Source organism: Elaeis guineensis, chromosome 13 (genome assembly GCF_000442705.2).
Source record: "Elaeis guineensis isolate ETL-2024a chromosome 13, EG11, whole genome shotgun sequence".
Lineage (NCBI taxonomy): Eukaryota > Viridiplantae > Streptophyta > Magnoliopsida > Arecales > Arecaceae > Elaeis > Elaeis guineensis.
Genome location: NC_026005.2, coordinates 22,433,801 through 22,505,889, shown reverse-complemented (window position 1 = coordinate 22,505,889; position 72,089 = coordinate 22,433,801). Strand labels below are relative to the sequence as shown.

Sequence of the window (72,089 nt, the reverse complement as noted above, 5' to 3'; positions counted from 1 at the left end):
GCTCCTGTAAAGAAAGTGGCTCAAAGGGTGAGGAGTTCCCACTCTGAATCTTCAAGACCTAGCCATTCTCTGTCTCCTCCTCCCATCCGTGAACATCGCTCCAAATGAAGAAATGATCCAGGGCAGCCTTCTCAGCTTACTTTAGCCCCTTTTCCGTCTTTGGTGGCTCTCTTTCCTCCACAAGTAACCTCTTCATGGTCCATTTCTTCATCCAGGGTTGTGTGCACAGGGAGAAACATGGATTTTGAGTTTTTAGAGGTAGATGACTTTGATTTTGGATAGAAAATTAAGAACATGAGTTGGAAATTTTTGTGCTCTCTCAATGTTCTAACCTACCCTAACCTAGTTAGAAAATTCTATGCAAATTTAAAATCTAGACATGGAGTGATTGAAACTGAAGTTAAAGGGATTCAAATTGTGTTGGATGCAATGTATCTTGCAAAAGTTTTAAAAATGAGAACTGAGGAGAATAGAGCAAACAAATTGGAATGAAGATCGATTGGCCTTAGACACATTTTAGGAAGAGAGATTGAAAATGAATTAGAGGTGGTGAGAGCTAGTCAATTAAATACCGAGATGTGCCTCCTACATCCTATGGCCAATCGGATCTTCTTCCCAAAGATTGGAAGATTTGATTTTGTATTCGATCGAGATATCTATTTTACGTATCATGTTATTAGAGAGATATCCCTAAACCTTCCAGCCCTGATGATCCAAATGATGGAGGAGGTAGCGATAGGTTGAAGGCTTCAATATCCTAGGGTATGGTTCTCACTCTCATTTTCCAGGAGTATGGGGTAGATTTAGAGGGAGAGATTTTGAGAGGGTTGATGCACACAAACACCTACAATGATCAATTACTATGACACATGAGATTTCAGTAGACTAGCTGACACTGGATTAGGAGTGGTGAAGATATAGATGAAGATGAGGCTCCCACAGTAGTTCCTATGGCAGATATTTAAATGGAGGAGCCAGCAGCACTAGAAGCTCCGACAGATGCTGCTCATCCAGAGATACTATAAAAAAATAGACTAGTAGCGATGGCTAACTACCACTGCTAATAGTTGTTTTACTATTTTTAATTATATTGCCATCGCTAAAAATCTGATAGAAATAATCTCATCGCTAATTACCGTTATTAGCGACAGTGATAATTATCATTATTGGTGACGGCAAATTTACCATCACTAATAATGGTAATTAGCGACAGTATTAGCGATAAAAAGTCATCGCTAATAATTTTATTTTTTTCTTAATTAAAATATTAAAATATTATTAGCGATAGTCATTATCGTCGCTACTGCCATCGCTAATATCATCATTAATATTTTTTAATTTTTTTAAAAAATTTATAATTAAATATTTTAAAACTTATTTTAAACACATTAATAAGTAATAATATTTTTTAAAATCTATTATAAATAAAATAATAATTATTTGATATAATTATAAATATAAAATTAATTATATTATATTATAAATATAAGTTATATAATTTTATAAATTTATATTACTTTACAAGTATCAACATACATATCAAAAAAAAAATGTAAGATCCTTCTCATCCTTCTCCTACTCCTGTACATCCTCTTCAGCAGTTGGTGGATGAGAGTCAAATATCCCAGCATCCTATAATGAAGAAAAATAAAATATTATTAATAAATTTTGATATGAAAGTATATACATTGATATGGAGATGTATTTTGATATACTACTCTGATTCTTGAACAGATTATTCTTACATATTTTATTCGATGATACAGAGCTATAGATACCTTCGACGTATCATTTGGATGGTTAGATTGAATTTTTTATCCCCTATATCTCCTTTCCAGACTCAAACCTAAACATGTGAGGCTTCTAAATATTAAAATTTAAAATAAATAAAAAATTATTAATAGAGTTATCTATTGTGATGGCTATAACAATGAGCCCAGTTGATCATGCAGATACATGTTTTAAAGATTCTCAACGATCGTATCGCAGACGACGTCTCGAAAGCTTTGAGGTCACTAGCTCCAAAGCCTCTACACAATCTCCTCCACATATGTGTCAGCCCACATCTGGGTCATCGAGCCCTGAGAGGTGTATCAAGTGCTAGAAGATCAAAGCTATGGCCAAATCCTATGACCCCGCTCCTACTCACCCCTCCGGTGGCCCTGAGCCATCCCTTAAGGTCAAGGAGGGGCTGAGAGGATAGGTCCTCATTGTATCGCAATATGAGATATTTCATATAATCCGTCTATACAGTTTAAAAATTCATTAGTCTATATATATGAGTATATATAAAAATTTAATAAATAATATTTTAAGTTGCTACCATGATCTGTCGAGATTCAGGATCTAAGTAATCACCAGTCCTCCTAGACTAATGTGTGGCCTCCTATATCTGCAGCTATCCTGGTGCACGATCCAACTGCCATATCCATAATAAATAAATAATAAAATTAAATTAATTAAAATATATTTGATTAATTTAAAATAAAATTAATTTAAGTATAAAATTTTTATCAATCTATCGGCCACAACATGTGTGCCAATGGAGCCGCTAGTGTGCTTAATCGGATGTTGCTCGACAGATCGATTCTGTCGTGCCCTCTACTGTCTACCAGAATATTCCTTAGTACTCCACTAGTCGTATGGGGCCTTCCATATGTCTGTCCACATCCAATGATATGTGTAAGATTTTTAGTCCGATGGTGACTCGAAACTGGAGTACTCTATGGCGGACTATCGAAAGCTATACAGTCCATTTTAGAACCTCCATGTGGCCATCCCCTCGAAGGTCGGACAGACAGCTTTCTCATCTTGAGGAGTCTCAAATCAATAGTACTCTTGCAAGTAGAAGTAATTATGTATTAATAAATAGAATACAAATCTATTGTGAATTTAAAAATTAAATATTTTTGACTTACCAGGAACATCACCCAAATTACATCACGAGCCCCCGATGGCCAACTGGACAACTTGTTGACCAGCTTTGGCATCAATCGTCGGATGATACCGGTAATCACACGAGGCACCCCAGGCTCTATAAATGTACTATAAAATTTATTTTGAATAATAAATATTAGACTCTAAAATGGCTAAAATTTAAACATATTCAGTGAAGATATATAGTATTTATGTGCGGCTCTGAATGTGGACGAGCTCTCTATCCTTCGATCGAGTCAGAGGTGTTACGAGCCGGGTGGGTCCTCTATAACAGCTCTGACTTTGAGAGCCAAATGCAGCTCTGTATGATTGTGGGATCACGGGTGACCCCACATCGTCTGAATCTGAGAGTATCAAGACATCATAAAGAATATTATATTAGATAATAAAATATAAAATAATATAAAAGAATATCTAAAGTATTAGAGTTTATCACGTGGTATATATGCCACAAAACTATGCGAGCTGGCTGCATGAGAGCTCTCTCCTTCAGAGCTCTCTCCTCGACTGTGACGGCTCTAGCCTCGAAAAGATATGATCTATAATTTTTAAAAATAAAAATAACTATGCATCATATTGGATTAACTGTGTATCAGAATAAAATAACTATGTATCATATTTATTTAACTATATATCATGATACCTTAATTTTGTACCACATTCATAAAAATAACATGGTATTTTGTATGCTTAGAGTAGGAAGTAATGTTATAATAGTTTGATTAGGAACTATGGTTGATATAATTTATCTAATTTTTAAAATAATTTTATATCAATTTATCTATATTTTATTTTCATTCAGAAAACCAGCAGACTAACACATTATCATGTACTATTGGATGAGAATTATTTTTTTGCTAATATATTGTAGATGCTAACTAACAATCTTATATAACATATGATCTCTCTGATGGAGGATCGACATCGATTGGTGAGTCTAAGGATAGGTCCGCTGTGGTGCACCATCTGCTGTAGATCAAAGATAATGTTAAAAATATTATATATGTTCATAAAATCTAATCGAGTATATATGAATAAAATTGAATAAAGTCAAGTATATATGTTCATAAAATCTAATCTTCGGTACCCATCAGTTTTAAGACATCATATGGGTAGAAAAAAAAGATCATAGCAATCTGTGGAGCCAATCTCTTCAATATGTATTTAGTTTGGATCATCATTAAGAAAAATAAGAAGGCAACCATAAGAATATAGCAACCAAAATCTATCGACATCCATCTACTTTAAGACATTATATGGGAAGAAGAAAAAGAGGCTATAACATATCTCGTGCCAAATATATCGGTTGTTTAGCATACCTTGTGCTAAATGTATCACAATCATGGACTGCCTAAATTTTTTGTTAGGTATCTCAGTCGATAGATCTTTCAAAATATTATCTGCAGTCGGAGTAGATGAGCGGGTCAAAGTCGGTCCGCCGACGATGGTCTGACCTCGAGCCCCTGTCGTCTAAGGCAGTAGGGCTACTCTCACTGGAGAGTTTCCTGGAGTGGTTCCATCTCTCAAAAATAATATTAATTTTAATAATATTATTTATAATATTATTAAATTAATAATAATATTATTAATAATATTATTAATTTTAATTAATTAAATATTATTATTTTAAAACTAATTTAATTAAATTTAATTAAATATTATTAATTTAATTTAAATACTAAATCTAATTTAACTAAATCATGTAAATATTAATTTAAAAATATTAAAAAAAATAAAATAATGATATTTGACAATCACTATGCAACCGTCGCCATCGTCGTCGCTAATACTCATCAAACCCGTAAAGACAGTGCTGTGGCATAGAGGTAGTGCTGCACGGCAGGAGATGGTGCTGCGCGACAGGAGAAGAAGTGGGGAGGAAGGTGGGGGGAAGAAGGGGGAGGTGGGCTGGGGGCTTGGGGAGGTAGCTCGAGGGCTTGGAGAGGCCGTCAGAGGCTTGGGGAGGCAGGCCGAGGGTTCAGGGCTCAGGGAGGCGACTGGGGGCTCGGGGCTTGGGGATGTGGCCGGTGGCTCAGGGAAGCCAGATCCGATGATGAGGGAAAGAGAGGGATTAGAGGCAGTCAAGGGGAGGTGGGTCGGGGGCTCGGGGGGGCGATCGGGGCTCGAAGAGGTGGGAGGCGGTCGAGGGGCTCGAGATCTGGTGAATGGGGGCTTAGGGAGGTGGACAGAGGCTCGAGGATGCGGCCGACAGCTCGAGATCTGACGGATGGGGGCTTGGGGAGACAATCGGAGGGAGGTGGATCGAGGGCTCGAGGAAGCCCAATCCGATAGTGGGGAAAGAGGGAGATCGGAGGCGGTCGGGGGGAGGCGGGCCAGGGGCTTGGAGAGGCAGTCGGAGGTTCGAATAGGGGTAAATCATGGGGAGGGGGTCAGTCGCAAGTGGAGGAGCCAACCCAGAAAATGAGAAGGGGGTGGGAGAAAACAAGAGGTGGGTGGGGGAAACGAGGGCACGCGGGGAATCAAAAGGGGGGAATTTAGGGTTATTAGCAATAGAAAAATATCATCACTAATATGATAACTCCGTCGCTAATAATCCTACAGTCAAATTAAAAAATAAAATTATTTTTTATTAGCGATGCAACCAACCATCACTAAAAATAAAAAATACCTCACTAATAAATTTTTTATTTTTTACGACGGCATAATTATTGATCACCATTTGTCATCGATGAAAAGTATTATTAGTGATGACAAAATTACGATCGCTAATAGCCATCGATAAAAATCTTTTTTCTTGTAGTGAGAGCTCAGACAGACCATCATTCAGGTTGGATGAGGATTCACTGGTTGAAAAGGTCTCCTCAAGGATTATTAAGTAGTCAATACAGAGATTCAGTGACTTACTTTAGAGATTATTGCTGTACTCAAAGAGGAGACTGCCAGATCAGTTCGGACGATCATTTCTGCGAGGGCAGATGCTGAGGGACAGTCATCTAAAGATGCACATCCATCTTCCCCATCTCAGCCTGAACCACCTTCTTAGAGTCATCTGACCCTACCTTTTCGGATGGTAGGACTCATTTTGTAGAGCAATATATCTCCTAACAATCCACATGGGACTCATTTTGGTTTCATATATTTTGGATATATTGATCACTGTTTGCATCCTCTATCTTTGTATCTACATTTTAGAAATCAATGAATGAAAGTTGACCATTTTATGAAAAATCTAGTGTGCAATGATTATGATTGATTGTGCAATTATGCTTATAAGTTTAGAAATTCATGAGCATATGCTTCTTCTATAAAATAAATAAGGGAGAAAAATATTAAGCTTAAATATGCACAATTTGAAAGAGAAAAGAGTAACGTACAAGAACACTAATTTTCTAACATTAACTATTAAAATGAGGATAATTAAGAAAAATAAATTTACTAGTATTTATTATTAAAAATAGGGGGAGAAATCAAAATTAAAAAAAATCATAGATAAGCATTTATACTCTAATTGTCTTGATGAATTTATTTAAGCATTTCTAGTGTTATGCTTTGAAAAATTATTTCTGAACTTAAATTACTTTGATTTAGTTATAGAGAATTATTTGACCATTCATGTACTTTTGATCATTTGATTTGGCCATTCATACCTTGCATAAGTTGACCATATCATCATTATTGTAAATTAATTGGAATTTGAAAAAATCTTGCATTGATTGACCATTTTTGAAAAATAAATTTTAAAAAATATTTTATATAATTAGTATCAAGCTGAATTTAAAGTATGTAATTTTGAAAATTGATTTCTTTTGATCTTCAATTGGTATCAAATTTTCAAGAAAATCATGATTTGGTTCACTTGGTATCAAGATAATTAGTATTTAGTTTGAACTTTAAAATTCTTTAAGTCAATTATTTTCATAATTAGTATCAAGATATTTCTTCTTAAAAAAAATTTCAAACTTGATATCAATGGAATAATTTTTACCTTGTACCCTATTGCTTTATATTTTGACAAAAGAATTGAATATTTTATTTCAAATTAGTTTTTTATTGAAAACCTTCCTTATATGATATCATTTGAGAAAAATTAAAAAATATATATCTTTTCTAAACTTAATTGAGTGATATTTCTTATAAAAAGAAAGATCTAAATTTAAACAAAAAATCTTTTTGATAGATGTACATGTCATACTCTTTTGATCTTCCTGATGTTTGTTTTTATTGTATACATCCTTTTGTAAACTTTTGAATTTAATGAAAAATAATTTCTTTTTGAAAAATTTGATGTCTACTTAAGTGAATGCTATGATTGTTTGATATTTGAATTAATTGAATGCTTAATTTGATACTTAGTTCACTCAATTGATGCTTCCACTCTTAAATTTTGCTTAATTTTAAGATGGCTTTGCTTGCAAAAGTAATGGAGATAAAACATTAAAGAAGAAATGATCAATTAATTGAAAATACTTTTGAATTTAAAAATCTGAATTTGAAAGTTAGAAAATCTGAATTTAATGGTTATATTCATGTTAAATGTGATTAATTTAAAAAATAGGAGGAGAAAATATTATTGAAATATGGAAAACAAAAATAAATTTTCTGGTTTTTACTCTTAAAAATAGGGAGAGAGATATTATCTAGCTTTGATTGAAAATTCTAATTAATTTATGTTAAGAAAAATGAACATTGATTGCATTATACTTTTGAGCTTTCATGTATTTTTGTTCATTCAATTTGATTTGCATGATTTGATTGCCTAATCATTTTTGATAATCATTTGGAGTTAAATTAAATTTGAAATCTACTTTTACTCCAAGAAATAATTTTGATGCATGCTTCTAATTTTGAAACTCATTTGAAAATCAAAATATAATATAAAATTTTTGTTGTGCCTTGAGAAATCTTTGTAAAATTATTTGTATCAAAGCAACTTTTACTCAAGAAATGAATGTGAAAATGTAACTCTTATTTGCTTCAATACTATCACTAATTCACTCAATATATTCCTGATACATATCTTTTTCAGAACTTAATTGATTGAAATTTATTAAGAAAAAGAAAGAATAAATATTAAATTAAATGTTATGCTAGATTTCATTGCTCAAATCTTTGAAAAGCTCTATTCCTCTTAAAGCTCAAAAGTACTTATTTAAAAATCTGATTATAAAGTCAAATTTATTCAAAAAAAGAGAAAAAGCTTTTTGGTATTTCAATTCAAGCTAATTTCTAAAAAAGAAGAAATATTTTAAGCATATTTTTAATCTAAAGACAAGTTATTAAAGAGGAGATGATTCATTTGAATTGATTTTCTAAACTTGATGCATCTCTCATTTTGATATATTCTTATTGATTTTGATGATTTTTCTTGATCCTTTCCATAAACTTTTTGATGATGTCAAAAAGAAAAAGAGGAATGTTGAGTATATGCTTAATGAATTAATTCTTAAAATGCTCATCAAATTGAAACTTGAAAAATAATAATACTCATTAATTTGAATTGAGACATTATAAATTTAATGCAATGGATTATAAATTATGTGTAATAAACTAAAAGACTAATTGAAAATAGTCATGAAGTGTGCATTTATATGTTTAATCAATTACTTCATGATACATATTGACAAAATACATTGAAATACATTATTTATTTTTATTGCACATATACTCAATTTTATCATCATCAAGAAAGGAGAGATTGTTGATCCTAAGATTGATTTTGATGATTTTAAAATATTGAGTATAAATGATACTAATCATGTATTTCTAGATATTAAAATTGAATAAATAATCTTTGAAAAAAATTTTCACAAAATTCACTCAGTCAAGATCTTCAAAGAAGGAAAACTCAAGTTCAAACTTAATGGAGTCGACCCCAAAGTAAAAGGAGCTGACCCTTTTATTGAAACAGACATTAAAATGAAGTATTTTAAGTTTTAAAAAGATTGAAGTCGACCCCAACAATATTAGAGTTAATTCGGGTATGTTGGAAGGAGACTGGCACGAGTTCGAGTCGACTTGACCAGTTTGAGTCGAAGTTATAGAAAAATACAGAGAGATAGTTTTTGAGACCCTGAGATCGAGTCAACTCTTTGATCATCCGAGTCGACTCAAGAAAAATTAGAATCGACCTATGAGAAATTGGAGTCGACCCTAATATCAGGATTGACATAATCTTAGTTTTTTGCAATCTTTCAAATATTCATTTCTCTACTCCAATGGCTAGTTCAAGATTTTCAATGGCTAAAACTTACTCTCCAGCCATCCTTAAGAGTATTTTAAGGCTAGACAATCAATTTGGAAGGAAGAGAAAGAAAGCTAAAAGAGAAATCATTTCAGACTTGAGTGATATTCATCGCACATAAAAAAAAAAAGAAAAAAGAGAGGAACCAAGCATTGAAATCAGAGGGCTTTCAAGAGAAATCTTCTCTAACTTTTAGTACATCATCTCAAGCTTTAAAGAAAAGGGTTCAAGCTTCAAAAGAGTCGATTATTCAGCCTCTTCTTTGCACCAAAAGAGTTCATTTTTCTATTTTTATTTTCTGTGATAAAATTTGTATCTTATATTTTTGTTTCTTTACAAGTTTCTTTGGAAGAAAGAAACTTAGGGATTATGCCCGTCTAAGCTCGAAATTAGACTTTATAGATTTTGGTTGGCAAGCCCATAAAATTAATTAGGTTAACGGTGAGTCTAAAAAAATGTTAGTATAAGATTTTGGTTAGTGAGCCCATAAAATTAATTGGATTGATAGTGAGCCTGAAAAACTATCGGTGTAAGATTTTGTTTGGTGATCCTGAAAAATCAACTAAATTTATTTGTGAGTTTGAAAAAATAAACACACTATAATCAGAGAGATTATAGTAAAATTTTTAAGAAAAATTTGAGGAGTGGATATAGGTGCTAGGTTGCACCGAACCACTATAAAATCTTTGGTGTTTATGTTGTGGCTCTTTTTCTATTGCCTTACATATCTTGCACACTTTTAATTGTTATTTTGCTTGCTGAATTTGTTCAACTCTTGGTTAGTTTTGTTTAATTCATGCTTAGCTTCATACATATCTGATTCTGTTGCATATACTACATAATCATATTAAGTTGAATTAAGTTAAATAAAGCACATACTTGTTTAGAACTTAAATTTAATTAAAATTTTTGAAATTCAATTCATCCTCCTCCCTCTTGGGTTGCTACTTTTGGGCAACATGATCGATGTTTGACCGAACTAGAGATGATTGGTCTCAATTAGATTTGGCCAATATATATTCAAGAGGGAGATGATTGAATTTGATCAGTGTCTGACCAATCTAGAGTTGGTCGAATTTGGTTGGTGTCTGACCAATCTGGTGTTTGTCAGATTTGGTCGACATATGGCCGATTTGGTCGGCCTAGTGATGGTGATACCATAGCAATCGAGTGCTGACAGCAAGATCGATGTAGTTGACACCGATGCTAATAGCATTGAAGCACCCTGGCAAAAGGCAACATCGAAGATGGCGGCATCGAGGGTGATGAGGTTAGAAGTGATCCTAGGTGGAAATGGTTTGGGTGTCGGTGGAATCGAAGTTGAGGACATTAATCATGTCTTTATTTTTCCTATTTTCAATGGCGGTTTGTATTTTTATGTTAAAGAGTGGGTTCATCGGCGAGGGGGATGAAGGTGGTTTCTCCGAGCCACAGATGCTCGTATGTGAGAGAGCCTCAAATGGGACAAAAAACAAAGACCAGCACCACATGAAGATGAGAAGACAACAACATAACCATCTCTTCCTTCTTCTCTAATTTGCTTGTACTTGTTCATGCCAGTGTTGTTCACCATAGCCATTTTTCATGAACTTGGAGGCTTTCCACTCTTTTAACACCCCAGCTTTTCCCTTGACCTCCCCCCCCACATTTTCTCTAACTTGGGTGAAGGAAGTAGTCAAATTGCAACTAACCTATTCATGATCAAAAATTGAGTGCTATTGGAAATAATTTTTATGGTGTTCATATCTTATTACATTTGTATTTAAGGTCAGTATAAGTCCGAACTCACAGTTGATTGGTCGGCGTAGAGGTTGAAATCAAAGCTTGTATTATGGAGGTCCTAGCTGGAGCTGGGTTGTCTCCAATCGATTATCCTTGTAGTCGAGATTCGGAGGTGCCTGTCAAAGTCGGGGTGTCTCGAGTCAATTATTCTTGTAATTAGAATTTAGAGGTCCCAGTCAAAATTGAAGTCTCTTTGGGAGGTCAATCCGATCCCAATCTTAGTTGATTTTTCTTAGTTACTTGGATAGACCCAAATCCTTAGTCGATTTTCTGCTCTCCTCGCTTTTAGTTCCTAGTTTTCTTCTCTTGAAAAGGTTGGTTGTTTGACCCACTAGGTCTCTAGCTCAACCTATTTCTGATACGAGGAGCGATTCATAGAGGTCTTCCTTAATTGGTCGAGATCGACATCTGCTTGACTCATATTTAGTACGAGGAGCATGTTGTTGTTTGCTCAACTCGCATCTAGTACAAGAAGCATTGGGGGTCCATATTTAGGTTATCCCCCCTCTTGGTTGGCCAAGGTCAGCTTCGATTGGGTCGCCCCGAGTTTGTTGCAACTTGATGAGGTCTGAGGTAGATCTTTTTGTTGTTTTACATTGAATGCCAACCTATAACAGGAAGACATAAGGAACATGAAAATACAAGGAATGCTAAGGGTGAGGCTTGAGCTCTCTTTTTGGCACCAATCTATTACTACCACAATCTGATCCAGCTAGGACCAATTGGAGGGTTTTAATTAATCTGTGTTGATGGAATACGATCTATGTTAGAGTCATGGATCTGCATACAAAAAGAATAGAAAAGCTCATTGGATTGGCTTCGATCGAACCCTCTGATGCCAAGGTCGAATCAAGCTTTGGAACAACAGTAAATAACATAATAGATGATCAAAGTGGTGTTATCCTATTTTAGTTGGTATTTCACTGAGCTGAAGATGGTTGACCTAGATCAGATCTGGTCAGTGTCTAGCCGAGCTAGAGATGGTCGGATTTGGTCGGCATCTATCGATTTGGAGATAGTCTGATCTGCTCAACTTCTAGCCAATCTGGTGTTGGTCAAATTTGGTTGGCATCTGACTGATTTTGTATTGGTCATATTTGATCAATGTCTGATCGATCTGGTGTTGGTCAGATCTGATTGGCATTTGGCTAATATAATTGGCCTAGTGATGGTGATGCCATAGTAGGTGCTAGTAGCAAGGTCGATATAGTTGATGCTGGTATTGGTAGCAATAAAGCAACCTAGGTAAAAAGCAACATTGAAGATGGTGGCATCAAGGATAACGAGCTTGAAAGTGGTCGTGGGTAGTGGCAACCTAGGTATCAGTAGAATCAGAGTTTAGGGCCTCAGTTATATCTTTGTTATTCCTCTTCTTGGTGGCTCTTAGCATTTTTCTATTGGGGAGTGGGTTCATCAGTGTCATTGATGAGGATAATGGAGGGGGTTTCTTTTAGCTGCAAACACTTATAGGTGAGAGAGTCCTAAATAGAGCAGAAGTCAAGGATCAAGGACCAGTACCATCTAAAAATGAGAGGATAATGATATTACCATCTCTTCCTTCTTCTTTGATTCGCTTGTACTTGCTGGTATTTATTTACCCCTTGTGCCAAGCATCATTAATATGGCGAATCCCTTGTTATAGCTCTTAAAAATGAGCACTTGAATGCTAGCATAATGGGTACATTGACATTGATGGGTGTTGTTCAATAGGAAGGACGAAAGCATTATAGAATAGAAGAGTCATGGGCATTGGAGAGTGGGAAGAGTCATGGGCATTGGAGAATGAGAAGAGTATTATACCATATCATATCCCTCCCCCCCCACCCCCTCCACTTTCGAGTCTGATCCATTTTTTTTGGCTCAGATGAAGAAAGTAGTCGAATTGCAACTGATCTGATCATGATCAAAAAATTGAGTGTTTTTAGAAATAATTTTGATGGTGCCCATATCTTATTACTTTCATATTTGAAGTTAGGATTTTCCTGTGCTTGCAGTTGTTTGGTCAGAGCCAATGCTAGAGCTAGAGCTAGAGCTCATATTGTGAAGGTCCCAACCAAAGTCAAGGTGTCTCTAGTTGATTATCCTCATAGTTAGGATTTGGGGGGTCCTAGTCGGAGTTGGGCTGTCTCCAGTCAATTATTCTCGTAGTCGAGATTTGGAGGTCCTAACTAGAGCCAGGGTCTCTCTGTGAGATTGATCTAATCCCAACCTCAGTCGATTTTTCTTAGTCACTTGGATGGACCCATATCCTCAATTGATTTTCTACTCTCTTTGCTTCCAGTGCTTGGTTCCTTTCTCCTAATAAGGTCAGCCATTTAGCTCACCAGATCTTCAGCTCAGCCTATTTTTGATATGAAGAGGATTCATAGAGGCCTTCCTCGGTTGGTCGAGGTTGCTATCTGCTCGACTCGTATCGATATGAAGAGTGCATCATCATTTGCTCAACTCACATCAGTACAAAAGGCATTGGGGTCCTTATTTGGGTTATCCCAGCCACTCAGTTGGCCAAGGTCAGCTTCAGCAAGGTCACTCTGAGTTCTTTGCTAAGGTGGATCTTTTTATTGCTTTACATTGAATGCTGACCGATAATAGGAAGACACAAGGAAAATAAAAATATGCAGAAAGCTAAGGTAAGGAGGTTTGAGCTCTTCTTTTAGCGTCAATTTATTGTTACCAAAATTCGATCCAACTAAGATCATCTGGAAGGTGCTGTTCAATCCACAGAGAATAGAAAAAGCTCATCATATTGGCTCCGATTGAACCGTCCAATACCTAAATTAGATTAGGCTTTAGAACAACAGTAAATAAAATAATAGATGATCAGAGTAGTATTATGCTGTTTTGATCAGTGTTCAACTAAAATGGAGATGGTTGGCCTAGATTAGATCTAACTGGTGTTTAGTTGAGCTGGAGAAAGTTTGATCTGATCAATCTGGAGATGGTTGGATCTAGTCAGTGTCTGGCCGATTTGGTATTGGTCTAATCTGGTTGGTGTCTAGGCTGATTTCGTGTTGGTCAAATCTAATTAGCATCTAGCTGATCTGATGTTGGTTGGATCTAATAGCATCTAGCTGATCTGGTTGGCCTGGTGATGGTGACGCCATAGCAGGTGCTGGTCGCAAGGTCGATGTAGTTGATGATGGTTTTGGTAGTGATGAAGCAACCTAGGCAAAAGGTGATGTCTAAGATGGCGGCATCAAGGACGACGAGGTCAGAAGTGGTCATGGGTGGTGGCAACCTGGGTGTCGACAGAATCGAAGTTAAGGGTGTCAGTTATGTCTTTGTTTTTTCTCTTCTTAATAGCTATCAGTATTTTTCTATCAGAGAGTGGGTTCGTCAGCATCATCAATAAGGGGAACTGAGAGAGTTTCTCCTAGCTACAGATGCTCATAGGTGAGAGAGCCCAAATAGGGCAGAAGGCAAGGACCAAGGACCCATACCATCTAAAGATGAGAGCTAATGCTGTAACTATCTCTTCCTTCTTCCCTGATTTGCTTGTATTTGTTCATCTTGTGTGCCAAGCATAGTTAATATAGCGAGTCCCTTGTTATAGCTCTTAAAAATGGGCACTTGAATGCTGGTGTAATGGATATGTTAACATTCATGGGTGTTGTTCAATAGGAAGGACATGGGTGCTATAGAATGGAAGAGTCATGGGCATTGGAGAATAGGAAGAGTCATGGGCATTGGAGAATGGGAAGAGTATCATATCGTATCATATGTCTCCTACTTTCAAGTCTAAGCCAGGGAGACATGGACATTATAAAATGGAAGAGTCATGGGCACTGGAGAATGGGAAGAGTATCATACCATATCATATGCCTCCCATTTTTGAGTCTGAGCTATTTTCTCTGGCTTGGATGAAGTAGTCGAGTTGCAATTGGCCTATTCATAATAAAAAATTGAGTGTTATTGAAAATAATTTTGATGGTAACTATATCTTATTACATTCGTATTTGAGGTTAGTATATGTGGGAGCTCCTAGTCAATTTGCCAGAGTCAAGGTAGGAGCTCATATTATGGAAGTCCTAGCTAAAGTTAGGGTGTCTCCAATTGATTATCCTCATAGTTAGGATTTGGAGGTCCTAGTTGGAGTCAGGGTATCTCCAATCGATTATTCTCATAGTCAGAATTTAGAGGTCCCAACCTAAGCCAGGGTCTCTCAGTGAGATCAATCCAATTCCAACCTCAGTTGATTTTTCTTAGTCGCTTGGATGGACCTAAATCATCAGTCGATTTTCTACTCTCCTCACTTCTAGTGCTTGGTTCCCTTCTCCTGGAAAGGTTGGTCGTTTGGCTCATCAAGTCTTCAACTCAACCTATTTTTGATAGGAGTGATTCGTAGAGGTCTTCCTTAGTTGGCCAGCTTCGACATCTGCTCGAGTCATAGTTGGTATGAGAAGCACGTCGTTGTTTGCTTAATTTGCATCTAGTACAAAAAGTGTTGGAGGTGTTAGATGAGTGCCCTAGAAGTCAATTGTTGGCTGATATATTTTGCATTTTTAGAACTAACCTTTGTACTTGTAATATTTTTTATATTAACAAAGGACTTTTCATTTTCCATCATGTTTATGTATTCATGATTTGTCCTAAAAATTAACAAAGATGATATCGTATATTCTCAAAGTATTGAGAATTTGAGACATACATTAATTAGTGGTTAGTTTTTACATACTCCCGATCAAAAAATCATCACGGAAGATAGTGATCAATCTATTTAAAGATCAGTGCATGGATTACCTCCCTTCTGGATAGATGAGTCTCGGATTTGCAGTATAGGGATACTAGGGTGAGAGTGCAAGTGGTTGTTAGAGAATAACTTACACTGAGTGTGACCAATATAAAAAATTACTTAGATGTCTACTCACTCATCAGTGATTATCTCGATGCTGCAGTGGTATTAGTGGTCCTTTGACTTACGGTGTTATTGACTATTCACAGTGAGGCTACTGAGTTTGATTGCACGTTCTTTAGGTTTCTAGCTATTCGGATCCTTGCTATGTATGTTGGCTACGATAAGTTCAGATTCACTATTAGGAATAGGATGGACCTAAATAGAATCTATCGATCTTGATAGAAAAAAAGAAGTCCTATGTGATTTGCGAGACTGAGTTCAGAAAGTCTTTGATCAAAGCAAGTGTGAATACTGAAAAGAAGTTTTCATGAGATTCACAAATAAACTCGAGTCAAATCAATCTAGCATATGACTGACGATGGGATCTGACGAGTTCTCCATGACCTTCGTCAAGTTGAGACTCACGATAGAAAGATAAATCATACGATAACTGTACCTAGGAGTTCACACTTTCATTCTACTGGATTGCTACTATATACTGCTAGGTATCACTGGTAGATTATGGGACTCATCGGACATCATCTTGATAATTGATGACCCTCAAAGGATAGAGCTGGAATTATTTTAACCCATCAAAAAAATTTTCGATAATATTGTGATAGAGATCATAATATATCTTACTACCAGATAGAATAGAACTTATGGGGTCATACATTAAGAGATTTAATCTTGAATTAACCAATTGGACTTATAAAGTTCTAATTAGATTAGAATTTAGTGAAATTCTATTGGGTTTAAGAGAACCATGCTAGCACATAGTTAAACCTAATTTTTCTCTAGACTTCGATTCCTTTTTAGATAAGGATTAGATCAAGTCCACAGCCTTGAACCTAATCTAAATTCATTTTGATTTGGATTTAGTGAGACACCTATTTGAGGGTCCAAAAGGATTAGATTAAGTCAATGAGTTGGCAAACTAATCTTCTCATTTTTTTTCTTATTTTTTTTTATGGCGAGGATTAATTGGAAAGAAGAGATAGCGCAAGCCTCCCCTTTTTGAAAACTCCAAGGAGTGCCATCCCTTGGAGAGGGTGAGAGAGAGAGAGAGAGAGAGGGGCCCACTCCTTTTTTGCTTAGGCATGGAAGGTGAGAGAAAGGGGCCATGCCCCCTCTCTTGTGCATAAAACCTTAAGGGGGCACCAAGGCGTGAGAGAGAGAGAGGGGCCCACCCCTCTTTTGCTTAGGCATGGAAGGAGAGAGAAAGGGGCCATGTCCCCTCTCTTGGGCATAAAACCCTAAGGGGGCGCCAACCAACTACTTGCCTTAAATATCAAGTGGCGCCCTCTTATCTTGCCTTATAAGATGAGGGCACCACATCCACTTGACTTTTAAGGTAAGGGCCTTTTCAATAAGATCTGATTTTTTTTTAAAAAAAATCAGATTAAAAGGTAAGAGACCTTATGAGATAATCTAACCTTTTTAGCTTGATTGGATAACGATTTGGAATAAAAAAAGATCTATTTAAAGAGATGGTCTCCTAAGATTTGAAAATAATTAAATTTTAAGAATTCAAATCACCTCCTCCTCTTCTTCTCCACACCACCCCTTCTTCCTTTCTTTCCTATGCCCAAGTGTTGGGCATCCCATCTTCCCACACGCCCAAGATGAAGGGTGGTTTCTTCTACATCAAGCAACAAGGAGAAAGGCTACAGTTCAAGTGTTGGCACCACAGTCAGAGATCAATGTGTGATTAAAAGTTCAAAAGACTGAGATTTTACTTAGAGAAGAAGGATCTATAACGAGAAAAATAATTCAAGATTGATCCTGATGGATACCTATAGAGGTCGGATACATGTGCGGCTTAGGAAGTTTCAGATCTAAGATCATTGGTTGTGGTGTATTTCAACCCGCGCAAGGTATTGAGATCTGATATCAATTTTATTTTAATTTTTAGATTATATACATGTCTTAGATCCAAGACTCAGATAGATATAGATTAGATCTATTGCATGTCGGGTTAAAGTGTTTAACCTAAATCATTTCTGCTGCTACTTCAAAAGTTTTAAAATCTATGCATGCAATCCTATCTGATTTTCTAACAGTGATATCAAAATCACTGATTTTTAAGATATGTATAATCTGATTTTTAATCTTAGATCTGAAGATTTAGATGATTTAAAATTAATTTTATGCTGGTATATGGTTGTCTTGGTATAGAATTTATCTCCTATATTGAAAAGTTATCCAAGCACAAGATTGATTGATTTTGAAAATTATTTTCGTAACATTTAAATCAATCTTTTAGATCTATAAATTGATGTATATAATATTTCTTTATTCATGTTAGATCTAAAATTAGAATGATTAAAAGTTTACATCGGATTGATATAAGATTATCCTGGTATAGGGTTTATCCCCTATATTGAAAAGATTGTCCTAGTTTGATGCAAATTAATTTTTTAAAAATTATTTTTAAAATATTTTAATTATTATTTTAGATCTTATTTTATATGTATTTGATATATATAATATTTATTTTAGATCTATAATTTAATATATATGTGATATATGTTTATAGTTTAGATCTGAAACTTGATATATGTGATATATAACATTGGGTTTAGATCTGAAATTATTTCAAAATCATAAGCTACTAATTTATGTAATGAAATATAATCTAAAAAGTATTTTTAAAATCTAAAAATTAAGTTATTGCATGTGGGTATGAGTTGAACAAATTAGATCTTATGATCAAACTATAATTTGGATCAATTGATTAGATCAGGCTAGAATCCGTTGTTGATTTTAAGCAGTTGATTGAACCTAATCAATCAATGGTTGGTTAGGATTTAGTCAAAGGAGCTTAAAGTCGAGTTTAGTTGTAGTTGATTGTATTGATTTATATTTTGATGTAAATTGATTGGCTCAAGATCAAATTTGACTTAGTGGTTCGGATCCATTTCAATAGGTTAACCTGATCGATTCTAATCGATCAATTTGATGTCTAAGGCAAGTATCTAAATGATGGTTATTTAATTGATTCCATTATCTGATTTGATCAATTTATTGATGTCTAAAAAAAATAACGGAGGGACCCCTACTCATCTTAACTTATCTGACCATTTTGAGAGATTCAGTTTTATGCTAGGTTACTTGTTGACTCGTGTTCATCAATGCCGACTAGATAGATTGACATATGGATGTGCTGACTTGAACTTGATCAGTCGGATGTCATATCTGCTGATTTAGAAGAGATCTAAATGTAAATCTCCTCACTAAATATTAAATCTAAAGGTCTTCCATCGTTGTAGAGATGCGGATGCCTTCCTGGCGTTGATCATTTTCGGTTGGTTACAGTGGTTCGGTTGCATCGAGAAGGTACAATCACTCTATTGACATTTGATGCCCTAGGATAATAATAGAGTTGGACCCAATAACTGTTAGGTGAGGATCACAATGACGGTTTTGCATCTGCTGATGAATGATGGGTCTGACTTAACTAAGAAATATGCTAATAACTGTTAGGTGAGGCCACAGGACTTAGAGATCAAACCCGCTGCATCATGCTTAGTGAAGCAATGGATAAGGTGTTGTCCACTCATTGGTCTATGCTCACCAATAACTATTAGGTGAGGTGCATATAGATCAGTGAAACTGTAGTACCCTCTAAAAATCGATTGCATATAGATTTTTATTTTTCCATCCGAGGAGTGTGGGAGATTCAAAAAAATAATGAGAGTCTTTGTTTATTTTTAAAATTTTTAGAATAAATATTTAATAAGTATAAATATCTAATCAGAAATTATTCTCTCTACAGATAACCATGTCGAGTTTCAACCTCTTAGTTCATATCCTTGACACAAACAAGTTGATCAGAACGAACTACAAAGACTAGCTTCTGAATTTAAAAATCATTCTCAATTCTAAAAAACTAACCCATATCCTAGACTAGGATGCGCCTATGTTACCAGCTCATTCATCTCCTGATCAACGAACCATACTTGAAAAATGGGTGGATGAGGACAATAAGGCGAAGTGTTACATTCTATCATCCATATCCAATGATCTTCAGCGACAGCATGAAAATATGAGGACTGCTAAGGAGATGCTAACTCACGTGCAAGAGTTGTACGGTGAATAGAGTCGTACAACTTGCTTTGAGGTCTCTCAAAAATTATTTGGAGTAAAAATGTATGATGGATAATCCATCAATGATCATTGTTTGACAATGATCAAGGATATCGAAGAGCTTCAGAAGCTCAGGATGAACATGGACAAGAAATTATGGGTGGATTTGATCTTTCAGTCTCTTCCTGATTCGTATAGACAGTTCATTATGAACTACCATATGAATAAGATTGATAGCACTTTGTCCAAATTGCTGAATATATTGGTGACAGCTGAGGACATGAACCTTAAAAAGTTCAAAAGGTATGATTCTGACTGTGGAGTGGGCTTTCTCCAAGAGAAAATTTTCTTTCAAGAAAAAGAAGAAGCTTGCGAAAAAGCAAAAGAATGAGGTCAAGCCCAAGAAGTATGTTCCGAAAAAAGCTGACAATAAGAAAAAGTGTTTCCATTGCAATGTCGAAGGCCATTGGAGAAGAAACTGTCCGGCCTACCTGACGACTGTGAAGAATAGAAAAATAATGGGCCTTCCGAAGGTACATCTGACTTGTTCGTAATTGAAACTAATCTAACAATTTTCTCTTCTTCTAGTTGGATTTTAGATTTTGGTTCAAGTGCTCATTTGTATACTTTTATGCAGGATCTTGAAGAAGTTAGAGGGCTGAGGGAAGGAGGGATTACTCTTCAAGTCGGTAATGGAGCAAGAGTTGCTACTGTAGCCATCAAGACCTACCCTCTGCGATTACCATTAGGGATTAGTTTAAATTTAAAAGACTGCTATTATGTACTTATAGCCAGTAGAAATTTAATTTTCATATCTGTGCTGATACAGGTTAACTATAATTTTCATTTCAATAAAGATATGCATGCAATTTATTTTGGAAATAAAGTTGTTGCACAAGCTTTCTTGGTTGATGGTCTTTATCATTTGCATATAGATGCAAGTGTTAATATTAATGAGCAAACTGTGAATACCGTAGGGTCTAAGAAACTTAAAGATAGGATTAGCCAAAAGTATCTATGGCACCTTAGACTAGGCCATATAGGAGAGGACAGACTCAACAAATTGAAGAAAGATGATCTTTTCGGACCATTGACTTTCGAGTCTTATCCGATTTATGAGTCCTGTCCTCAAGAAAAATGGCTACGCTGCCCTTTATGAGACAAGAGAAAAGGGCCACTGAGATATTTATCCGGGTACATACTGACGTATGTGGTCCATTCGATATACAAGTCAAGGGTGGCTATATCTACTTCATAACTTTTATCGATGATTATTCATGATATGGTTGTGTATTTGATGCATCAAAAGTTTGAAGCCTTTGAAAAGTTCATAGAGTTCAGACATAAAATAGAAAAATAAATTGAAAAATTCATAAAGATTCTTCGATCAGATCGAGGAGAAAAATATCTTAATAAAAAATTTCGGACCTATCTCAAGAATAATAACATAGTCTCATAATGGATACCTCCAGAAACGTCTCAGCTCAACGGGATATCCAAAAGAAGAAATTGAACCCTATTAGATATGGTCTGATCCATGATGAGCTTCACAGATGTTCCTATATTTTTTTGGGAATATGCATTACTTTCTGCAATTCATCTTTTGAATCGAATTTTCTCTAAATCCGATCTTATCACTCCATACGAGTTATGGCATGATAAGAAATCAGCTTTTGGGTATCTCAAGAGGATGTCTGACCCATGTCAAGCGACAACAAGTAGACAAGTTAAAAGCTAGATCTTTTAGGACTTATTTTATTGGGTATCCTAAGAAAACCATGGGATACTACTTCCATCTTCTTGAGGATCACAATGTGATTGTAAGCCGTCATGCCATCTTCTTACAAAAAGAGTTTATCTAAGATGGAGGTAGTGGAAGGAAGATTGAGCTCGAAGAGGTCTCTGAAGAGCATCGAGTTCAAAAACCTAAACCCAGTAGTGAGCCAGTAGATGTGGTACCTTCTTTACCTCGAAGATCAAGTAGGATCTCTCGTTCTCCTAAAAGTACTTAAGTATTCTTATAGAAGATTTAGAGGAAGCGTTCTTTGTGGGAGATAGGGACATTAGAAATGATCCCAAGACCTACGATGAGGTAATGTTAGATATTGACTTCGAAAAATGGATGGAAGCGATGAAGTCAGAAATTAACTCCATATATTCCAACCAAGTTTGTTCCTTAGTAGAACCATCTAAAGGTATTATACCTATTAGATGTAAATAGATTTATAAAAAAAAATTTGAGTCGGATGATAAGGTAGAGATCTATAAGGCAAGGTTAGTTGCGAAAGCTTATAGTTAACGCGAAGGCATTGACTATAATAAAATTTTTTTCACTCATAGCCATGCTGAAGTCCATCCATACTCTACTTGTAATTATAGCTTTTCATGATTATGAAATTTGATAGATGGATGTGAAAACTATCTTCCTAAATAGATATCTTGAGGAAGATATCTATATGGAGTAGTCTTTTGATTTCACATCTAGTGATAGTGATCATAAGGTCTACAAGCTATAAAAGTCTATATATGGACTCAAGCAAGCATCTCGAAGTTGGAACACTCACTTTAATGATGTAATCAAAATATTTGATTTCATCAAAAATAAAGAGGAGCCATGTATATACATAAAGGCCAATGGGAGCGCTGTTATATTTTTCGTATTGTACATAGATGACATCCTCCTGATTGAGAATGATATTTTCATGCTGACATCGATCAAAGCATGATTGTCAAAAGAATTCACCATAAAAGATCTAGAAGAAGCTTCCTACATTCTTGGTATAAAGGTCTACAGGGACAGATCTAAGAGAATGATAGGGCTCTCATAGTGAATGTACATAGAGGAGGTGCTGAAGAGATTTAGCATGAAAAACTCTAAGAGGGGTCTCCTGCCCCTTAGATATGGCATTCATCTCTCCAAGAAGATGTGCCCTGACACACCTAAGGAGATCCAGCGTATGAGCAAGATTCCTTATGCATCGACAATAGAGAGCCTCATATATACCATGTTATATATATGACCTGATATAGCTCTTGCTATGAGTATCATGAGCAGATATCAGGCAAATCCAGATGAAGAACACTGAATTACTGTGAAGAACATCTTAAGTACTTGAGAAGGACTAAGAATTTATTTTTAATCTTTAATGGAGGATCGGAGCTGAAAGTGGAGGGATACATAGATTCAAATTTTATGACTGATGTCGATGATAAAAAGTCTACTTCAAGATATATTTTTTTGTGTAATGGTGGTGCTATTAGCTGAAAGAGTTTCAAATAGTCGATCATTGCAGTTTCGACCATAGAAGTCGAGTACATTACCGCCTCTAAAGTTATTAAGGAAGCTTTTTGATTCAAGAAGTTCATTACAGAGCTGGATGTGATGCTATCAGATGCTATTGCACTGTACTATGACAACAATGGTGCCATAACTCTTGCTAAGGAGTCTAGGTCTCATCAGAAGTCCAAACATATAGAGCGGCGGTTCCACATCATATGCGAATACCTCGAGAAGAAGTTCATCGAGGTGCAGAGAGTTGACTCCATGTATAATATGATGGATCTGCTAACCAAGCCTCTCTGCCAGCAGAAGATCGAAGCTCACCTTGAGAAGTGGGCCTTAGGTATATGGTCAATTGGCTTTAGATCAGTGGGAGTTTGTTAGATGAGTGCCCTAGAAGTCAATTATTAGCTGATATCTTTTTTATTTTCAAAGCTTACCTCTGTACTTGTAATATTTTTATATTAATAAAAAAATTTTTATTTTCAATCATGTTTATATATCCATGATTTATCTTAAAAATTAATAAAGATGATTCTTGTATATTCTCAAAGTGTTGAGAATTTGAGACATACATTAATTAGTGGTTAGTTTTTAAATATTTTCAATCAAAAGATCGTCACAGAGGATAGTGATCAATCTATTTTCAGATCGATGCATGAATCATCTCTCTTCTAGGAAGATGAGTCTCGGATCTGCATTGTATAGATACTGAGATGAGAGTGCACGTGGTTGTTAGAGAATAACTTGCATTGAGCATGACCAACATGAGAAATCACTTGGATGTCTACTCACTCATTAGTGGTTATCTCGATGCTGCAGTGGTAGAGTGGTCCTTTAATGTATGGTGTCATCGGCTATTCATAGCGAGACTACTAAGTTTGACTGCACATTTTTTTGATCCCTAGCCATTCAGATCCTTACTGTGTATGTTAGCTACAGTAGGTTCAGATTCACGGTTAGGAGTAGGATGCACCTAGATAGAATCTATCGATTTTGATAAAAAAAAAATCTTTTACGATTTGCGAGACTGAGTTCAGAAAGTCTTTAGCCAAAGCAAATGTAAATACTGGAAAGAAGTTTTTATAGAATTCATAAGTGAACTCGAGTCGAACCAATCTAGCATATGACTGACGATGGGGTCTGATAAGTTCTCCATGACCTTCATCAAGTCGGGACTCATAATAGAAGAACTAAATCATATAATAATTACATCTAGGGGTTCACACTTTCATTCTACTGGGTTATGACTATATACTGCTAGGTGTCACTGGTGGATTGTGGGACTCATCGGGCATTATCTTGATGATCGATGATCCTTAAAGGGTAGAGCTAAAATTATTCTAATCTATCAAAAGGAGTTTCGATGATATTGTAATGGAGATCATAATATATCTCACTATCAGATAAAATAAAACCTATGGGATCACACATTATGGGATTTAATCTTGAATTAACCAATTGGGCTTATGAAGTTCTAATTGGATTAAAATTTAGTAAAATTCTATTGAATTTAAGAGAATCATGCTAGTACATGGTTAAACCTAATTCTTCTTTGGATTTTGATTCTTTATTACCCCCTCTCTTGTGCATAAAACCCTAAGGGGGCGCCAAGCCGCCAACTCTTGGTGCCCCAACTACTTGCCTTAAATACCAAGTGGCGCTCTCTCATCTTGCCTTATAAGATGAGTGCACCACATCTACTTGACTTTTGAGGTAAGGGCCTTTTCAATTAGGTCTAATTTTTTTTTAAAAAAAATCAGATTAAAATGTAAGAGATTTTATGAGATAAAATCTAACCTTTTTAGTCTAATTGGATAATGATTTGGAATCAAAAAAAGCTTATTTAAGGAGATGGTCTCCTAAGATTTGAAAATAATTAAATTTTGAGAATTCAAATCACCTCCTTCTCTCCTTCTCCATGCCACCCCATCTTTCTCTCTTTCTTATGCCCAAGTGTTGGGCATCCCATCTTCCCACACGCCTAATGTAAAGGGTGGTTTCTTCTACATCAAGCAATAGGAAGAAAAGCTGCAGTTCAAGTGTTGGCATCGCAGTCAAAAATCAACGTGTGATCAAAGATTCAAAAAGCTAAAATTCTACTTGAAGAAGAAAGATCTACAATAAGAAAAAAAGTTCAAAATTTATCTTGATGGATATCTTGATAGATCTAAAATCATCGGTTGCAGTGTATTTCAACTTGCATAAGGTATTGAGATCTGATTTCAATTTTGTTTTAATTTTTAGATTATATGCATATCTTAGATTCAGGGCTCGGATAGATATAGATTAGATCTATTGCATTTAGGGTTAAATGATTTAACCTAGATCGTTTCCACTGCTACTTTAAAAGTTTTGAAATCTTTTGCATGCAACCCTACCCGATTTTCTAACAGGAGGTCTCTATTTGGATTGTCCACCCCCCCTCAATTGGCCGAGGTCGGCTTCAACTATATTGCTCCAAGTTCATTACAACTCGATGGGGCCCGAGGTGGATCTTTTCATTGCTTCATATTGAAGGCCAACCTATAACAAGAAGACATAAGAAAAATAAAAAATATGCAAAAAGCTAAGGGCTGGAGGTTTGAGTCCTCCTTTTAGCGCCAATCTATTGATGTTAAAATCCGATCCAACTAAAACCATCTGGAGGGCACTGTTCAATCTATGGTGGTAGAATATGATCTATCTTAGCGTCGTATATCTGCATACAAAAGGAATAGAAAAGCTTGTTGGATTAGCTCCGACTGGATCCTCCAATGTGAAAGTCAAGTTCGACTTTAGAACAATAGTAAAAAAAAATAATACATGATTAGGGTGGTGGTGGTGTTATCCTATTTTAGTCGGTGTTTGATTGAGCTAGAGATAGTTGGCCTAGATTGGATCTAGCAGGTATCTGGCCGAGCTTGAGATGGTCGTATCTGATCGATATCTGACTAATCTAAAGATGATTGGATCTGGCTAGAATCTAGCCAATCGGATGTTGGTCAGATCTGGATGGCATTCAGCCAATTTTGTATTGATCGAATCTGATTAGCATCTAGCCGATCTGGGGTTGGTCCAATTTGATCGATATTTGTCTAATCTGATTGGCCTAATGATGATGATGCTGCATCAAGTGCTGGCAGCACAATCAATATAGTTGATGCTCGTGTTGGTAGCGGTGAAGCAACTTAGGAAAAAAAAGATGTCAAAGATGACGGCATCAAGGGCGACAAGGTTGGAAGCGGCTGTAGGTGGTAGTGACCCAGGTGTCAGCAGAACTAGAGTTGAGGGCTTCAATTATATCTTTGTTTTTTCTCTTCTTAGTGGAGTGGGTTTGTCGACATCATCGTAAAGGTGAAGGGAGGTGTTTCTCCAAGCTATGGATGCTCGTGGGTGAGAGAGCTAGGACCAGCACCATCTGAAGATGAGAGGATAACGTCGTAACCATCTCTTCTTCCCTTATTTGCTTGTTTACGCCAGTGCTTCCCAGTAGGGTTGAAATTGGGATGGGCCATACCTTTACTCGAGCTCAGCTAGAAATAACTTTTTGGGCTTCAGGCTGGGCTTTGGCCCAATTTTTTTTAGGAAAAAACCAGCTAGAGCCCGATTGGACCAACCCAACGAGGCCAAATCCATCCCTAAAATGATGAAACTAGGGCTTAGATCTTATTATTGGCGGCCATGGATGATGTCAATGTGGGAAAATTTAATACAGGGGTAAAATGATAATTTTAAAACTTTTTCAAAATCACTATTTTACAGTGGAAATTATTAATTAATCTAATTAATTAACATGAATTTACCCTACACTAGGATCTAAATATGATATATAGCATGCATTCATTTAAATTTGAAATTCAAATGCGAACAGTAAACACTTTACTGTAATGTGTTCAGAACACAATACCTTTGTACGGATAGTAGATCACCACAATCTGATCACCGTCGGGAGAGTCTGATCATCGCGATGCAGCCACATAGCGTGTCTGGCCTCTACAGATCATCCACACAAAGCTTCCGATTTGATCAACTCCTCACGAGTGCTAGCTCATTGTAGAGCCCTTTTGACGGTCGATGCTGATCGAACTCCTTCGATCGATATCTGTAAATTTTTTGGATGCTCTGGATCATCAACAGATGTACTTGAGAGGATGTTGAAGATCTTCCTGAGATTTTATGGGCTCACGACACTCGTAGCTCACTTTTTCACTTCCCGAACCCCAGGCTAAAACTCTAGGAAACTCACCGAAAATCTTGCACCCACTTTTCTTTCTTTTCTTTCTTTTTCTCTTGGAAGGATATGGACTTCCTTCTCATGCACAAGAGTTTTCACGCTCCAAAATTTTTCTTCAAAAATTTTCTTTTTGCACGTCCCACTCTTCTCCTCCTTTTATAACAACGTCAAACGTTTTATCCAAAAGAAAGGATAAAGATGAGTAATTGCACATTTGAATTCAAATTAAATTTTGAATTCAAATAGACACCAACTCATCCCTTATCCACTAAAGGCGTGAGGCATGGCTTAAATTGTGCATGGAGTGATTTCATGAGAAACCTTTTCTCATGTAATAAATGGGACATAAAAAAAGAGATAAGGTGCAAAAATTGATTGTCCATTCAAATTCAAACTTTATTTTAAATTTGAATGGCCAACCAATTATCCTTATCCATTCATTTGGCACATTAAAGTGAGGTGTGGAGAGGGCTTGGCATGAGGAAAAAATTTATGAGAAGTTCCTTCTCATGAATTCAAATGGGTGCAATGGAAGTGAGGTGGCGCATGGAGATTGGGTCAAGGTGGTTTAATTATTTAAACCAACCTAATTGAACCAAATAAGTTAGGTCCAATTAGACTAATTTAAATCCAACTTAATTAGGCTTAATTAGGCTCAATAAAATCTTAATCAAATCAGGAATTGACTAAGTCCAACCCCTGATCAAATCAGGGACCAAACCATCTTGACGATTAGGTCAACTCTTAACCTAATCGGATCAAACCCAACTGAATCCAATTCAATTGGACTTGATCCAAAAATAATTACTCAATCAAATTGAGTTAATTAGTGATCAAATCACTAATTAAACCTCTCATAAATACTGAGTCCAAATTCGATGGGCAATCAGACATCAGAATTCATCGATATGTAATCCTGATCGAAAAGTCCCAACCAGTGGGACTCTTGACCCCGGTACCCATAATGTGTGGAACTCATGATCAGAGAATCTTGATTCTCGATCACGGAGTTCCAAACATGTAGAATTCTACATCAGCCATCAGATCAGATAAGAACCTCTAATGTGTGTGACCTCGTAGGTTCGAACCTAAGCCGATAGCACAGGAACTAATTTCTGTACTAATCGAAGTGACCATCTAGCAATGGTGCCTGACATCCGGATAAGTCAAAGAGTCACAATCACAACACTCAGAATCTACATGAATATGGTTACTGTATAATTCATTCTTTTGACTCTTGTGTTTAGGACGACTCAGGGTTAAACTATCAACCCTGATCAGATCATCCGAATCGTGCTCAACTCAAACAGTCCTGTGACTCCTCACAAGGACTACTCTGGCCAAGGTTTTGCTAAATTGAAACACGACTGTACACAGCTCCTAAACTGGAGTGGTCAATCCCATCTTGACACACTCACCGACAAGTCAAGTACTTGACTACACCCAGCAGCCTTCCGTCACTGAATTAAAAATTCAGGTAGTCTAGTGCCTAAGTACAGTGAGTTGCTTGCAAGTCCCGTGGTGGTCTCAGGACGGAGGGATATTTATACCCATATCCCATCGGAGCAAATCTTGACAGCAGAAATAGCTTCGGAGTCGGTCACGTTCAGTGCAGATGTACCATTACATCTCACCTGTATGCCATACCAGTGTCTCCACACTCATTGGTTAAGAGGACAACCAACCTATATGGCACACAACGACCTATGCTTGATAAACGTTGTCGTCCTTGGTAACAACGTATCATTTGGTCGCGAACAGATTTAAGGACTAAACGATAAATCCTCCTTTGTCGAGTCTAAATAGTCCTAAGGACTTCACCACAACATAGGAGTTCATTAGAAGAAGAAACATTTTGTGATGAAAAATACTAAAAAATAATTTTTATTAATTTATAATTCATGTACATATACAAAAATGAGCACAACCGTCAACAGACTGACGATTGACTTTGGGACACTATTCCCAACAATCTTCAACTTGGCCTAAAGTCAATCGGTGCAGTATCTAATACCCATCTTCGACTTGTAGTTGTCGAACTCCTTCACCGCAATGGCTTTAGTGAATAGGTCAGCCAGATTCTCCTTCCCGTCGATCTTCTGAAGATCGACGTCACTTCGATCCATAATTTCTCGGATGAGATGGTAGCGGCACAGAATATGCTTCGTCCACTGGTGTGCCTTTGGTTCCTTCGCCTGAGCAATGGCTTCAGAGCTGTCACAGTAGAGCAGAACTGGACCAACAAGGGAGGGTGCTACTCCAAGCTCGGTGATGAATTTTCTCAGCCACACCGCTTCTTTAGCAGCATCTGATGCAGTGACATACTCCACCTCGCAAACTGAATCAGCCACTGTGTGCTACTTGGAACTTTTCTAGCAGATAGCCCCACCATTAAGGATAAAAATAAATCCTGACACACTTTTGCTGTCATCGTGATCAGACTGGAAACTAGAGTCTGTAAACCCTATAAGTCTCAAGTCCGATTCACCATAAACAAGCCACTGGTCCTTAGTATTTCTTAAATACTTCAGGATGGTTTTAACAACCTTCCAGTGATTCTTCCCTGGATCAGATTGATATCTACTCACTACCCCTAGTGAGTATGCCACATCTGGTCGTGTACATGTCATGGCGTACATGATAGATCCCACTGTCGAAGCATATGAAATCCTATCCATACGCTCTCTCTCTTGAGGTGTTGTCGGACAATCTCTCTTCGAGAGAAAAATTTCATGACCTATCGGAAGATAGTCTTTCTTGAAATTCTCCATGCTGAACCTCTTCAGTATAGTATCAATGTACGTGGACTGAGATAAACCAAGCAACTTTTTAGATCTATCTCTATAGATCCTCATCCCTAGGATGTAGGAAGCTTCTCCCAGATCCTTCATGGAGAACTGTGACGACAGCCAAATCTTTATTCCCTGTAATGCAGGGACATTATTCTCGATTAAAAGAATATCATCCACATACAATACAAGAAATACTACTACTAGACTATTAGCCCACTTATAAATGCATGGCTCTTCTCCGTTCTTAACGAAGCCATACATCTTGATCATCTTATCAAAACGTATGTTCCAACTCCGTGATGCCTGCTTAAGTCCATAAATGGACCTCTGTAGCCTGCACACCTTAGACTCATCTGTGGATGTGAATCCTTCAGGTTGTATCATATACACCTCTTTATCTAGCTTTCCATTTAGGAAAGCTGTCTTCACATCCATCTGCCAGATTTCATAGTCCAGATGGGCAGCTATCGCAAGCATAATTCGAATGGATTTGAGCATTGCTACAGGAGAAAACGTCTCGTCATAGTCTATACCATAACGTTGACGATATTTCTTGGCAACCAGATGGGCTTTATAGGTTTCCACCTTTTCGTCTGCGCCTCTCTTCTTCTTGAAGATCCACTTACACCCTATGGGTTTTACTCCTTCGGGTAGGTCAACCAATGTCCACACATCATTGACCTTCATGGACTCCATTTCGGATTTCATGGCCTCCAGCCATTTTTCAGAGTCGGGTCTCTGCATTGCATCCATGTAGGTGATCGGATCCTCATCATTTTCATCAAGTTCGATAGGATCGCCGTCCTGCACTAAGAAACCATAGTATCTGTCCGGTTGACGTGGTACTCTACCAGATCACCTTAAGGATGCTTGAACAATGGGCTCCGGATCTGATCTAACCAAATCCGGTTCAGGTTCAGCAACTTGTGTCTATTTTTCCACCTGCCGAACTTCGTCAAGTTCGACCTTAGAGGCAACAGTCCCTTCACCAAGGAACTCCTTTTCCAAAAATATTACCTTAAGGCTGACAAACACTTTTTGCTCATCAGCTAGGTAGAAGTAATACCTTTTGGTCTCTTTTGGGTGCCCTATAAAATTACACTTGTCAGACCTAGGTCCAAGCCGTCCGTAATTAAATGTTTAACATAAGCCGGACACCCCCAAACCCTAATGTGCGAGAGTATTGGCTTACGTCCTATTCATATCTCATATGGTGTTTTGGTTACAGACTTACTCGAAACTCTATTTAGAAGGTAACAAGCCGATTCGAGCGTATATCCCCAGAGGGAGATTGGCAGACCAGCAAACCCCATCATGGATCGAACCATGTCCAACAAGGTCCGATTCCTCCTTTCAAATACATCATTATGTTGTGGTGTTCCAGGAGGAGTCCATTGAGAAAAAATTCTATTCTCTCCAAGATATGTCATAAAATCATTGGAAAGGTATTCACCTCCTCGATCAGATCGAAGAGTTTTAGTACACTTTTCAGTTTATTTTTCTACCTCATTTCGGAATAGTTTGAACATTTCAAACGACTCCGATTTATGCTTCATTAAATAGACATACCCATACCTCGATAGGTCGTCTGTCAAGGTTATGAAGTAGAAATATCCACCTCTTGCACTTGAGCTCATGGGTCTACATACATCAGAATGTACCAAACCCAAGAGTTCACTGGCTCGCTCATCTTTTCCAGTAAAAGATGATTTGGTCATTTTACCAAGAAGATAGGACTCACAGGTTGGAAGTGATTTACAATCACCTACTTCAAGAATTCCTTCTTGAGCCAACCTGTTTATCCTGTTCTTATTGATATGACCTAGCCTACAGTGTCAAAGGTAGACTTCTGACACTATCTATTTTAGGACATTTATCGAAGGTTTGAACCATATTAACAAGTTGTGATAGAAAGTAAATTCCATTATTAAGTTGTCCAACAAACATTGTAACACCATTGAAAATGATATTGCAAATATTTTCTTTTATTAAAAATTGATAACCGTTCATGGCCAAAAGGCCTACAGAAATAATATTTAATAAAAAGCTTGGACAATAGTGACATTCACTCAGAATTACGTTTCGAGAATTGATTACAAGGTTCATAATTCTTAATGCTAGAACTGGAACTTTGCTTCCATCTCCAACGTTCAGGAATCTCTCATCTTCATCAAATCTCCTACTGACCTGCAGACCCTGCATTGAATTACAAATATGATAAGGGCTTCCAGTATCCAATACCCAGGCAGTAGTATCATAAATGAAAAAGTTGCAAGGTGTTATCATATAAGTACCTTGCTTCTTCTTCGGCCTGTTTGGGTCTAGGGTAGCAATGTATAGACGACAGTTCCTTTTCCAGTGCCCTTGCTTCTTGCAAAAGAAGCACTCCGCCTAGCTCTGGTCGGGCTTGCGCTTCTTGGTCTGACCCTGTGCAGACGTCCCAGCATGTAGCTGCACCTTCTTATTCTTCTTTTTCTTGTTCTTCTTCTTCCCTTTCTTAAAGGGTCGACGATCAGAAGAAGACCCTCCCACAACATTCACCGACTCCTTATGGAGCTGGTGATCCTTCTCAAAGTTCTGCAGCAACCTCAACAAACCGTGGTAGTTCACTGCAGGCTTTGTCATCCGAAAATGAGTAAGGAAGGGGAGGAAGAACTTGGGCAATGAATTAAGGATCGCATCCTTATCGAGCTGCTCGTGTAGGGAAAAGCTCAGTTTAGTTAGGCGCTCAATCATTTCGATCATGTACAGTACATGATCAGTGACTGAGGCTCCATCCCTCATCCGAGCAATGAAAATGGCACAACTAGTTTTGTGCCTTTCAACGTCGTCAGGCGTGCCAAAGGAGTCGTTCAACATTTGAAGCATCTCCTGTGGCTGGGCATTCTCGAACCTGCGGCTGAACTCATCATTCATTGCCGTCAGCATAATGCACCGAACGATGGTGCGGTCGTTGAGCCACTTCTGATAAGTATCTCGGACTGTCCCTCTAACGTTTGGGACTAGCTCCTCAGGTGCCAGATCCATTACTACATAAAGGATCCGCTCATGCTCAAGGACGATTTTTAATTTTTGATACCAGCTATCGAAATTAGGTCCCATGAGCTTGTCATTATCTAATAATGACCGGAGGGACAGGATAGTGGCAATAGCTGCATAAAGGAAAATCAGACCTCTATTAGTACATAAATTATAAATACTAAAGACTTGAATTTTAGTCTAAAGTTTCTCCCAGTATTTTTCTGAATTGGTAGTCTCAACTTCCAATTCGAGGAATTACTTTAATTCCTTAGTGGGTACTAGAATCCACACAGACTACACATGAGCCCAACTTTGGTTGGTCAACCCATGTGCATCTATGGGTAGGTTCATAACCAGTTGTTTCTCTAAACAACTTCTAGTAATTGATTTTGTCCCAAAACCTAATCAGTAGGCTTTAGCCTCCACTGAAAAGATCTGGTTAGGTCCAACCATTAACATGATTTGATATGGTGAATCGGACCAATAAATGATCAGGCCCGACTTTGACCAGCCAACCTAACCACCATCAGAAAGACTCAAACCAAATTATCATATTATGAATGATAATTTCATTAGTCAATAAGCACCAGGCCTTTGGGCCTCCAATGATTATTAAACTATTGGACTCATTATCACTCACTTAATGGGAGGCTATGACTTAGTTATCAATATAACTTAATCATTTTTAGGGACCTAATAATTTTGAGGATTTTATTAAAGGATAGATGAGAAGAAAATATCATATCCAGCCAATTTCAATCCTCCCACTGACTTTACCAAGTCAGATTAAAAAAGATTTACTTAAAGCTGGCATTAGGAGCACCTAAATCAGTCAAACTGATTTACCTAATGACATGGGTGAGCCCTAATCACCAAGTGATCTAATCAAAATCTAATTCACCAAGTTGGCCAGGTAAGTGAGCTCAGTGGTGGGGATAAGCCATTAACTCGTCAGAGATCGAATCACTGCGAGTAGCTCCCGCTTAAAAATCACTGGTCAAACTGCCAAACTTACCTTAGACACCAACCGGTTCATTAGTTTCAATTTGATCAATTTAGTAAATAGGGTTCCACGACGTAGCCATGAATTAAGTCCATCTTGGTCTAGTTAAAGATATGGACCCATTCAACTACAACTATTGGAGTTGAGTCTAGAGTATCCTTGACCTAATCTAATTCAACTTTTGATTAGATTCAACCAATTACTCTAATTTAGTCCATTTCTTTAAGCTAACGTTAGGTCTAACCCAATTATGGACCTAATCCATCTAACCCATTGACCCACAAGTTTATGCAATTGTCTTAGGTCTTAATTCACAATTCTAGACCTACTAGACAACACTTAATTCTTTTAATTAAGTATTTGGGCTGATGGATCTGGGTTTGGCATTTCAAAAATAATTTTTAAATTTAAAAAATTTTATTTTCTGTTCACTAAATATGTTGACTCATTTCACAAATAGATCAGCACATTTCATAAATGGCAATCCTATTGCTAATTACATAATAGAAAATAACTCAATCAAAATAAATCATGAATATTTCTTTAGATCTAATCTAATACATTCATGATAAATTTCACAATTGAATCTTTACAATTAATTTCTTTCACTGCTTCATCTGCATGGGATATAATTGCAGCGGTACCCCTACCGTCATAGGAGACCCCATGAATGGGAGGAGAGGGCCTTTAAACCCTGCTTTTCTCCTATGATCGGACGGCCATGGCAACCAACCCAATTCGATTACTTGCTACTTGGATCAAGTATATCTAAATATACCAATTTTAAAATTTAAATTTTAAATTTTAAATTTTAAATTTTGAATTTCAAATTTCAAACAAATTTCAAATTTTTGAATTTCAAATTTTGAATTTCAAATTTGAAATTTCAACCAAATTTCAAATTTTAAATTTTAAATTTTAAATTTTAAATTTTAAATTTTGAATTTCAAATTTTTGAATTTTGAATTTCGAATTTCAAATTTCAAAATTCAAATTTCAACAAAATTTCAAATTTTAAATTTTGAATTTCAAATTTTTTGAACTTTGAATTTCAAATTTTAAATTTTAAAATTCAAATTTTAAATTTTAAATTTCAAATTTTTGAATTTTGAATTTTGAACAACTTTCAAAATTCAAATTTTAAATTTTGAATTTCAAATTTCAAATTTAAACTTTTAGATTACAACTTAATCTACGCATGCAAATATATATATCATATCTAAAAACCCGCTCTGATACCATTTGTGGGAAAATTCAGTGCAGGGATAAAATGATAATTTTAAAACTTTTTCAAAATCACTATTTTATAGTGAAAATTATTAATTAATCTAATTAATTAATATAAATTTATCCTACACTAGGATCTAAATATGATATATAGCATGCATTCATTTAAATTTGAAATTCAAATGCGAACAGTAAACACTTTACTGTAATGTGTTCAGAACACAATACCTTTGTGCGGGTAGTAGATCGCCGCAATCTGATCACCGTCAAAAAAGTCTGATCATCGCGATGCAGCCACACAGCGTGTCTGGCCTCTGCACATCATCCACACAAAACTTCCGATCTGATCAACTCCTCACAAGTGCTAGCTCGTTGTAGAGCCCTTTTGACGGTCGATGCTGATCGAACTCCTTCGATCGATGTCTGTCGATTCTTCGGATGCTCCGGATCATCAACAGACGTGCTTGAGAGGATGTTGAAGATCTTCCTGAGATTTTGTGGGCTCACGACACTCGTAGCTCACTTTCTCACTTCCCGAACCCCAGGCTAAAACTCTAGGGAACTCACCGAAATCTTGCACCCACTTTTCTTTCTTTTCTTTCTTTTTCTCTTGGAAGGATATAGACTTTCTTCTCACGCACAAGAGTTCTCACACTCCAGAATTTTTCTCCAAAATTTTTTTTTTTGCACGCCCCACTCTTCTCCTCCTTTTATAACAATGTCAAACGTCTTATCCAAAAGAAAGGATAAAGATGAGCAATTGCACATTTGAATTCAAATCAAATTTTGAATTCAAATGGACACCAACTCATCCCTTATCTACTAAAAGTGTGAGGCGTGGCTTAAATTATGCATGGAGTGATTTCATGAGAAACCTTTTCTCATGTAATAAATGGGGCGTAAAAAAAGGAATAAGGTGCAAAAATTGATTGCCCATTCAAATTCAAACTTTATTTTGAATTTGAATGGCCAACCAATCATCCTTATCCATTCATTTGGCACATTAAAGTGGGGCGTGGAGAGGGCTTGACGTGAGAAAAAAATTCATGAGAAGTTCCTTCTCATGAATTCAAATGGGTGCAATGGAAGTGAGGTGACGCATGGAGATTGGGTCAAGGTAGTTTAATTATTTAAACCAATCTAATTGAACCAAATAAGTTAGGTCCAATTAGACTAATTTAAATCCAACTTAATTAAGCTTAATTAGGCTCAATAAAATCTTAATCAAATCAGGAATTGACTAAGCCCAACCCCTGATCAAATCAGGGACCAAACCATCTTGACGATTAGGTTAACTCTTAACCTAATCGGGTCAAACCCAACTGAATCCAATTCAATTGGACTTGATCCAAAAATAATTACTCAATCAAATTGAGTTAATTAGCAATCAAATCACTAATTAAACCTCTCATAAATACTGAGTCCAAATCTGATGGGCAATCAGACATCAGAATTCATCGATATGTAACCCTGATCGAAAAGTCCCAACCAGTGGGACTCTTGACTCCGGTACCCATAATGTGTGGAACTCATGATCAGAGAATTTTGATTCTCGATCACTGAGTTCCAAACATGTAGGATTCTATATCAGCCATCAGATCAGATAGGAACCTCTAATGTGCGTGACCCCACAGGTTCGAACCTAAGCCGGTAGCACAGAAACTAATTCCTGTACTAATCGAAGTGACCATCTAGCAATGATACCCGACGTCCGGATAGGTCGAAGAGTCACAATCGCAACACTCAGAACCTACATGAATATGATTACTGTATAATTCATCCTTTTGACCCCTGTGTTTAGGATGACTGAGGGTTAAACTGTCAACCATGATGAGATCATCCGAATCGTGCTCAACTCAAACAGTCTTGTGACTCCTCACAAGGACTATCCTGGCCAAAGTTTTGCTAAATTGAAACACGACTGTACACAGCTCCTAAACTGGAGTGGTCAATCCCATCTTGACACACTCACCGACAAGTCAAGTACTTAACTACACCCAGCAGCCTTCCGTCACTGAATTAAAAATTCAGATAGTCTAGTGCCTAAGTGCAGTGAGTTGCTTGTAAGTCACCGTGGCGGTCTCAAATCGGAGGGACATTTATACTCATATCCCATCGGAGCAAATCTTGACAGTAGAAATAGCTCCAGAGTCGGTCATGTTCAGTGCAGATGTACCGTTACATCTCACCTGTATGCCATACCAGTGTCTCCACACTCATTGGTTAAGAGGACAACCAACCTGTAGTGAAAATTTTGTGCAGGGGCAAAATGGTAATTTTAAAACTTTTTCAAAATTACTATTTTACAGTAAAATTATAAATTAATCTCATTAATTAATACTAATTAACCCTACACTAGGATCTAAATATGATACAACAGCATGCATTTAAATTTGAAATTCAAATTTGAATCAGTAAACCTTCTACAGTACTGTGTTCAGAACACATCACCTTTTGTGGGTAGTCGATCACCATAATCTGATCACCGTCAGGGGATTTTGATCGTCACGTCACAGCCACACAAATGTCTGGTCTCTGCGGATCATCCACATGAAGCTCCCATCTGATCAGCTCCTCACGAATGCTAGTTCGTGATTTCACCCTTTTGATGGCAGATGTTGATCGAACTCCTTCGATCAATATGTGCCGACTCCTCAGATGCTCCGAATCGTTTGCACGATTGCTTGAGAGGCTGATGGATCTCTCTCTGAAATTTGGTGGACTCACGACACTCGTGGCACACCAATCTCACTTTCCAAACCCTAGGTAGAAACCCTAAGGTACATACTAGAAACTCTGTGCTCAATTTTCTTTTTTTTCTTTCTTTTTCTCTCGGAAGGTTTTGGACCTTCACCTTACGCACAAACTTTCCTCACGCCCCAAAGTTTCTCTCCTAAAATTTCTATGCACCTCCCACCTTTCTCCTCTTTTTAAAACAATGTCGAACGTGTCTTATCCGCGTGAGAAGATAAAGATAAGTGGTTGCACATTTGAATTCAAATCAAATTTGAATTCAAATGCAAAACCAACTCATCCCTATCCACTTGTGCGTGAGAAGAGAAGGGGTGTGAGTTGATTTGTGTGTGGAGAGTATACACGAGAAATATTTTCTCGTGTAAAATATGGGGCGCACAAGATAAGACCATGGCGCATGGATTAGTTGGTTGCTCATTCAAAGCTTCTCCCAGATCCTTCATGGAGAACTGTGATGATAGCCAAATCTTTATTCCCTGTAATGCAAGGACATCATTTCCGATTAAGAGAATGTCATCCACATACAATATAAGAAATACTACTACTGGACCATTAGCCCACTTATAAATGCAGGGCTCTTCTCCGTTCTTAACGAAGCCATACGTTTTGATCGTCCTATCAAAACGTATGTTCCAACTCCGAGATGTCTGCTTAAGTCCATAAATGGACCTCTGTAGCTTGCACACCTTAGACTCATCTGTGGATGTGAACCCTTCAGGTTGTATCATATACACCTCTTCGTCCAGCTCTCCATTTAGGAAAGCTGTCTTCACATCCATCTGCCAGATTTCATAGTCCAGATGGGCAGCTATCGCAAGCATAATCCGAATAGATTTGAGCATTGCCACAGGAGAAAACGTCTCGTCATAGTCTATACCATAACGTTGACGATATCCCTTGGCAACCAGACGGGCTTTATAGGTCTCCACCTTTCCGTCTGCACCCCTCTTCCTTTTGAATACCCACTTACACCCTATGGGTTTTACTCCTTCGGATGGGTCAACCAATGTCCACACATCGTTGACCTTCATGGACTCCATTTCGGATTTCATGGCCTCTAGCCATTTCTCAGAGTCAGATCTCTGCATTGCATCCATGTAGGTGATCGGATCCTCATTGTTTTCATCAAGTTCGACAGGATCACCATCCCGGATCAAGAAACCATAGTATCTGTCCGGTTGATGTGGTACTCTACCAGACCGCCTTAAGGGTGCATAATCAATGGGCTCTGGATTTGATCTAATTAAATCCAGTTCAGGTTCAGTAATATGTGTCGGTTTTTCTACCTGTCGAACTTCATCAAGTTCGACCTTAGAGGCAACAGTTTTTTCACTAAGGAACTTCTTTTCTAAAAAAATTGCCTTAAGGCTGACAAACACCTTTTGCTCATCAGCAAGGTAGAAATAATACCCTTTGGTCTCTTTTGGGTACCCAATAAAATTACACTTGTCAGACCTAGGTCCAAGCTTGTCTGTAATTAAATGTTTAACATAAGCCGGACACCCCCAAACCCTAAGGTGCGAGAGTACTGGCTTACGTCCTATCCATATCTCATATGGCGTTTTGGCAACAAACTTATTTGAAACTCTATTTAGAAGGTAACAAGCCGATTCGAGTGCATATCCCCAGAGGGAGATCGGCAGACCAGCAAACCCCATCATGGATCGAACCATATCTAACAGCATCCGATTCCTCCTTTCAGACACACCATTATGCTGTGGTGTTCCAGGAGGAGTCCACTGAGAGAGAATCCCATTCTCCCCTAGATACGTCAGAAACTCATTGGAAAGGTATTCACCTCCTCGATCAGATCGAAGAGTTTTAATACACTTCCCAGTTTGTTTTTCTACCTCATTTCGGAATAGTTTGAACATTTCAAATGATTCCGACTTATGCTTCATTAAATAGACATACCCATACCTAGATAGGTCGTCTGTGAAGGTTATGAAGTAGAAAAATCCACCTCTTGCACTTGAGCTCATGGGTCCACATACATCAGAATGTACCAGATCTAAGAGTTCACTGGCTCGCTCACCCTTTTCAGTAAAAGGTGACTTTGTCATCTTCCCAAGAAGACAGGACTCATAGGTTGGAAGTGATTCACAATCACTAACTTCAAGAATTCCTTCTTGAGCCAACCTGTTTATCCTGTTCTTATTGATATGACCTAGCCTACAGTGCCAAAGGTAGACTTCTGACACATTATCTATTCTAGAGCATTTACTGAAGTTTTGAACCACATTAACAGGCTGTGATAGTAAGTAAATTCTATTATTTAATTGTTCAACAAATATTGTAACACCATTCAAAATGATATTGCAAATATTTCCTTTTATTAAAAAATCATAACCGTACATGGCCAAAAGGCCTACAGAAATAATATTTAATAAAAAACTTGGACAATAGTGACATTCACTCAGAATTACATTACGAGAATTGATTACAAGACTCATGATTTCTAAAGCTAGAACTGGAACTTTGCTTCCATCTCCAACGTTCAGGAACCTCTTGCCTTCATCAAATCTCCTACTGACTTGCAGACCCTGCATCGAATTACAAATATGATAAGGGCTTCCGGTATCCAATACCCAGGCAGTAGTATCACAAATTGAAAAGTTGCAAGGAGTTATCATATAATTACCTTGCTTCTTCTTTGGCCTGTTCGGGTCCAGGGAGGCAATGTATTGAGGACAGTTCCTCTTCCAATGCCCCTGCTTCTTGCAAAAGAAGCACTCCGCCTGGCTCTGGTCGTGCTTGCGCTTCTTGGTCTGACCCTGTGCTACTGTCCAGCATGAGATTGCACCTTCTTATTTTTCTTCTTCTTGTTCTTCTTCCCCTTCCCAAAGGGTTGACGACGAGAAGAAGACCCTCCCACTACATTCACCGACTCCTTATGGAGTTGGTGATCCTTCTCAAAGTTCTGCAGCAACCCCAACAATCCGTGGTAGTTTACTGCAGGCTTTGTCATTCGAAAATGAGTAAGGAATGGGAGGAAGGACTTGGGCAAGGAATTAAGGATCGCATCCTTACCGAGCTGCTCATGTAGAGGAAAGCCCAATTTGCTTAGGCGCTCAATCATCTCGATCATGTACAGTACATGATCAGTGACTGAGGCTCCATCCCTCATCTGAGCATTGAAAATGGCACAACTAGTTTTGTGCCTTTCAACGTCGTCAGGCGTGCCAAAGGAGTCGTTCAACATTTGAAGCATCTCCTGTGGCTGGGCGTTCTCAAACCTTCGGCTGAACTCGTCATTCATTGCTGCCAGCATAATACATCGAACAGTGGTGCGGTCATTGAGCCACTTCAAGTAAGTGTCTCGGATCGCCTTACTAGCGTTCGGAGCTGGCTCCTCAGGTGCTGGATCCGTTACTACATAAAGGATCCGCTCATGCTCAAGGACGATTTTCAATTTTCGATACCAGCTATCGAAATTGGGTCCCATGAGCTTGTCATTATCTAATAATGACCGGAGCGACAGGGTAGTGGCCATAGCTGCTTAAAGAAAAACGAGACCTCTATTAGTACATAAATTAATACTAAAGACTTAGACTTTAGTCTAAAGTTTTTTCCAATATTTTTACGAACTGGTAGCCTCATCCTCCAATTCGAAGAATTACTTTAATTCCTTAATGGGTACTAGAATCCACACAGACTACACACGAGCCCAACTTTGGTTGGTCAACCCATGTGCATCTATGGGTAGGTTCTTAACCAGTTGTTTCTCTAAACAACTTCTAGTAATTGATTTTGCTCCAGAACCTAATCAGTAGGCTTTGGCCTCCACTGAAAAGATCTGGTTAGGTCCAACCATTAACATGACTTAATTTAGTGAATCAGACCAATAAATGATCAGGTCCGACTTTGGCCGGCCAACCTAACCACCATCAGAAAGACTCAATCAAATTATCATATTATGAATAATAATTCCATTAGCCAATGAGCACCAGGCCTTTGGGCCTCCAATGATCATTGAACTAATGGACTCATTATCACTCACTTAATGGGAGGCTATGACTTAGTTATCATTATAAGTTAATCATTTTAGGGACCTAATAATTTTGAGGATTTTATTAAAGAATAGTAGAGAAGAAATCATCCAGCCAATTTCAATCCTCCCACTGACTTCACCAAGTTAGATTAAAAAAGGATTTAATTAAAGCTGGCATTAGGAGCACCTAAATCAGTCACACTGATTTACCTAATGACATGGGTGAGCTCTAATCACCAAATGATCTAATCAAAATCTAACTTGCCAGATTGGCCAGGTAAGTGAGATCAGTGGTGGGGATTTGCCATTAACTCGTCAATGATCGAATCAATGCGAGTAGCTCCCGCTTAAGAACCACCGGTCAAAACTGCCGAACTTACCTTAGACACCAACCGGTTCATTAGTTTTAATTTTGATCAACTTAGTAAATAGGGCTCCACCTCGTAGCCATGAATTAAGTCCATCTTGGTCTAGTTAAAGACATGGACCCATTCAACTACAACTATTGAAGTTGAGTCTAGAGTATCCTTGACCTAATCTAATTCAACTTTTGATTAGATTTGATCAATTACTCTATTTAGTCCATTTTTTAAGCTAACCTTAGGTCTAACCCAATTATGGACCTAATTCATCTAACCCATTGACCCACAAGTTTATGCAATTGTCTTAGGTCTTAATTCACAATTCTAGACCTACTAGACAACACTTAATTCTTTTAATTAAGTACTTGGGCTGATGGGTCAGGGTTTGGCATTTCGAAAATAATTTTCAAATTTTGAAAGATTTTATTTTTTGTTCACCAAATGTGTTGACTCATTTCACAAATGGGTCAGCACAATTCATAAACAGCAATCCTATTGCTCATTTCATAACAGAAAATAACTCAAAATAAATCATAAATTTTTTTTTAGATCTAATCTAACACATTCATGATAAATTTTATAATTAAGTCCTTTCGCTGCTTCATCGACATGGGATATAATTGCATCGGCACCTCTACCACCATAGGAGACCCCATCGAATGGGAAGAGAGGCCTTTAAACCCTACTTTTCTCCTATGACCAGACGACCATGGCAACCAACCCAATTAGATTACTTGCTACTTGGATCAAGTATATCTAAATATACCAATTTCAAAATTTAAATTTTGAATTTCAAATTTCAATTTTTAAATTTTAAATTTCAAATTTGAGATTTCAACCAAATTTTGAATTTTGAATTTTCAATCTTTGAATTTTAAATTTTGAATTTTGAATTTTGAATTTCAAATTTCAAATTTCAAATTTCAAATTTGAGATTTCAACCAAATTTCAAATTTCGAATTTTCAATCTTTGAATTTTAAATTTTGAATTTCAAATTTCAAATTTTGAATTTCAAATTTCAAATTTCAAATTTGAGATTTCAACCAAATTTCAAATTTCAAATTTTGAATTTCAAATTTGAAACTTCTAACAAATTTCAAATTTCAAATTTTTTTTGAATTTTAAATTTTGAATTTTAAATTTAAACTTATAGATTACACCTTAATCTATGCATGTATATGTATATCATGTTCTAGAACCATGCTCTGATACCATTTGCAGCGAAAATTTTGTGCAGGGGCAAAATGGTAATTTTAAAATCTTTTCAAAATTACTATTTTACAGCAGAATTATTAATTAATCTCATTAATTAATACTAATTAACCCTACACTAGGATCTAAATATGATACAACAGCATGCATTTAAATTTGAAATTCAAATTTGAATCAGTAAACCTTTTACAGTACTGTGTTCAGAACACATCACCTTTTGCGGGTAGTCGATCACCACAATCTGATCACCGTCGGAGGGCTCTGATCGTCACATCATAGACACACAAATATCTGGCCTCTGCGGATCATCCACACGAAGCTCCCGTCTGATCAGCTCCTCACGAATGCTAGTTCGTGATTTCACCCTTTTGATGGCAGATGTTGATCGAACTCCTTCGATCAATATGTGCTGACTCCTCGGATGCTCCAGATCATTTGCACGATTGCTTGAGAGGCTGATGGATCTCTCCCTAAAATTTGGTGGACTCACGACACTCGTGGCACACCAATCTCACTTCCCAAACCCTAGGTAGAAACCCTAGGGTACACACTAGAAACCCTGCGCTCAATTTTCTTTCTTTTCTTTCTTTTTCTCTCGGAAGGTTTTGGACCTTCACCTTGAGCACAAACTTTCCTCACGCCCCAAAGTTTCTCTCCTAAAATTTCTACGCACGTCCCACCTTTCTCCTCTTTTTAAAACAACGTCGAACGTGTCTTATCCGCGTGAGAGGATAAAGATAAGTGGTTGCACATTTGAATTCAAATCAAATTTGAATTCAAATGCAAAACCAACTCATCCCTATCCACTTGTGCGTGAGAAGAGAAGGGGCGTGAGTTGATTTGTGCATGGAGAGTTTACACGAGAAACATTTTCTCGTGTAAAATATGGGGCGCACAAGATAAGACCATGGCGCATGGATTAGTTGGTTGCTCATTCAAATTTAAACTTTCTTTTGAATTTGAATGGCCAACCAACTTATTTTTATCCAGATATTTGGCGCACAAGGGTGGGCATGGGATGGCTTCTGCATGGAGAAAATTCATGAGAAGTTGCTTCTCATGAATTTAAATATGCACAGAAGAAGTGAGGTGGCGCAGGGAGAAAAGTCAAGGTGGTTTGAACCTAATTGAGCCAACCTAATCTAAATAGGTTAAGCACAATTAGAATAAATTAAATCTAACTTAATTAGGCTTAATTAGGCTCAATAAAATTCTAATCAAATCAAGAATTAACTAAACCTAACTCCTGATCAAATCAGGGACTAAACCACCTTAGCGATTAGGTCAACATTTAACCTAATCGGGTCAATCCAAACTGAATCTAATTCAATTGGACTTGATCCAAAAATAATTACTCAATCAAATTAAGTTAATTAGCGATCAAATCACTAATTAAATCTCTCATAAATATTGAGTCCAAATTCGATGGGCAATCAGGCATCAGAGACCATCGATATGAAACCCTGATCAAAGAGTTCAAATTTCAAATTCAAAATTTAAAATTCAAAATTTTGACCTCGGTACCCAAAATGTGTGGAACTCATGATCAGAGAATCTTAATTCTCAATCATAGAGTCCCAGACACATAAGACTCATAATCAGCCATCTGATCAGAAAGGAACCACTAATGTGTGTGACCCCGCAGGTTCGAACCTAAGCCGGTAGCACAGGAACCAATTTCTGTACTAATCGAAGTGACCATTTAGCAATGGTACCTGATAACCGGATAGGTCGAATAATCGCAATTGCAACATTCAGAACCTACGTGAATATGGTTACCGTATAATTCATCCCTTTTGACCCCAGTGTTTAGGACGACTCAGGGTTAAACTGTCAACCCTGATGATATCATCCGAATCGTGCTCAACTCAATTAGTCCTGTGACTCCTCACTAGGACTACCCTAGCCAAAGTTTTGCTAAATTGAAACACGACTGTACACAGCTCCTAAACTGGAGTGGTCAATCCCATCTTGACACACGCACCGACAAGTCAAGTACTTGACTACACCCAGCAGCCTTCCGTCATTGAATTAGAAATTCAGGTAGTCCAGTGCCTAAGTACAGTGAGTTGCTTGCAAGTCACCGTGGCGGTCTCAGGTCGGAGGGACATTTATACCCATATCCCATCGGAGCAAATCTTGACAGTAGAAATAGCTCCGGAGTTGGTCACGTTCAGTGCAAATGTACCATTACATCTCACCTGTATGCCATAGGAGTGTCTCCACACTCTTTGGTTATGAGGACAACCAACCCATATGGCACACAACGACCTATGCTCGATAAACGTTGTTGTCCTTGGTAACAACGTATCATTTGATCGCGAACATGTTTAAGGACTAAGCGACAAATCCTCCTTTGTCGAGTCTAAATAGTCCTAAGGACTTCACCACAACACAGGAGTTCATTTAGAAGATGAAACATTTGTGATGAAAAAATACCAAAATAATTTTTATTTATTTATAATTCATGTACTAATACAATAGGAGCACAACCGTCAACAGGCTGACGATTGGCTTTGGGATACTATTCCCAACAATATCTATATGGCACACAACGACCTATGCTTGATAAACGTTGTCATCTTTGGTAACAACGTATCATTTGGTCGCGAACAGATTTAAGGACTAAACGACAAATCCTCCTTTGTCGAGTCTAAATAGTCCTAAGGACTTCACCACAATATAGGAGTTCATTAGAAGATGAAATATTTTGTGATGAAAAATGTCAAAAAATAATTTTTATTAATTCATAGTTCATGTACATATACAAAAATGAGCACAACCGTCAACAAGCTGACGATTGGCTTTGGGATACTATTTCCAACAGTCAAGACCCTCGATCTTGTCAAGGAACTCGTTCGTCGCCTCCTCTCCTCTCACTCCTCATCTCGGACCCCTTCACCAACCTCTCCTAAGCCCTCCGCTACGCCGACCATCTCCTTTTCAGCCGCATGTCCTCTTCTCTTGCCTCTAACGAGCCCACCATGGCCGAATCAATTAAGCACTTGCTTGCCATCTCCGGATGATCCGCCGACGCCCTCACCTTCGCTGACTTCCACTCTAGGCTTGCTGCCCATGCTGGCCTCAGCTCCATCCATAATTGTTGGGCTCTCCTCCACCTCCTCAAGTTCTTCTCTGATCACCGTTGCCTCAGGGCCCTTCAGGTCTTCGTCGGCCCCTTAAGAACCCATGTTGCATCCCTCGCTGATGACCACCATCGTACTGGACCCTCCAAGTCTTCGTCGGCCCCTCAAGAACCCATGCTGTGACCATCCTCTTCTAGTTCACCCAATCCACCTCAGTCCCTCTTCCTATTTCAGCCAAATTGGGTGGAGGAGGAGGAGGAGATCGCTGCAGTGGCGTCAAATAAGTGAGAGAGGAAGAGGAGAAGGAGAGAGAGGAAAACCAAACTCGAGCCGCCCCCTCCTCCTCCCCCCCCCCCCCCCCCCCTCCCCCCAACCCAACCAAAAAAATAAAAAATTGGTTTCCACAGGCTGAATTTGAGTGGATTGATGAACGGGCCTTAATCGGGTTTGGGTGGGGCCAATGCTATATCCGAGTCCCGACCGACACAAGAATGGGTATCATACCGTATCAAAACATATGATCCAAAAGTAAACATTGATTCATGGACTGGGCCAAGGGCCCCGAGGAGTAGTGCTTTTTAAGCTGCACGTCTAGCCGAGCTTTTGCTGTCCACAAATTTAAGCGTCGATAAGCAGCTTCATCCTTTCAATCCGTGTTAGTTTGCAGCTTCTTACTTCGCGCTGATCAGGGGCCATGATTGAGAAAAGTCCGTACCGTCTTTACAGTTCCTCACTGCAGAATACCAAATATTTTTCAAGTTGGATGTATATTATAAACCCTGCGTTTAGATAAAAGTCAGCCTACCACGACTCATTAAAGGTTTTCACTCCCATAGCCAACCACCTCACAAACCCAACTTCTGGGGAAGCGAGGTCCCCCTCCCATCATGGGAACTTTTAAAGGCAATATGTCGTTATGGACTGGCGGATGTGAGCCTTAAACGGGCACTTCATTCCCATCCCATCATGCTATGCCGTGTTGGAGCTAATGAGGCTGCATCACAAGCTCTAATAATTATATATCTTGAGGACAATGAATATCTTTAAATAACAGAAAGCATGACGTTTTTGAGGCATCTTCCCGTATGTTCTTACGGATTGTCATCAGAGCTGTTACTTAGCTTGGCTGTTGCTTGCAGAATTTTATATATATTTACAGTCTCTAAAAAATTGTAAATGAAATATCCATAACACTATCTTCAGCAGATACAAGTTTTTGATGTGCTGTTAACGCAAACTCTAAGAAAAAAAAAATAAATCTCTCACAATTTTTACCAAAGCTCGGGGTCAAATCCCACCTTCGCCATGATTTTGGAGACTAGGTCAAGATTATCTTCGCTGAGAGCCTAAGAAAGGCTGACCCCGTATATGTTCAGTTCATTTGACGCCCACATCGAGCTCATTAGAAAGCTAGACGTACTTTAACCCAATCAAATTAGTGTGACTTGGAGAGGCCTGAAAAATATGCAATAGCCGTGACAATATAACTATTGTCTTAACCTACACCCAGAATGCAAGTTTAGAGCATATTGATAAAGTTTTATTGTGGAATGTTAGAATAATAACATATTTGCTAACTGATAAAGTGATCACATGCACATTCATAAACTAAACATAGACAGTTACAGTTAATAGTCTGTATGCCTCCACAACCTTATGGAACCGCATTTTTCTCCCTTGGCTCCCAATGACAAGCTTGCCAACATGGAAAAGTTCCTGAAAGGCATGTGGCTTCTTTTAATCTTTCTTTATCTAAAAATAAAAATAAAAAAAAAATAAAAAAATGGAGTTTTGTCAGAGGGCAAGCACCAAAACAAAGGAAATTTTTTGGGTAAAAAGGAAAAAAAAAAAAGTTAACCGACTGTTTCCAGCCGCATCTCAAACAAGCAAAATTCCAAGGGCTTAGCCATTTTGAGGTAGGCAAACAATCATGACAAGTGCGAGGAAAGATTTCTTTCCAGGTAAAGAATCCAATGGAGCAAGATTACTTTACTTGTTGGGGGTCGGGAAACCCACCCCCCTTAAAGAAAAAAAAATTCTTGGACATGGAAAAAAATCAGAGTTGAAACTTTATAGTTAAAAAAAGGTTGGGATTTGAGTCAAACTGTCTTACAGATTTCTGAAAAAGAAGAGAAATTTTTATAAGCTTGTTAGAAAGTACTTTAAAAGTTGTGTGATGTGTTATTGAATTATTGCATAGAGAGGGATATTTTTTTTTTTTTAAACATAAAAAAGTAGAGCCGAACTCAGCATGGAGCTGAACTCCAAGTTTTCGCATTACATAGTAGCAAGTGTGAAGCGCTTGACCTGTGATTATGCCCATGCCGTGTTTGGGGAGACCACGTAGGTTTGAAAGCATTAAGTTCCTTTCAGCTTCAAATAATTTCGCTCAACTGACATCCACTTGATTTCAATCGTCGTTGGCTCGGTGCTCCAATGACAGAGACCAGAATACAGGGGAACCAAATTTTCATTTTCTTAAATAAGACAATTTATCAAACAAAATTAAAAAAAAAAATAAGAGAGAGACAGTGAATAAACAAACACATTAAAAATAAAGTTTGATAGTATTACAATATATAATTTTATTTCTCAATAACTTGAGGCTATGAAATCACAAGTAGAAAGAGCTCTAAGATTTATGGTGATCGCAAGAGGTTGTTGACTCCACTAAATGAAGAGAAGTCAGTAGATCACATCTAGCCACATGTTCTTTTGCATAAAAGATAGCGGACGCCAATATTTAACACATATATTTCTCATCTAATTCTAATTTAAATAAGCCAAAATCAGTTTTATGAGTTGTGACCAATATTAAGTTGACACATGCCTAAAAAAAAATAAATACCAACAATAAAAAAATAATAAAACAAAGCCACAGTCCATTAGCTCCATTCTTTTTTTTTTTTGTAGAACCGTTAGCTCCATGCTTGCTAAAATGATCCCATCCACGATTTCTTTTGTCTAGACTTGGATAGAATTAAAGCAAGCCTTTTGTCTAACACAAAGAAATTTTCTCCCGTTTCTCTGTCCTCTGATCAGTTCCGTCGTTTTTGATCACAACCAACAGGGAATCCTCTATTAACCTTGTGTTCCAATCACCTCCCTTCTCCAAAAGATGCCCTTCTGTACCTTGCCGAGACTCCTGAAGCCCCTCCTCTTTGCTGCTACCCCAACGGCGAAAAGATGTTATCACCCGTTCTCTCCTCGGCTCCCCATCCTCCACCCATCAAATCCCTAAATCCCATCTCGTTTCGTCAGCTCCCCACCTTTAAAAATCCGATCTTGATGCGCAGATTGGGTTCAAAAAGCCGTCTTGGTGGACGATCGAGGGTTTCCAAGTCTAAGGGCATCATGGAATTGGCCAGGGCTGATGCTTTCGAGAGCACGAGTATTGAGGAAGATGGAGCGGGTGAAGCGGAGGCGATTCTGGAGAACAGGCCGTCGGTGTTCGCTCGTGATTTTTCATCGGGAGACCTCGAATCGACTATGAATCGAATGGTTAGTGCAATTTGGTGTTCTGAATTATGACTTCGTGCTTTTTTTTTATTGAAAATATCCAATCTATTCTCAGCACTTTGTTAGTTAATTGTATCTTACTGTAAAATTTTAGATAAGATTTGACATATATTTGTGAGTGTTTCTCTAAGATGTGACTCGTGTAATGATTTTTTAGTGAATTTATAGTCAGGATTCATCTTTTCTTTTCCTTCTTTTTTGCTTTTAATAGAAAGACTTTTTGAACATTTCCAACCTCACCAATGAGAACAACCAAATCTTAAAGAACATTTTAATTAGTCAAAATATGAGGAAAAATTCAAAATGTCCTAAGGGATGTCCTTAAGACACCTGACTAGGATTTTTTGATGGAAAACGGGAGGTTTCCCATCCGGAGTTTTGTATTAAAAGATATAAATATTAATTACATAGGAGAGAGATCTAAGAAAAGGAAAAGAGACTCAAAGGCCTGTCCATTACAAAAGGGGGCATAACAAAAAAAAAGGGATAACGAAGGCCCCTCGGCTTCTAAAAGAACTCACGAAGAAAAGATTCGACCAGGCTTATGTATTGAATTGTGGAATACTATGGTCCTAAGACACCTGATTAGGATATTCTTAAAAAATTGAAAGAATTCCAACTAGAACACCTGTCCAGATGTTGACTTTTCACCACTTCCCCCCTTATTGGGAGCCAAATGTTGCTATACTTTTAACCACTTCATATTTCATAGTCTCTTGTTTTAAATAACTTCCTAATTGCTTTCTAGTTATAAAACATGCATTGCTGTTAGCTTTTTATATTGTTGTTTTTAGAGCACTACAGATCATAGCATATAATGCAGTGCATCGGATATTGGTCTATGTATTGGACTCGAGATTCTGTTTTTCTTTCTCATTGCTGATTTAGGATCTCTATTCTTACCTGGTCACTTCATGAGAGCTCCTTCTGTTTGGTATCAGAGCAAGTGGTTCGTGGCCGGTCTTTTTGGACTTATCATACTGTGGAAGCATGATGCCGGAGCCATGTGGGCTGCAATGGGATCTGTTGTAAATGCATGGCTCTCAATTACTTTGAAGCAGATACTAAATCATGAAAGACCTGATTCTGCTTTGAGATCTGATCCTGGAATGCCATCGTCACACGCACAGTCCATCTTCTATGCTGCATTATTTGCAATTCTGTCATGTAAGTTAGTGTTTGTAGGAGCCATATCATGCAATTTATGTAATGGGCATGCCTAAAAAATTGTCAGTTACTCACGTCTAGCACATGCTTGCACACCTAATTGGTTCAAAGAAACCTTCCTGTCTGTCCCAATGCTAGTTATGCATTTTTTTTAATTATGCATTTATATATGTGCACTTTTCAGTGTTATAAACAATCAAATCCTTTTGTTCTTTTGATTATGCTAGATGAATCTGCACCAATGATATTCTCAGCTTTCTCATACTTTCTACATTTGACGACCCTTGCTAAGTTTGTCTGGGAAGGCCAATGTCCATTTGTTTAATTAGAGAGGCAGTCTCATGGCCAGCATGGTTAGGCAGTCAAAATGTATGTTCAATCCAAGAATAAGAAAAGTTCTATGAAATATACTTGTTTACCAATAAAGAATAGATCAAATTATAATTTTTGGATGGAATCATTTTGTTCAATGAAAAACTATGATTTCGTCAAGACCTGTCTCATTCAGTTGTCAGACAACTCAAAATCCTGGAGGAGTGAACTAAATTAATATCCCTAGGGGCCAGTACCAGAAAATGTACATTATACTCTTTAAGTTTGTTATACATTTAACTCGTCAGTTCAACACAAAGCTGGTTTTGCACATAATGAGTAACTTACAACATGCCAAATTTTAGGAAATGCTACAATGTTTTCTTGAGTGGCTTTGTTTATCCAGGCAAGAAAGAAATGTAGTAGTAGATAATGGCACATTCTGTAGCTGCAAATAAGCATCATGTTTTCTAATGATGGCAGCAGCCTAATGGATGTACAATGCAATAAGTTGATAATTGGGTCATCATAATGATAATAATATAACAATAGGATGAAAGATGGGTAAATATGACATGTTTAATATGCAATCTTCATTGCACACACAACACCCACAAATACCTTGTACATTGGATTTGCTGAGGAAGGAGAGGTGCCATGAAGTATGCGACTTGATGAAGAAATGAGCATTTTGAGAATCAGATGAGAGAATGGTGAGGGTTATGTCACAACATACAAAATTGATATATGATTAAAGAAGTGGCTGAGTACCATCCTGGTTGTTGCAGTATAGGTGCTAGGCATGGTTATATTAAGCTCCATGGCGAGATACATGTTTTGAAACTAAACAATTTAAGTAAGTCTTGGTCAGCCAAAAGTGCATAACACACCTCAATACTTCAGTTGTACCATGACATACTTCTTTGCCTTTGGGAACATAAGAAAATATTTGGGAAAAATGACTGGTAATTACTAGTCCAATGGTAAAAATAAAATACATGAAGCTTTAGAAGAATATTAGAAGAGATCATAGGTGGTACTGTAATGAGGGTGAACAAACTGGCCAAATGAAGTGACTCGGGTAGCTATTCAGCTGATGGTAGTTGGAATTCAAAAATTTTCACCATTGTTTGGTCAAAGTTTCACATGAAGCTCAACAGACAATAGGAGCACTATGTTTAGTTGTCAATTGATCGCTTATTGAATTACTTGTAAACTATGCTGCATGATGCTTGGTCTGAAGGACTGCGAGAACATGCTGTCTCTTTATTTCCTTTAAGACTAAGAATGGTTGAGGATATGCTGTGGCTACATTGACTTAATAATGCACCAATGATGCAATTTCTTGATGAATGAAAATTTTATTATTTGTCACCAATCTATTCTTGTTTATACAAGTTTTGCTAGAAGGAGCACTGTTATTAGCATGCTAATTCTTTTCGTAAATCAAAGATATAATTGCATTATCTTGTTATTGTCCTGTTGTTTCATTGCCATCCAAACTTCAAAATGGTGTATGATTTTTCTTCTATGTTTTTGTGTGACACAGTGGTCCATTGGCTGGGGATAAATTTATTTACAGTAACTGTTGGGATTTTTACCTTCACAAGCGGCTGTTATCTTGTAAGAACCATTGCTTAAATCACCATGTCGCATTTATGAGCTGTTGTTTGTTTCTGTGACTTGTAGATCAGTTCCAGAATTTCCTTCATTGGTTTCTAACAGTATCTCTTTTGCAGTTCTGTTGATAAAGAAGATAAAGGAACCTTTATCATTTAATTTTAAGTAGCATTAAAGTAACCTTTATCATTTAATTTTAAGTAGCATTGTTACTTGTTAGGAAAGACACGCAACTCCAAGATGGCTAGTTATTTGCATTAAACTTCAATATTTTAACCATGTGGAATAAATGTAATTTGTTTGTCAGTATCTGTTTGTTGCCTGATTTTTTTTTTCTTGTATTCCCAATTTAACCTGTTTACTGCATCCTAGGAAACAACATAACCAACAGGGTATGAATCAAATAGAAGTATTCAGTACCAGATTTAGAAGACACAAGAAAAATATAGAGAATTCCATGAACCATCACAATAAGCCATATCAAGAAATAATGGGAGAATGTGATGACACAAGGGTTAAGAAAAAGGAAAATTTAGAATCAGGATAAGTCTATGCCTTCTGTTTTATGCTCTTGTACTGCAAACTAGGGGAGTTTTAAGGAGAATAGAAAAACCAAGACATGGTTTTTTTTCAACTTGAAGAAAGCATAGGAAAGAACAATACTGTAATTTGGTTAGCATTGAGGTGTTCTTTATGCTTGAAAGTGTTTTCTCTATGATAAGGACATTTATGGAGCACTAATGTGTTGGATTTAGTTCTAGTGACACATAGAATCTCCAATCATGTTCACCCTGCATCAAGAATTCTCTAAGTCTACATCTCGTCATCCCTATAGACGATCTTGCATTTGATATGAAGGAGGTGAACATAGTATTTGTTTCTTGCAAATAATATGATGTTAATTAATGATGAAGGAATCAAATTGAGAGCTTAGTAATATCAAGAAATTTGATGGACAAGGTCAACCCTTTCCTATCAACATGGTGTCAGCTGTGAAGCGCAACTCTAATTTGAGAAGGTTCCACAGAAGGATTTTGAGCCATTTTCTCTCACCATCTGTCAACCTGGTGACAGTCCTCATTATTTCAAATGGCAACGCACCATCCCAATTCCCTGTACACACCCATAAATCATCATTCCTCAGCATAATATGTATAAAGCCTGCATGTTAAAGTCTTGAATATTTGTAGGATAAGCATGCTAAGTCCATAAAGATACACGGAGAAGACTTGGTTCAGTGCTTTGGTAGAGATGCAATGCATGTTTAGTGGAAAGAAAGTTGAAAATGAGGCTGAAGCCAAAAGCAAAAAATCGATGGCTGAAATCAATATTTTTGATAGCATAGGATCTGTTGTACAGAAATCAAGAGACTTAAGAAGCTATGTAGAGCGGTGTGGATGACCCGGAGAGGTGATTCTAGGGTATAATGGGATTGATGTCTGCATATAAAACTTATGGAAATTTCATCAGGGCCTGTAATTCGTACGGTGCAGAATGTTAGGTGATATGGAGGGTCCAAGCACATAATATGTGTATTTTTGTTTCTCTATTCATTTTATTTCTGCAAATGCTTCCGAACTTTTTACTAGTCACAGTATCATGTTTTAAGATCTTCTCTACAAATTTACCTTTTATCCCTGTGTAGCAATTTGTGACTACTTTGGACAGATTTTTTGTCAAACCTTTATATAAATATTTTTGTTGTAATATAACTGCTAAGCTAGATAGCCTCCAAATTGTCTATCCACGTCTCAGGGTTGAGATCCATATGCCATCTGCTGATGATATTATTATTCTTCTCATGCGCTTTTGCAGTCATGGCTTCGGGTATCCCAACAACTTCACACAGTCAGCCAAGTCCTCGTTGGTGCTTTGCTGGGATCCACCTGTGGTATTATATGGTTCTGGATGTGGCATTCTTTTGTATTAAATGCATTTGTTTCCTTTTTATGGGTTCGGATCCTGGTGGTTGTTGGTTCGGTAACATTCTGTGTGGCCTTCTTGCTTCATGTAGTTCAGCACTGGCTCAGGGATGGGTGATAAATATCATGGACAAGTAAAAATTAATAGAAACCAAGCAATCTGGTTGTGTTGTTCTTAGATGCATTACATTACATGTGAAGAATTTTGACATAATCAATAGTGTACGGGAGCAACCATCATAACGGTACTCTGAGAGTGGTGAGAGGTCAGGCTGGAAACCTTGGTGGTTGCCGTCTGGAATGCCTCGCATTGTAGGATCTTTCTGCATCTCCGGATGGGCCATGAGCTACTGGAATGGCTTACGGATATGATTCCTCTTTGTAAGGTTCGTGACCAACCTTAAGCTAGCAAATAAACATATTAATCACAATTAGAGTAAAATATGATTTTTCATTTTCGTGTTCAATGCTGGAAAGCTATGGAAAGGAAATGGGGTACTTTTAGAACCCAGTTATATCAGATTATCACGAGTTAATTTACGGACTTCTTCGAGGATTTTGAAAACATTAAATTAGAGAAGATGGTTGTTTTTAGCCTTTTTTTTTTCTTTTTTTTTTTTTCTCTCGAGAAAGCTAGACTAAAATTTAGACGAGTGTAGGACTGGAACCTAGCTCATTGGTATCCAATCTCTAATGATTTTCTTTCCTTTTTTTTTACGATCTATGGTTGTGGAATGGGAGCAATGGTGTTTTTTTTGTTCCTCAGGAGAAAGCTCAAATAATAGATAACTCGTAGGGATGATAAGTTTCGTGATTGTACAGATGACCTGACATGGAACATTGTCTCTTCGCTATAAGTACTAGCCTTTCGCATTTTGTCCAGATGCATAGACTCCAGAGCCTATGAAAGAAAATGTGACCTGATTCACAAGAATCCTATGCACTCGGAAATGATCATAGAATTAGTAACTTGGCTTGAATACGTGTGCGCTCTTAAATCACACATGTATAGTTTGACAAACCACTGGTGGCTACGTTTTCTGCCATATATGACACGCGTGATTCCTGTTGGTGCAAGGCCACCAGGCACATCTCTAGAAGTACACTATATAAAAATGCATTGGAGAGAAGCTCAAGAGTCCAGAAGTTGAAAGAGGAGAGAATATATCAGGTTTTCTCTAAAAGAGAATCTGACTGATAGTAAATAAAAGAGAGAATAAGAAAAGTCTGACACATTTTGGGTGCATTTGGTTACGATTTTTGATTTTTAATTTTTAATTTTTAAAAAATATTTTTTATTTTTTTGATTTTTATTATTGAATAAAAATAAAAAAAATAAAAAATATGTTTGATTAATACGATTGCTACAAAGATGTTATCAAACATTATTTTTTAATTATTATTTTTTTAAAATTAAAAAATAAAAAAAAATATATTTTTTTAATGGTTAACCAAACGCACCCTTCGTTGATCTATGAATTGACTTCATCAAGTACTTAATCAGCAACATCTACCCTACCGGTAAATTAACTCTACAATATAAACAGATCATTAACTACCATGAAAACCACGGCAAGCACGGCATGCATTCATTTTATTTTCTGTTTTGCTAGAACTGAAGAATTGTGCATGATAGGAATGGCATAAAAAGGTGCCAGCTTAATTGCTTAATTAGGCATCCCAATCACCATTTTGCCCATCATTAGTACATGATTAAATCAGCAAAACAAGAAGAGTTTGCTTTTTCAAAAGTAGGCCTTCATCAGATGATAGGCTAACAAAAGATGCAGGAGTTTTAATTAATTATGACTTGTTTTAGCTGACCCAACTAGTTTAGGATTAAGGCTTAGTTAAGTAGAATTAATTATGGCCTGTTTAAGAGTACATACTATGTATATAACCATAGTAATTTTGCATTGTTCACTGAACGTTGAAGAAAATAATTCCTGATTCAACTCAGTACGTTCATCTGAAAAAATTAAGCAGTCAATTCCGCAAAAAAGGATGCAAGACCTTGGACCTGTTCAAACAATGGTCACCGCTAGAATTAAATTGTATAACATGTATTTAAACTGGGTATGTTCCATAGTATAACCTATACCTCATCCACTGCAAAGCATCATCTACTGCAACTTATAACCTTATCCTCATCCACTGCAAAGCATCATCAATTCATACACCAACAGTTCACTATAAATACGCATAAACACCAAGTTTTCACACCTTACCTTTTTGAGTTGCAAAAGAAGATTCAATCAGGAAAGAAAACAAAAAGGCGAAAAAAGGTTGCAATAGAAGACATAGAAATGCACAAAGCTCACCTTTTGATATGCTCTTCGACAAGTATTATTTACTTAAGCAGTAAAAGAAGAATAATATGTTGCACTTAACAAGACCAAGCCCCAACTTGAACTGGACCCTGCACATTATACACAAGAGAGCAAATAAAAAGGCTCCTGTTTGCCATCGGTAATCGGAGAAACCTCATATATCTTGTACAACTTTAACTGGCCCTGTAGATTATTCCTGTTGGAGAAAAGATATGTACTGATTGAAGCAGCTGACTATTGGCGTTTGGCTGATTTCAGTGTTCATGGCTGTCTATCGTATTGCCGTCAGGTGGTGAAGGCTTTGATACTGGAAATAGGACCATGCAATGGCTGCAGCACCAAGGGTAACAGCAAGACCAATTGAACCCCAAATCCATTTCTGCCTCTTCTTCCGCCTATTCCGCTGTTGCCGTGCAATTTCTGCAACAACAACAGATATTACACAAATTTAATTGAGCCACATATTTCATTTTCTGAAGAATAAGTCATATTCGATTCAGAACCCATTCAGATAAATAATCAAATGTTATTTGCGGACAAAGGTTTGATCAATAAGCCAAATAATTCAGGAAATATGGCACACGAAAATTGGACTATTTGCAAAGCTTACAAAGAACATAATGGTTTGTATGGTCAAGATAAACATGCAATCTGCTCAGCAAAATTTATTAAGCAAAAAAACATTTTTTTCCATTCACAAGACCACATAAATCAAGGAAGATTGCATAGGCTGCTCACATCAATATACAAACCTACACATATATTGTATATATACCTGCATGTGCGTGTGTGTGTGTGTGGTAAAAGTTTGCTTATTTGCCAAGTAGTTAATTGAGGTAAGTTTGCTTTTTTTGCCCATTGGTTAAGGTTTACAAGTAATTCATATGGATGGCAAAACAATCATGGCATCTTGTGAGTTGAACTAAGATGTAGCTAAGGTGAAGTGGACCAAGTTAAGCCATTGGGCCAGAGAAGTCAAGGAAGAATGCACAGGCAGCACAACATCAAACTCAGTGAAGTTTTAATTAAGAATGTTAATTTACGTATTGATGATCCAAAAATATTTGGTGAAATGATTAAGTGGATTAGAGGTCATTTGAGTAAAATAAAGACGCACTAAGCTAAAAGTTTACCAAGTCAAAGCTGGTCCACAGAAGGTAAACATGCAAAGCAGGCTTCTTTGGTTCAACAGTTCAAAATTATGTTTTAGCTTAGTGCATTTCAATAGCAACTACTGAACCAGCAGTTGTGAAGGTTTCAGTGTTCTAAGTCTATGGAGTTTGGATGGTAATGGAAACAAAGACTTTACTGCTGTCATTCTACCCAAAATTGGCAGATGTGAGGGTACTTTATGCATGGATGCTATGAGACATATATCTGAACTGAATATTAACTCCGTGACACATTCTTCTTCTTCTCATCACTTTTTGTTCTTTTTTAAAAGGGGGCGATACAAAGTAATAAACTATTTACTTTCTTGAACGAGAAATATTAGATTTTATTCCCTCTTTGCTAAACTTTAGATAAACAACTTAGGAATGCAACTCCAGTACCTCTCTTAGTACTGCAAAGTAAAATCTCCATAAATCTATCTGTATTGATACATAAAGATCTTTCAGCATTCAAAATCACAATCTGAAATCTTGTTCACTTCTCATCCCACCAAAGACATTATCCATTTGCATTGCAGCTTTCTCAGACACATCACATTCTTTATGACGTGGATGCAGGTCTATCTTTCATTTGTTAATTCAATCAGAGACACTAACACTTAATCAGTTTCCCATCACATATTTGCATATAACTTCAACTTCTGAGCAAATCTTCTATATTTAGTATTCTAATCAACAAAACTTTGCAAGCCTTATTCATATATAATTCACCTTGGATTCTCATCCTTTCTCACTTTTCTTGCATATTTTTTTCCCTTTCTTCGCATATATATACTATCCTTATTCCTTACAAATATAGCTTATTGCCTTATTGCATATTTACCATCCAAAATAACTATTTGCATATATCCCTTCAATTCATCTTGATTTTGCATGGATGCCTCCCTTTAGATTTTTGGCTAATAACTATTTTGAGTTTTGTTTGACACTACTAAACTTTTGTCTTAATATCCCTGAAAAAATTAACATTCAATTTACATAAAAGAGCTATACTTTTACATAATTTGGTCAAGAATATTAATGCAAAAGGGTAATAAAGTTATTTGATATCTAAACAGGATATCAGTTAAAAATCTAAAGAGGGGGTTGTACATGCAAACAATGATTTTCAGAGGGCAAATATGCAATAAGCTATAATTGCAAGGGTATATAAGCATAAAATTCCTTTTTTTAAAAAATAAAGGCAAATTACCATCCATATGTCATGGCAAGAGAACTACCGTACCAAGGGGGGAATAATCTCTGTTTTAACTTTGTATTTTTCCTTTTTTCCTTGTTTTGAGATTAGGAGGGGCTAATCCTACCTGCTACCCTATACCCACCCCACCACTTGAGAGAATGCCAACTGTAAGCAAACCCTCACCCCCTTGCCCAAGTGGCAAGGAGTGATCGAAAACATAATGATCAAGTTGATCAATTTTTCAGTTTAAAACTAACAATCATGTGATGCACCCATAACCAAAATGGACCAATGAGTAACTCATGAAGTCCTTGAACTAAAGACAACATTGGACTATTCTAGATGTCAATGCCTACTGATAGAGAATACATTGTAATAAAGATTGATATATAAAAGGCAGCAAATCACTGCTTGGAGTTAAATTTCATTAGAGGAGAGACAGGAGGACAGAATAAGTTTAGCATGCTCACCAACAGCTTCCTGATTTCTTTGAGACATCTCCCTGTTTGCAGCTTCATAATAATGAAGCCGATCCCACAACCTTGCTATCTCAAAGTTCTTTGCCTCGATCTGAGGTTCCAACTCCTGCTCAGCTTCAGCACGGGAACAACCCCGTCCCAAACAAGCCGCCACAAACCGTGCAATTACAATTTGTTGGCACAATTCCTCTGCAGGATCAACACATGATTGTTCATCCTTCTCTTCTGTCATGCTTGGGGGGTCAGGAAGCCTCAATCCCACAAGTGAGAGGTGATGACTGAGCATCTGCCATTGGTTTTGCAAGTTCTTAAGTGCTTCTTCTGCCTGCTTCCTCCTTTCAATTTCCAACAATAAATTGAGTCTCATCTCATGCAGTTCATCCTCATCATTTAGACATGCAGATTGTGAGGCACCCTCACTAGAAATATCTACAGAACAGAAAGAACAGGAGTGAACCAAATTTGCCAAATTTCAGCAGAGTGTATATTACAATTGCAAAAAGACTAAATCCATAACAAAGATGTGGTATGGCAGTATAACTATACAAAGTGCACTAAGCTTGTAAAATGGAAAAAATGCTCCATAATTGCTTTAAAAAAATTGTTTTAATGCTCACGTTGGTGACCTAATGTATGCTGCTGATCAAACAATGGACAGTGCATTAAGTTTATTATATCTTCTCATTTAAGGGTTACCTGTGAATGAAAAAGAAGTCAACGCAAGGAACCTATCTAACCTCCTCTTTATAAATGTGATGGAGATCTTCAGCAAAGCAGGTCAATTATACATCAATAGGTTATGGGTTAATGAAAAGGTTCATTTTTTGGATCTAGACAAATGAACAGCTAATGCAAGGACAACCTATCAACCTTCTTTTTATAAATGTGATGGAGATGTTCAGCAAAGCATGTCAGCTATGCATCAATCGGTTATACATTAACAAAAAGGTTTATTTTCTGTATCTACATAAGTGAACAGCTATGATGGCCGAGTTAATCTCATGGATCCAAAATAAGCCACATCCAACAAAGCATTGATTTAAGGTTAGAGAAAAGCAACATCCTTGGTCTCCGCATGAACAGACAAACTGCTTTCACTTTTTTCCTTTTTTCCTACTTTACTTCTCTTTATTGTTTTTAACAAATCAGTCTTCCACTTAACACCATGGATGAAGAGATAGACAATTACCTTACATTTTCCATCCCCAGTAAACTATCTAAGTTTGTAAATTTCCTCTACTTGTCAAAACATGATCAACATGTCAAGCCCAGTACAGTTGAGAATCTCTCAAGACCTCAAAATGGATAATAGGAGCAATTTAAGTTTTTATTTGGCACTACATAGGACTCTTATGTTAATCAATATTGCATAAAATATCATACAAACATGCCAAGCACTTCAAAATCATAAAACTAATGAAAAGAGTATAAAAATGCAGAGAAAGAAAAGTTGATAGATCAAAATCAAATACTTTAAACAAGATAAAAAGTGGCAGAGAAGGATACCTTCAAAGGCATCAAAATACTCCCCTAAAGGGTACTTGGCTTCCACCGCTCCTCAAGGTCAGTATTACTCGATGTGCTTAAAGAGTCTTGCGGATCAAAGAAATCTTCATTCTCCCCATCTTTCTCTGGATCAACGGCAACAGGCTTTGCCACTTCTTTAGATGCAATAGATCCATCACTAAAACCAACATCTTGAAGCTTCCCCTGATGAAGTTCGATTGAGACAGATTCACCTCGACTTCCATTTCCATCCACATCTTTTTGTTCCTCTTCCAGCTTCTCATCATGAAAACCAGATGTCTCTTCGACACCCTTTCCATTCACCATTTCGATCTTCTTCTCCACTTCAGGTGGCGGCGCTGGCAGGGACCCAGCGACATCGTTCTGGGAGAAGCTCTTGAGAAGGCGAGGCCCACGCCTCTTGTGGTTGATGATGTACGGGGACGGAGGGTAAGAAGACGGCGAGTCGGGAAGGGGAGTGGTCTCCGGAGTGGCATAGAGCGCCGGCGAAACATTGGGACGACGATTGCTTTTCTTTCCAGATGGGCTCGGAGGCGCCTTCTCCAGCTTCACCGGCGCCAGAGGAGGTTTCATGGTGGTGTTTCGAGACGCACCGGGTTCCAAAAGCCTATCCAAGGCGATTGCCGTGAAGGTTGGCATGGCTACCAGAGACGAAGTCCCTAACACATCAAAGATCGAACCTTCCCGAACATCCAACACCTAATCCACAAAGATTCAATAACGAAATCTTGTTCAGATGAATTGAATCCTCTTAACTAAATACCGAATTATAAGCGACAAGAATCTGTCTTTAATCAAGATTTTAAGGGTTTCTTCTATTCTATTGAAGTCGACACCACGAGGCTTCCTCCTCCTGACGAAACCCTAATGCCGAATGTATTTCGATCGAGACTATCCAATTATTAGCTCGGAGTCGCAGAAATCCAGGTATACCAGGTCGGATGTTGGGGATTTGGATCGCGTGCGCCACAAAATCGAAACCCTAGCTAGTTCTCACCCCTAAATTTGGAAAATTCGGTCGAAGAAATAGCTAAAGGAATAAATCTTCGTTGATTTACCTCGATCGCAGACGACTTTTCGAAACCCTAGCTGGCTCTCCTTCAGAAATGTTTTCGTTTGCCATAACAAGAGAACTAATTACGGAGGGCTTTCTAAATAAGGAGACAACCTAGAGAATTCACCGCACAAAACTCAGACGCTTGTGAGACACCCACTTATAGCCTCAATCCTTTAACCAGTTGGTGGGGCCAGCAATAAGGTGATTGGGTGAATATGGTCGGTCGTTCCTTATCTCGGAATGTGGAGCGTCTCTCACCACGTCCTCCAAGATTCTTGGATCAGAAGGACAACTGCCGTCGCGCAAACAGCGAACGGTGATCGTGGGCTTGTAAATAGTTGACGCGCTGTACGAACAGTGACGTGTCTGCAATTAATGGTTGCATATTGCGTTTGGTGCATCGTGGGACTGCCGGATAGCCTGTGTCACGCTGTAGTAGCACTCCATCGTCTCGCCCCTCTGTCCCATGGACCTGCCATCAAAACCAGCTCCACTTTGCTCTTCCATCCATAAGTTAGATAATTATTTAAAGGCATGATTAGCTGACCAACATAGTTTTTTTTTTCTTTTTTCCATTAACATAAATCTTAAAAGGTTCTACAAAGTCTTTGGAGATACAAAACTAAACAGTTACATCCTGATCCAAAAATATAGACAAACCAACTAATTACAGCAATAAAGGTGAAGACCAAAATATAGTCAAATACCGAATAGAGACAGAAAAGCAGCCCACCTTGTAGCAATATGAAGCTTACATATTTAAGATTGGACATAGCAGACACAGAAGTAAAACAGCCTTCAAAACTATCTATGTCCAAAGCAATTAACAAATCTTGAATAAACTCATTCCCATCAGTAGGTAGAACATCATATGGGATATTACTTGATAAAAGAGAGAAAAGACCTTGTAAAATAGTTCTGAAAATCAAGAACCAGTTACCATAATTCCCATCAGAAACTATGATTTTTGAAACATCATTTGGGAATGAGAATGACTAGGGCCAAGGAGATATAAGATCCTTCCCAGCAACATCCACTTTAAAGGCTGCTTCAGAAATCTGGATTCCATCAGTACCTTCCAACATTAGAACATCATACAAGATTAACAAGTGGCAACCATATTCAGAAAAGAACTGTTTGTGATTCACATCCATTGAAATTAGGCAACCATCAATATCCATCACAGTAAAATATCATGCTGAAACTCCTTGGTTGTCATTATCCCAAAAAAAAAAAAAACATATGATCATATCCATCCTGCATTGTAAATTAAAGATTGTTCATGTGCCACATATGACAATGAGTAGGACTGAAAATCAAAGAGTCCTTGATATGACTGTATATCATGACTTCGAGAAATCCATACAGAAGAGAGTTAAGAAGAATCAGCTTCGATTTCAAAGTATTATCAAAAATACTGGTAAGTAGGGAAAAGTATGTGTCACAGTTTTTGTAAGCAAGAAGACCAAAGAAGATTCAAAAAGAAAAATACTCCCTCTGCTAGATCCCCCACTAAAGTGCCATCAGTCAAATGTTCATCTGAGTTAGTCTCTCCTCCGACTTCTAAAGTTATAATCCTCGAAGAGTCACCTGCTCGAGAGGAGGAGAGCCGGCTGTAATTAACCAATGCTTTAGTTTCACAACTATAAAGGGCTCTCATAAGGAAATATGGAGACCGTGGATTCTACTGCCATCCATGGAGTCAATCAACAAGATAAGCATGTTCCCAGGACTTCATCAACAACTCCTTCTAACCCAAACTCAGACAATCTTCAGGGTAAACTTTCTCATGATGCTTCTTCATGCTTCAATCAACTTCAATTTACTTTAGAAAATATCCTAAGTGGTGGTTTCTTCGTGGAGGATTCTTCAAGGAATAAATAATGTGTAACCGAAGAGGATTTGGGAGCACTCTCTCACTCTACCGTATGAAGATCCTCACATAGAATTATAGGGGTGTTGCCAAGCGCCCTTTCATTACCTATTCTAAAATGTTGATAGGCCAATGTAGGCCTGATATCTGTTGTTTCTTGAAGATGCATTTGTCTGATCATGGGAAAGAGAGGTTGCAAAGGATGTTGGGACCTATGTGGAATATCTACATGATTCCTACTATAGGATTTTTTGAAGGAATTCTAATTGCATGGCACAAAGGGATTGGTAATGTTAATTTCACTCACACTAACCGACAGGTAGCATTCAGTGTAATCTCTATTGATCAGAACCCTCCATGGGTCCTGGGTGTAGGGTACGTCTGTATTTATAGAGCGGAAAGACTGGTTCTCTATCAGCAAGTTGAAGTGGTGCTATCTATGGGCCTGCCTTTGCTTCTTGCTGGTGATTTTAATTGCATCGTCAACCCTGAAGACAAAAAAGGAGGGAAGCCATTTCATGTGGATAAGGATATCAGGGAGTTTAGAGGCTGTTTGTGGAGATCTCGTCTTATTGATTTGGGATATTAAGGTCCTAGCTTTACTTGGTGTAACAATCGTTTAGGACTGATCAGAGTATAGAAAAGAATTGATCATTCTGTTGCATCCCACCCATGGTTAGAGTATTTTGAAGATGCTATTGTCTCCCATCTTACTAGGTTCACCTCAAATCATTGTCCTATTTTGATATCCCTAACTGATGGAATTGTCCGTAACTCACCGCCCTTTCATTTTGAGAAGTTTTGGCTTCAATGCCAGGGTTTTTGGGAAGTGGTCACCAGGGCTTGGCATTATACTGAAAACTTCTTTCCTGGTGTTAGACTAATGATGTTGTTGTCTAATACTAGAAAGGCAATTATGAGATGCAAGCTTCAAATTGGGAACCTTTTTACTAAGGGGCAGAAATTATATGATAAAATTTATCAACTTTAATTATTAGAATCTCAATATCAAGGTTTCACTGCTGATCAACACTTTCAGCTTCTGTCTCTTCTCCAAGCCTATAATCAGAATCCTCATCTTCAAAAAATTTTATGGAAACAAAAATCTAAAATTTTTTGGTTAAAAGAAGGGGATGCTAACACCTCCTTCTTCCATCATTCCACGGTTATTAGGAGGGTAACCGGATTTTAATGCTTCATAATGCACACGGTCGAGAGTTGCAGGATATTCAAGGGATTATTGATATGCTTCTTACACATTTTCATGATCGGTGGACAGCTCAACAAGATATAGAGGACCTAGATATCCCAATTCTTTTATCTATAATTTCAGAAGATCTAAATGCCCAATTAACTAAAATGGTTACCATGGAAGAATTGGAGAAAATTGTGTGGAGTTTAAAGAATGACAAGGCCCCTAAACCAAATGGTTTCTCTGCTTTATTTTTCATCATTTTTGGGATGTTATCAAAGGTGATGTTTTCCAGGTTATTCATTATTTCTTTACTAAGGCCATGATGCTGAATGCTTGAAAAAAAACCTACATCACTTTACTGCCCAAGAAGTCAAACCCACTTCAAGTCTCTAATTTCAGGCCGATCAATTTGTATAACACTATTTACAAGATAGCTGCTAAAGTCCTGACTAATAGAATCAAACCTTTGCTTCCCATTATCATATCATCTGAACAAGGTACCTTTATCCAAGGTCGGAACATTACTGAAAATATTCTATTAGCTCAAAAAATATTGAATTCTCTTGAAAAAGCTTCCCTTACTAAGGGGTTGGCTTTGATGAAGCTCGACATAGAAAAGACCTTTGATCAGATGTGTTGGCCCTTCCTCTTTCAAGTTTTATCTCAATTTATAGCTTGGATCAAAGGCTGCATTGTTTCACCACAATTTGCTATTCTTGTCAATAGATCCCCATCTCAATGGTTCTATATTTCTTGTGGGCTAAGGCAGGATTGTCCTTTGTCGCCTTACTTGTTCATCTTTTGTTCCAAGGTTTTTTTCCAAATTCTTTCATTATGTGGTGGATATCAATCTTTTAAAATCCTACTATCTCTCATTTTTTCTTTGCTGATGATTGTTTGTTAGTGACTAAGGCAAATGTTCAGAATGTGGGTTGCATGAAAATGTTGTTGATACCTATTGTTCTATCTCTGGTCAAGCCATTAATCTATCCAAGTCCCAAATCATGATTAGCTCTGCCGTTCTCAAGAGAATCAAAAGACAGATTCATAGGCTTCTTGCTATGCATGAGGTTGCTGGTGTTTGAAACTACCTGGGGGTTCTCTTATCTGGTAGGCCATTAAGATCAGGAGCCTTTTCAATTTTACATGAGAAGGTCACACGAAGAATTTTTAATCGGCAATGGAAAGCTCTATCCTTGGTTGGAAGACCTACCCTTCTCAACTCTGTTTTGACATCCATTCCTCTTTATATCTTGTCTTGCATTCATGTTTCGATAGGTGTCATCAGAAAGATAGAAAGAGAATATGAAGCTTTTTTTTGGGGCTATGCTATTGATCATAAGGGGCTTCACTTAATTGCTTAGGAGAATATTTGCTCCCTAAGGAACCAGGGGGATCTTGGCCTCACATCCCTTCGTGATCGTAGAGAAGCTTTTTTATGTAAGTAGGTGGCTAATATCATCCTTCATCCTGATTCTCTGTGGGCTAAAGCGATTACTACCAGATATAATTTTAACCGAACATGGACTTCATATTCTTCACCCCATCACTGCTCCAAGATATGGAAGGACATTACGGCTAGAGGTCCTTCTGTTCAATTTCAATTTTTTTGGCTTAATGACAATGGGCAATTGATTAATGTACTTCATGATCCTTGGGTTTCCAATGTGCCATTGGCACTTTGGCCTACTTTTTTGAATATCAACTTTCCTATTAATGATCTCAACCACAGTGCTTTTATTTCTGCTGATGGGCAGTGGAATATGAATTTACTGCATGATATTTTTCTAACTGAAATGATGAACCTCACTACTCACATTCCTATTGCGATTGGCAATTGGTCTGATTAGTTGGTCTGGTGCCCATCTAGAAGCAATCATTTAGCCCTCAAAGATATCCAACCTCTTATTAGCCCACAGTAGTCTTTTGATGGGCATTTATCAATTGACTGGATTTGGAAATTGAATGTTCCCCATAGCGTCAAATTTTTTTGGTGGAAACTGCTTTGGAACATGTTGCCTTGCAAACAATTTCTACCAAATAGAAGGATCCTTGATGCAGCCCAAAGCTACTGCGATGTGTGTTGATGATCTAGAGAATGTTAACCATATTCTATTTCAATGTCCCGTGGCTGTGGGTTGCTGGCAGCTTTTTAATTAAAACATTCAATCTTCCATGCCTATTTTTTTGCTAGGATTGGTTGATATGCTATCAACTTCCAAGGTAGAGAAAGGCACCAAATCACTTATTGTAATTGTGGTGTGAGAACTATGGACTGCTCACAACGAAAGGATCTTTTAGCATACCTACCTTTCTCCTCTCTGCATTCTTCGACGAGCTCATTTATATATCCTTCCTGGTGACATAGCAGCTAGTGGCACAATCTTCGGATGTCAGTTAAGGCACTGGGGTTTGTCATTTGCCATTCTCTAATGGTAACACTCTCACTAATTCTCATTGGCTCCCTCCTCCTTTAGGTATGCTGAAGATCAATTTTGATGCTGTGATGAAGGAAGAAAAAGTTACAGTGGGTTTTGTGATCCATGATGCTCAGGGTTCTTTAATTTGTGTTGGAGAAAAACTTCTTTTTCCTACTGCAATCTATTATGCTGAACTTATGGATGCTTGGATGGGTTTAATGACTGCTGTAATTCAGTTGTAAATTTTACATATTTGGTTAGAAGGTGATGCTTTATCTATTATTTTCTTTATCAACATTGATCTTATGAACAGGTGTTTAGGTCCACCCATCCTACAAGACATTTTCAGGTGGAAGGTTAACTGCATAAATTTTTTAGCTTCACATACTTATCGGCATAATAATAGTGCATCAGATTTTGCTGCTAAGCTAGCTCTTCAAGAGGATTTCTTCTGCAATGGGGGTGACTTCTTACACCAAGTTTTGCATTTTATTTTGCGGACTGACAGTGTTGGGATTTCTGTTCTTAGTGGGCAGTATATGCTGTCTAGAGTACTTCCTGTATAGCTTTTACTCTTATTTGTTAATTTTTTTGGAGATATTGTTGTTGATTTTTATTTTTATTTCAGTCTGTATACATCAGGTAGTAGTGTTGTTTTTTTTTTTTTATCTATGGAGTTGGTTTGTATTATGATTTAGCTATCTAATAAAAGTTCTGGCTCTTATTTTTATCAAAAAAAATAAAATAATATATCACCCATTTGGTTTGCAATATTCCAGCCTTTGAGTGGTTAAATTCATTCCCATCAGTAAGTATAACATCATATGGGGTCAGGGTGAATAATAAAGAGCAGTATCCTCGTAAGAAGTTATAGAAAATCGAAGATAGAAATACATAATTCCCATTAGAAGCTACCATTTTTAAAACATCGTGTGGGAGTGTGATTGAACAGGCACAAGGACCAATAAAGTGCTTTCCACTAGTGTCCAGATTTAAGGATTCCTCAGCAACAACATCCAGGGTTAAGAGTTGGCAACCATAATAACATGTGGAGTGATTTCATTCTTACCCTCCCGTCAGTATCCATCGGGTCAGAAATATTATTTAAAAGTTTAGACAGGTCAGTAGATAAACATTTGATATAGATCGCATCAGGATTTATGCATCTTGAACCGGTATTTAAGACCGAGAGCCCACCTTCATAAGGACTCGTTTCTTAGAAGAGGAATTTTTTTTAATTTTTTTATTTTGATGTAATTTTTATTTTATTTTAAAAAATATTATTTATTTAAAAATATTATTTAAAATAATATTTTTATCAATAAAAATATCTTTCGAAATGATATTTTTGACGTCGAATCAGCAATCTACCTCATCTCATTGAAATTTATGATTTTAAAAAAAATTAAAAGAATAATATAAACATCATTTAGAAAAATACTTAAATAAATATCATTGAGAATGGCGTTTTTTAAGAAATGACGCTTTTAGAAGCGTCATTCTCAATGACTTTTTTTTTTGATTCCTGCAATCATATCCCGATCATTCACTCTCTGTCTCACTCACTCTCCACCCCCGCGTGCAGCCTCCATCCCCCCTCCCTCCCTTCCTTCTCCTCCCATGAGTGCCCCGACTACCACGCACCCTCGACCGCCTCCCCCCTTGCGCCGCCTGCGATCGTGTCGTCTGCGGTCGGCTCTCCCCCCTCTTGCCTTTCCTTCTTCTGTTGCGATTCCCTCAACCTCCGTGCGCCCCAAACTGCCTCTCCCCTCACACCGTCTGCGACCGCATCATCGGTCGGCTCTACCACCTCCACCCCCCTCCCGGTGTCAGCACCGGCCTCAATGAAGCCTACACCCTCTGCAGCTCTATGCAACCTGTGGCACAAAAAAGAAAAAAGAAAAAAAAATCCGGCCCCACCCCTTATAGGTATTTTTTTTTTCACATTTTCTCTCATCTGTGAGCAGGACATTTCACATGAGAAATATGTTTTTCTATGAAGCCCATTTTTTTTTTCACCTTCTGCCCTACATTACATGAGTAATCTATGATATTTAGTTAGAACAATTTCATTCTGCCTTTATAGACCAGTTCATTTCAATCCAAAATGAAAAATGTCATTGTTAGCAATATGTAGTTAGAACAGACAAGTTCATTTCATTCTCTTTTGTATTTGTCCATTTTTGCTTCATGTTGACATATTTTTATTGGTTATTTTTTGTTAAGTTGATGGCTATAGGACGTTGATTTATGTCACAAATTGATTATAAAAATTCAATTAATATCTAAATTATCTAACTTTATTAAGAAATTGATACTTGTTATTATATTTTGGCAGAAGAAGAGATCATCAATAGAAAAAACAAGGAAAGAGATTCCAACGGCGTAAATTTTATGCAAAACGGAGTTAAATTGACCCAGAAATTGAAGAATGAAGAAAGAAGACTCAATTGGGTCAAACCCGAGTCAAATCAGATCAAAATTGATCAAAAATCAACTAATTTGGTGATCTGGTTAGCCCCTGGTCCACAGCAACAGGCGCATGGACCATGGACCCATCGGCGCACCATAAACCCCCCTAACAACCCTCTAAAACTCTTAGTCCCACATCTAAAGTTTTGAAAACCTTATAACCCCCAAATGCCTATAAAAAGCCCCCAAAGGCCCTTGTTTATGTATTCTTCCTTCCGATCAAGCTTGTAACCCTAGATAGTGGGGTTTTTACTCTCTTCTCAAGCCTCGAGCTTTGAGATTTTTGTAATAAATTTTTTTATATAAAATCTTATTTTTATGCAATTTCATCTCTTTACATTATGCAATTTATTTTTCTTGCAATTAGGATAGTTTAATTTATGCAATTTAATTTTATGCAATTAGGTTAGTTTAAATTATGCAGTTTAAATTTATGCAATTAGGATAGTTTAATTTATGAAATTAGGGTAGTTTATTTTTCTGTATTTAAATTTTGCAAGTAGATTTAGATCATGTCTAGCTAAGCATCCCTTCTAGGGTTTGCGATGAAGCTAGATCATGAGTAGGATTTTACATAGGGTTCTTTCTTTTTCTTAGGGTTTTTTTTCTTCCTCTTTTGCCAAAAATTTTTGATGAACTACAGTTGGGTCAGAGTCCCTTCATAGTTCATGCTTGATTCAGTGCATAGGAGGAGAAAATCCTAAGGGATCCTAGTTACTACTCCCCTGTAAAGAATCTTGATGGGTTATCGTTGGGCCTTAGTCCCTTCATAATCTATGCTTGAGAAAGACAAGAGGAGTAGTCGTTAGATCAATAAGAAAAATTCTAGGTAGAATTCCCTAATCTAGATCTAGTGGATTCAAAAACCCTAGATCCTTAGTCTTATTGTCTTTAGCAAACAACTTTCGACTTTCGATTTTTGTTAAAGCTCGCTTGAGCATAGATTTGAAAATTATTTTTAAACCAAGTCTCTGTGGGATCGATCCGTACTCGCTGGTCGTGCTACTCTGCACACCGTGCGCTTGCGGTTTTATTTACAAATTTTAAGATTTGCA

At 37.4% G+C, this 72,089-nt stretch overlaps 2 protein-coding genes across 2 annotated transcripts; one reads left to right on the top strand and one right to left on the bottom strand.

Annotated features, from left to right (window-relative positions):
* The first annotated feature begins 49,751 nt into the window (after window positions 1-49,751).
* On the top strand, window positions 49,752-55,507 carry LOC105033293 (lipid phosphate phosphatase epsilon 1, chloroplastic). Its single transcript, XM_010908027.4, has 4 exons — window positions 49,752-50,290; window positions 51,250-51,475; window positions 53,337-53,410; window positions 55,223-55,507. The coding sequence occupies exons 1-4, from the start codon at window positions 49,976-49,978 to the stop codon at window positions 55,445-55,447; spliced, it is 840 nt and encodes a 279-aa protein (XP_010906329.1). The 5' UTR covers window positions 49,752-49,975; the 3' UTR covers window positions 55,448-55,507.
* Window positions 55,508-57,636: 2,129 nt separating this feature from the next.
* Window positions 57,637-63,231, bottom strand: LOC105033294 (uncharacterized). The gene is given in 6 exon segments (XM_010908031.4): window positions 57,637-57,972; window positions 57,975-58,079; window positions 60,482-60,919; window positions 61,997-62,029; window positions 62,032-62,716; window positions 63,076-63,231. Coding segments are annotated over 5 exon segments (1,260 nt in total). The 5' UTR covers window positions 62,657-62,716; window positions 63,076-63,231; the 3' UTR covers window positions 57,637-57,913.
* Between the last annotated feature and the right edge of the window lie 8,858 nt (window positions 63,232-72,089).

Coding starts and splice junctions, on each gene's coding strand:
- LOC105033293 (XM_010908027.4), top strand. CDS start 49,976: ATGTTATCACCCGTTCTCTCCTCGGCTCCCCATCCTCCACCCATCAAA. Junction 50,291..51,249: donor AATCGACTATGAATCGAATG/GTTAGTGCAATT, acceptor GTTTGGTATCAG/AGCAAGTGGTTCGTGGCCGG. Junction 53,411..55,222: donor TCACAAGCGGCTGTTATCTT/GTAAGAACCATT, acceptor GCGCTTTTGCAG/TCATGGCTTCGGGTATCCCA.